Source organism: Carlito syrichta, unplaced genomic scaffold (genome assembly GCF_000164805.1).
Source record: "Carlito syrichta isolate Samal-C Ts95f unplaced genomic scaffold, Tarsius_syrichta-2.0.1 Scaffold142937, whole genome shotgun sequence".
Taxonomy (NCBI): Eukaryota; Metazoa; Chordata; class Mammalia; order Primates; family Tarsiidae; genus Carlito; species Carlito syrichta.
Window position 1 is genome coordinate 465,958 of NW_007087033.1, and position 72,089 is coordinate 538,046.

A 72,089-nucleotide genomic window follows, 5' to 3' on the forward strand; every position below is an offset into this window, starting at 1 on the left:
ACTAGTAGACATTTGATGGATGGGAAATGTAGACTAGCAGAGAAGGACAGAGCACATCTGGAAAATGAGGTAACAGAGCAGTAAGGTTGAAATGAGAACAAAGAAATGGCTGACAGAAGTGTATCTAGACAATGAAAAAGTGATGCTAAAGTTGCAAATTGTCGTATCCTACACAGAATATTTTAATTTGGAATTAGATCAGTTGGCTCCTGTACCAATTTTGCTTGAATAAGAGTGTATTATTAGCTAATTGTCTTCAGTTTCCTGATCCATAAATTGGCATACATGCTAATTCTTAATGTTATAGTGAGCATGAAGCATAATAATGCTCACCAAAGTGTTTTGTGAGCTATTAAATACTGCATGAATGTGAGATTAATAATTTCTCACACAGTCATGATATCAATTTACCTCCTCCATCATCTCTACAGTCAAATTCTAACTCAAAGATCTAATTTTCAGCATTCCTTGACCTTGTTACTTGTAGCTTAATTTGTAAACTTAGAATTACTCATTGAGAAAACACTCGGGATTCTCAGGGACCCTGAGCTGAGCCTGGGACTTTGGAGAAGAATAAGGTATGGACCAGGCTCTTGAAGAGCTCACAATGTAGAGGCAGCAGGTAGGTTAAACAGAAGATACCAAACAACATGAATTGGTTAATCAGAGGCCAGGGGAAGAAGCTGTTACCTCTTCCTACAGGAACGAGCATTTCAAATCAATTCTAGAAGGATACATTTCTACTGAATAGTATGTCACCAATATGAAGTCCGAAGTAATTTTCTCATTTGGTGTTTCTCGATTTTTTTTTTTTTTGAGTTGGAGTCTCACTCGGTTGCCCAGACTGGAGTGCAGTGGCCGCTCCCGGCCACCGCAGCCTCGACCTGCTGTGCTCCGGCGATCCTTCCGCCTCAGCTTTCCAAGGAGCTGGAACTACAGGCGTGCGCTACCACGCTCGGGTAATTTTTTAAAAAATTTATTATAGAGATGAGGTCTCGCCTGCCCAGGCGGGTCTCGAACCCGCGGGCCCAGGCAATCCACTCACCTCAGCCTCCCAAAGGCGCGGGATTACAGGCTGAGCCACCGAGCCTGGCGTTTCTCGATTTTTAAACCTGAAACTCCTCAGGGATGGAAGCTGCTTTTTCCTATCAGAATGAGTCCTTTATGAAGGTAGGAACACCCTATCTTCTTCTTCTGGGACCATCCATAGTACAAATTGTCTGTATGTTTATAAGCTTCCCTTAGAGTATATTAGCACATCTCTCACTTTACTGTAACAGAGAAAAACTGAGGTTGAAAAGCCAGTCAGATGAATGATGTAAGGATATATGGATATGACGGCATAAATTTTATAAAACTCCGAAAGTGTTGTTTTTTTTTTTGAGTTGGAGTCTCACTCTGTCATCCAGGCAGGCGTATAGTGGCACGTTCATTGCCACTGCAGCCTTGACCTGCTGGGCTCAGGTTGTCCTTCTGCCTCAGCTTCCAAGTAGCCAGAACTATAGGTGCGTGCTACTACGCTCAGCTAATTTTTGATTTATTGTAGAGACGAGATCTCACCAAATTGCCTGGGCTGGTCTCGAATCTGTGGGCTCAGGCAATCTACTTGCCTCAGCTTCCCAAAGTGCTGGGATTACACCTGAGCCACTGAGCCCGGCCTCTGAAAGTTTTAATGAGTTTGTAAGTACTTTAGAGAAGGAGATTTGGATTAGGCTGCACTAACACTAAATGTGACACCAGACATATAACTGAACATTTTTGTACCTCAGTTTTTTTAATCTATAAAATGGTCATAGAAACTACCTCATAGGGTTGTTGTAAGGTTTAAGTGAGCTTATTAATGTAACATGTTTAAAATACAGTCTGAAATATCGTGAAATAAAATAGTGGTAGTGATTATTGTTGCTGTTCTTATTAACTCTTAAAATGATAATGACATCAGACATTGTGCTAAAGAGACCAGGAAAGGAAGGCAGTAATTCCTAGGACACTCTGTATATTCTCCTTCTCTTACCTGTGTTTGGATCCATGAAGAAGATTTTCTTGTCAATAGGATTTGGGAGTTACTTACCTTCTGGTGTTTATTCTGTTCCACTCTGAAGGCCATCCAGGGAGGTTTGACTAAAAGGTAATGAGAAATAAGTAGTTTGGTGATAAATGTTTTCAAACTCTGGAGATTCTCATTAGAAGCAGAGGATTCTGAACCAGAGAATGATAATTTAAAGTATTATACAAGGGTGATTTGAAAATGTTTCCCGAAGTGTCATTAAGGCCCATGCCTTTATTGGGAGCATTGTTAATTTTCTTAAACTGCCTTTTAAAGATAGAGAAACCTTCACCTCTGCTTTATCTTAGGTTCATAAGGTACCTATCACATTTATTTATTTATTTTTGAGTCAGAGCTTCACTTTGTTGCCCAGGCTGGAGTGCAGTGGCACGCTCACGGCCACTGCAGCCTCGACCTGTTGGGTTCAAGTGATCCTTCTGCCTCAGTCTTCCAAGTAGCTGGAACCACAGGCGTGTGCCACCATGCCTGGCTAATTTTTTGATTTATTGTAGAGATGAGGTCTTGCCAAGTTGCCCAGGCTGGTCTCGAACCCATGTGGTCAGGCAATCCTCTCACCTCGGCCTCCGAAAGTGCTGGAATTATAGGCGTGAGCCACGACACCTGATCTTATCACATTCATTTAAAAAAATAAATGGACTGATCTTTCATGACAAGTACACTGAATAAACTAGGAACAGAAGGAAATTACCTTCACATAAAAAGATTGTATAGGAGAAGTCAATAAGTAAGTAAGTAAGTAAATACATAAATAAATACTTCCTTTAGACTATAGGAGGGTAAAAAAAAAAAGAAAACAAAGGAAAAGTTCATATTTAACATCATACTCAGTGATGAAAACTGAAAGCTTTTCCTCTAAGGTCAGAAACAAGGTAAGAATTTCCACTCTCCTTACTTCTATTCAGCATAGTCGTGGAAGTTCTAGCCAGAGCAATTAGGCAAGTAAAAGAAATAAAAGGTATCCAAATTGGAAAGGAAGAAATAAAATAATATCTGTTTGCAGATGACATGATCCTATATGTAGAAAAGCACAAAGAATCCACCAAAAAAACTGTTAGAATAGATGAATTCAGCAAAGTTGTAGGATTCAAAATCAGTACTCAAAAATCAGTTGTGTTTCTGTACACTAACAATGAACATGACAAAAAGAAAATTAAGAAAAGAATCCCACCTACAGTAGCACCAAAAACGATAAAATACTTAGGGATAAACTTAACTAAGGAGGCAAAAGACATGAACACCTAAAACTATAAAATATTTCTGAAAGAAAGTAAAGAAGACACAAACAAATGGAAAGACATCTTTGTTCATAAATTAGGCAATTTAACATTGTTAACATATTCATACTATCAAAATGATTTACAGATTCAGTGTCGTGTTTTTCAAAATGCCAATGCCATTTTTTTTTGAGTCAGAGTCTCACTCTGTCACCCAGGCTGGAGTGCAGTGGCACACTCAAGGCCACCAGAGCTTCGACCTACTGGGCTCAGGTGATCCTTCTGCCTCAGCCTTCCAAGTAGCTGGAACCACAGGCATGCGCCACCATGCCCAGCTAAATTTTTGATTTATTGTAGAGACGAGGTCTCATCATGCTGCTCAGGCTGGTCTCGAATCCCTGAGCTCAGGCAATCCTCTCAACTCTGCTTCCCCAAGTGTGGGGATTACAGGTTTGAGCCACCATATGTGGCTACTAATGACATTTTTACAGAAACAGAAAAAAATCCAAAAGTCCATATGGAATTTCAAGGGACCCAGAATAGCCAAAACAATCTTGGAAAAGAAGAATCTAAGTTGGAAGTCTCACACTTCTTGCCTCAAAACGTATTACAAAGTTACAGTAATCAAAACAGTGTGTTACTGGCATAATGACAGAAATATAGATCCATGGAAAATAATGGAGTAGTCAAAATAACTTAACTCAAAATGGATTAAAGACCAAAATGTAAAAATTCCAAGAAGGAAACATAGAGACAAAGCTTCATAACCCAGAAATTTGAGACAAGCCAGGGCAACATAGTAAGACCTCCATCTCAAACAAGCAGATAAGTAAATAAAGGGTTAATATCCAGAGTATATAAAGAATTCCTGCAATAAAACACAACAACAAAACAAATAACATAATTAAATAATAGGTGGCCGAGCCACCGAGCACTTGTGATGCCACATGAGCTGAAGCCGCACCTCCCGCATGACCCCTTTGGCCAGCAGGGCCCCTCAGATGAGAACTGCACCAGTAGCTCAGCACCAGCAGCTCAGCACCAGCAGCAGCCTCACCACCTGCAGTTGGCTTACCTGCTGGGGCTCCCTGGCAGCCAGGTCTGATGGCCCAGATGGCAACCACTGCAGCTGGCGTGGTTGTCGGCTTTGCTGTTGGGTACATGCTGACTGGGTCATGCCATCACTGGGGACTTCAGTGGAGGAAGTAATGCTGAACCCTTAAGGCCTGACCTCACTTACCAGGAACCTCAGGGAGCCCAGCCCATACAGCAGCAGCAACCTTGCTTGTATGAGATAAAAAAGTTTTTGGAGTGTGCCCAGAACCAGGGTGACATAAAGCTCTGTAAGGGTTTCAATGAGGTGCTGAAACAGGGCAGACTTGCAAATGGATTGGCCTAATCAAGAAGTTCAGATTGAGGAAATGGAAAATCAACTCTCATGACCAAGTTAATTTAGCATAAAAATATAATTGATAGTGAAGGTATGAATTGTAAAACCATCACTCATTCACAGCTTCCTAGCCCAATTGCAATGGAAGAGGTTGTTCTTATTGTGAAGAATTTCATTGAGATGGTGTAGTATTTGGTGCTGGGCAAATGTTTGTGTGGCCTTCTTAAGCCAGCTGTTGTGATTTCATTTTTTTGTGAGTTCATTAGAATACAGCGGGTTTATTAAAAAATAGAAATTTAAACACTAGGTGCTATGGTCTGAGTTTTGTTTCCTCAAACTGCACATGTAGAAGCACTAATCCTCAATGTGATGTTTTTTAAAGATTGGGCCCTTGTATGTAATTAGAGTCAGGTGAGGTCATGAGGGTGGACTCATTATGATAGGATGAGTGCTTTTATAAGAGGAGGAAGAGAGTGATTCCTTCCTCCTTCTAGTATGAACACAAAGAAGAGATCATGTAAGCACACAGTGAGATGGAGGCTGCATGCAAGTCAGGAAGAGAGCCTTCACCAAAACCCAACCATGCTGGCACCCTGATTTTCTACTTCTAGCCTTGAGAACTGTCAAAATATATATATATATATAAAATAACCAACCCAGTGTATGGTATTTTCTTACAGCAGTCTGAGCTGACTAATACAAATGGGCAAAAGATTTGAATAGACATTTATCCAAAAAAGATATATAAATAATCAACATATATGAAAAGATGCTCAACATCACTAATCATCATGAAAATTATAACCACTATGAGATATCGCCTGATGCCTGTTAGGAGGACCTCTATCCAAATACACAAAATAACAAGTGTTGACAAAGATTTGGAGAAATTTGAACTCTTACTCAATGTTGGTGGGTGAATTAGTTTGTTTTTTGTTGTTTTATGAGAGTATTGGCTGGGCTAGGTGGCTCAGCCTGTAATCCTAGCACTTTGGTAGACTGAGATGAGTGGATTGCCTGAGCCCATGGGTTCAAGACCAGTTGGGCAACTTGGTGACACCTCATCTTTACAATAAATGAAAAAAATTAGCAGGGTGTGGCAGTGTGCACGTGTTGTTCTTACTACTTAGAAGGCTGAGGCGGAAGGACCGCTGGAGGCCAGCAGGTCAGCGCTGAGATGGCCGTGAGCCTGCGTGCCACTGCACTCCAGCCCGGGCGACAGAGACTCCAACTCAAAAAAGTAATAATAATAAAATAAAACTAAATTTATTTGTTGGTTCATGGTTCTGGAGACTGAGAAGTCCAAGAGCATGGCACTGGCATCTTGTAAGGGCCTTCATGCTGTGTGCATCAGGACATGGTGGAAGGGTAAGCAAGCATATGAGACAGAGAGTAAGAGAGGGAAGGTCCAAACTCATCCTTTTCATCAGGAACCCCCTCCTGCAATAACTCACTCCAGGGATAATGGCATTAATCCATTCATGAGGGTAAAGCCCTCATGACCTAATCACCTCTTCCAGCACCTGAACTTTTTGGGGGACACATTCAAACCACAGTAGTGGGAACGTAAAATGGTGCAGCCACTATGAAAAAACAGTATGGCGGTTCCTCAAAAAATTAAAAACAGAACTACTTTATAATTCAGAAATCTCACTTCTGAATATACATATACCCAAAAGAACTGAAAACAGTATCTCAAAGAAAGATATGTGTATACTCATGGTCATTACAGCATTGTTCACAATAGCCAAGAGGTGAAGCAACCTAAATGTCCATTGACAGATGAATAAATAAACAAAATGTGGAATATACATACAATGGAATATTATTCCACCTTAAAAAAGAAAGAAATCCTGTTATATGGTACAACATGGGGGAGCCTTGAGAACATTATGCTAAGTGAAATAAGACAAATATGGGATGACTGATTCGACTTATATATGGTATCTAAAGTAATCAAATTCATAGAGACAAAAGATAGAACTGCAGTTGTCAGGAGCTAGGGGGAGCAGGAAATGGGATGTTATTGCTCATTGGGTATAGAGTTTAGTCAAGCAAGATAAAAAGGTTCTAGAAATAAATTGCATAATAATGTGGACGTAGTTAATAATATTGTATACTTACAGAAGTTGATAGAAAAGTAAATTTACATTGTGATTTCTTTTTTTTTTTTTTTTTTTTTGAGTTGGAGTCTCACTCTGTCACCCAGACTAGAGTGCAGTGGCCGCTCTCAGCCACCGCAGCCTTGACCTGCTGGGCTCCAGCGATCCTTCCGCCTCAGCCTTCCAAGTAGCCGGAATTACAGGCATGCGCTACCAAGCCCGGCTGATTTTTTGATTTATGAGGTCTCGCTGCCCAGGCGGGTCTCGAACCCGCAGGCTCAGGCAATCCACTCACCTCAGCCTCCCAAAGGTGCGGGATTACAGGCTGAGCTACCGAGCCCGGCTGATTAAAACAATTGACTAAGTTGAGGATTTGAACTGAGTCCAGATAAAGATATGTGGAAGTGTGATAAACTATGGGAGATAGGTTCCCTATGAAGATAGTCTTTTCATGTCAAAACCTTTGCAGAAAAAAAATATTGGGCCTTCAGACCTCTTACACTACTTTAAGAGCTTAAGAGATCTAAAATCTGTCCATGGGGAAGTAAGAGACCTAATTCAAATCACTTTCTCCAGTTTAGGCAGATCGACTCTCTCTTCTAAATTCCAACCAGTAGAAGAGGAAATGAGCTTCTCAGTTCTATTTTATAATGATTGCACATTATTTTATTTACCTGATGCTGTCTCTGGTCAGTGACATATGGGAAAGAGTAGGGAAACTAAACAGCTCTCTCAAACTCTTAGAATTAAACCAGAAAACAGATTCATTTTGGGGTAAGAGGATCATTATGAAATATGATATATGATTAATGTGATTAAATTATATATTTTTACTTAATATGTTAATTATTTCCTCTTCTAAGGCATTTAACTCAATAACTGAACTGTTATGAAATTTGTATTAGAAAGCTTTTAAGGTTTATTTATTTATTTATTATTTTTTTTTTTTAGTAGGAATCTCACTCTGTCTCCCAGCCTGGAGGGCAGTGGCACACTCCCGGCCACCACAGCCTTGACCTGCTGGGCTCCGGCGATTCTTCCGCCTCAGCCTCCCAAATAGCCGGAACTACAGGCGCGAGCTACCATGCCCAGCTAATTTAAAAAAATTTATTGTAGAGATGTGGCCTCGCCAAGTTGCCCACGTGGGTCTCGAACCCGCAGGCTCAGGCAATCCACTCACCTCGGCCTCCCAAAGTGCTGGGATTACAGGTTGAGCCCCCTGAGCCCAGCCTTAAGGTTTCTTTAATTGTCCTTTGCTTTAGTAACAATGTTTAGCAAAAACAACGTTTATTTTTTTAAAATGACAAATTTTAAACATATAGAAAAGAATGAGCTGAGTGAGGTGGTTCATACCTGCAATCTCAGCACTTTGGGAGGCTGAGGTGGAAGGATCACCTGAGTCTAGGAGTTAGAGACCAGCCTGGGCAACATAGCCAGACCTTGTCTCTACAAAAGACAAACAAACAAAAAATAGCCAGATGTGGTGGCACGTGCCAGTAGTCCCACCTGCTCAGGAAGCTGAGGTAGGAGTATTGCCTGAGCCCAGGTGGTTGAAGCTGCAGTGAGCTGTGATTGTGCCGCTGCACTCCAGCCTGGGAAAGAGTGAAAAGATTGGAGAATACTGGAAAAACCTATACCTCCAGCACCATTCAGTCCGATCTCAACATTCTGCCACAACTGCTTCCGATCTTTTTATTTTATTTCAAATTCCAAAAACAAACAAAAAGCTAAGTCACAGTGAAGCCACCTGTTAGTTCTTCCTTTAGTTGTGATAACTGTTCCGAATTTGGCATTCTTATTCACATTCAGATTTTATACATTTACCACTTAGTATTGTATCTATAAAAATGTATATATTTTACACATTTTGAAACTTTATATGAATAGCTTCTGACTAGATATACTGTTTAGCATCTTGCTTGTTTGTTGAACAGTTATGTTTTTGAGGGAACAGTCTGTTTCCTCTGTTAACTCCTGAGATGTAGCTGAGACCTAAACCCAGGCTGGTTTCAGAGGGCCACCTCTAAATCCTCCTGGCCTCTTACCTTGCTGCCTAGGTGTCCATTCTTCATCAGAATCCTCAGTGTCATCCACCAAAGGTTTGATGGCCCGCTTTCGGTGACACATGAAAGCTGGTCGAGGGGCTCTGAGACCTGAAACGAAGCAAAATCTTTGTCCTAAAAGGGAAGAACTGGGAGGAGGAATAAAGGGCAGTGGCAGTGGAAATCACCCCAAAGCCAGTGCAGCCCCGTTTGATGAGCTGGGAGAGTCTGGAACAAGGTCAAGATGTGACCTCTGCATGACCATTATCTGCACTCAGCCCCACACTGACACAAAGGAACAAAATTTCTCTCCACATTTGTCTCCATACAGAAGAGAGCTATGGGCAGATGCAGCCTCCCAAGAGAAAACCAAAATAATACTGGGACCAACGACCTGTTTTTTGTTCCCCAGGCTGGTCTGTACCTAGCACTTCCTGTTACCTATAGCAATCAGCGTATTATAGTTCCTTTTCACATTCCTATAGCGGATTTTCTCCCAGTCTCCCATCTCTGCCCATTCTTCCTTGGTGAAGTATATGGAAATGTCCTTGAAGGCATCTTTGACCTAAAGAGAGCAACAGATTTCCTCGGTGATTTACTGGTGCACGTGGAGCTGGGCCTTTTCCTCCACCTTGTGTGTATGGCATAGCTGGAGCCCTCTGGGTGGGTGCTGTGAAACACGAAGAATTTCCCTCTCTCCCATATTATGTCCCGTTTAGCCCCCTAGACACTGAACATTTCCCCAGCTCTCCAGACAGAGCAGTCACTGCTGCTGCAGTCCTACTTGAAGTAGGAGGCAAGTTGTAATCTCCCACTTCTTAGTCCCTAAAACACCACTTTTCGGGCTTCAGGAGAGGGTTCTAGGCTGGACCAGTGAAGGAGTTAACAAAGCTCAGGGCCACAGAGCACCTGCAGGATGAAGTAGTCCAGCAGGTCTTTGTCCTTTCTCCCCCTCGTCCGGACCAGGACCAACCACCCCATAGGGTCACCCAGGGGTGCAGGCCAGGAGTCCTCCAGAGACCAGCTCCGCGCCCCCGAGCCTGCCCGCCAACCCCGCTGGAGCCGGCGTTTCCTCCCCCGCCTCTCACCGCGGACTTGCACTCCGTCCGCCCCGTGTCTCCCTCTGGGCTGTCCTCGGGGGACCGATCAGGGCTCATGGCGCCGGGACTGCCCGCCTCCAGTCTGGGAAGGGCCCCAGTCTCCCTGCTCCTAGGCCTCGGCTCCTGCGGAGGAGAAGGTGCTCAGGGGGACAGCAGCCCTGACCTCTCCCCATCCCCGGGCTGGGGTGTTCCGAGAGGGAGATGTGGGGACCCCGGCGCGCTCTGCGGGTGCCTGGGTCCAGGGGTGTAGGCGGGGCGGGGGGCGCGACAGCCCCTGGGGCCCCGCGTCCGGCTCCTTTAGTTCCTCGAATAGAGGCGCGGAGGTGCCCGGGGCGTTGCGGCCGGGTCTGAGGGGCGGGAGGCCTGAGGGGAGGCCCCTGCCCGCCCGCCCGGACGTTTCTCTTCGAAGCCACGTGGGGCTCTCCCCCGGGATTCTGGAAAACTCTGCGAGCAAAGCCGACTGGGTGCCTAGGGGGCAGCCAGCTTTCCGGCTGAGGAGCTTTGGGGCGCTCCAGTCGAGGCGATCTGAGAATCTTCAGGCTGAGGGGCTGTGGCGGCTCTCACGGAGGGCTTTCGGCTCCTGAGGCTGAGGGGAACGGCGCCTTCGAGGGAACTCCGCGGTCCCGAGGCCGGGGAGTCTGGCCCCTCTGCGGGTGGGATGCTCAGGGCTTCTCAGGCGTAGGTCGGGGCGCCCCAGGCTGAGGGGGGTCGTGGCTCCTCAGCCTCAGAGTTTTCGGGGATCCCCGCAGTAGGGCACCCGGTGTTCCTCCGGGTGAGGGGATCCGCGGTCCCTGACGCCGCGGAGCTTTGGGGTCTCCTCATGCAGAGGAGGTTTAAAATCACTCAGGTAGAGGGTTGGCGGCCTCTTAAGGGGCAGGACTTGGGGTCTCTTGGGGCTGAGAGGACCCGGGGTCCCCCCAGGTTGAAATTTGAGGGTTTTGGACTGAGCGTGTATAAGGGTGGCTGACGGCACGGCAGAGCCTTCCCACCCCCGCTCCCGGTTCCCGTCGGTCTCCCCGGCTCTCCTGTCGCGCTGCGCACCTTGGCCGGGTGCCCTCCTGGAGTCCCTCAGAGGTGGCGGGCAAGGAACCAGCCTGCCGCGCTCTGTCGGCACAAGACGCCAATCAACACTGCCACCACGGGCTTCAGCCAATAGGCGGTCAGGAGGCGTCAGAGGGGAGGGGCTTAGGGCGGAGCCCTGCCTGTCCGTCACGGGCTTTTGGGCGCTCAGGCCGTGGGGCGGGGACTCTGGGAAAGATCTCGCCTCACTCCGAGGCGATTGGCTACCCTGGTCGTGCGCGTGTGTCGGTCAAGAATCCTCCAGCGCGCAGGCGCAGTCTGGCTGTTTCCGTTGCTTGTTTTCCCCCCGCAACCCCGGTGTTTGCGAATGGGCCCCGGGGGCCCCTGGATTCTCGCAGGTGCGGTTGTCTGAGATGTGGCGGGTCCAGCTGGCGGTCCTGCTGACCAAAGATCGTCATTGGTGTGGTGCAGTGTTTTAAGCATTCGGGATCGTTGTAGGGGATGTGGTTTTACTGGAGCACCCGTCCCAGCGCTTCGTTGCGCTACCGCGTGCGAGTCGTGGTTCGGGGGACAGGCGTCCGAGCGTGCCGGGCCAGGAATCCACGAACCGGGCGGGCCTTAAAGATGGGACGTGTTCACGTGTCCTGCTCCGCCCCACCCTCTCGGGACACCGGGGCCGCCTCCTGCCGGGAAGGGCTGCTGCTTTGGGGGTCTGCTGGGGCCTCCTGGGCGAGTCTGAGGCTGGGAGGAGTGGGGAGAGATCTGCGCTTAAGTCCCAGGGCCGTGCACTTCAAAAAGACAGGAAAGCGCGGACAGAGGAGGCTGGCGGCAGGGCAGCGGAGACCGGTCTTGGTTACAGAAGTTGCCCAGTGAGTGCTTGTTAGTGCCCAAGAAGCCATCTAAGGATGGGGACTCAGGATTCATTTGTCAACTGACCGGATGAATAAATAGTGTGAGAGTGTCCTTATTGAGTGCGCACTCCGTCCCCCATGGAATGTCCAGTGTTCCCTTTCCCAGAATGTTCCTGAAGTCCCAGGCTGGGCCCGATGCCTCCTTCCCTCCACAGTCTCCTGTGGTTGCCCCTCAATTCTGATCTCTTGAGGTTGACTTTTCTGTGACAGAGAATTCCCCGAGGACCCAGCGCTGACCTTACATGAAACTCATGACCTGCATCGTCCTTTGTAAATCCCACAACCACCCAATGAGGAGGCTCTACTATTCTCCACTTTTGCAGAGTTAGAATTGGGAACTGGGAGGTTGAACCACGTGGCCAAGCTCACGCAGCCAACAATAGTAGGCAAGTTGTGGTCTCCCACTACCTAGCCCCTAAAACACCACTTTTCAGGCTTCAGGAGAGGGTTCGAGGCTGAAACAGTGAAGGAGTTAACAAAGCTCAGGGCCACAAAGAACCTACAGGATGACGTAGTCAGCCAGTGGGTTGTGGGGCAACACACCTTGCTGAGCACCAAGCAGAAGGGCTGGCTTTGGCTGAGAGGGCCTGAGATTTTCTCCTCTAAAAGGGGACCTCGGCTGGGCTCGATGGCTCAGCCTGTAATCCAGTACTTTGGGAGGCTGAGGTGAGTGGATTGCCTAAACCCGTGGGTTAGAGACTAGTCCGGGCAACTTGGTGAGACCTCGTCTCTACAGTTAATCAAAATTAGATGGGCGTTGTAGCGTGCGCCTGTAGTTCTGGCTACTTGGAAGGCTGAGACGGAAGGATTGCTGAAGCCTAGCAGGTCGATGGTGGGTGGTTGTGAGTGAACTGCTGCACTCCAGCCTGGGTGAGGAAGTGAAACTCCAACTCGAAAATAAATACATAAATAAATAAAATGAAAAAAATAAAGAAAAGTGATCTCAACCAAGAGGAGTGAGCAAGTTGATTTGTTCAGGTGTTTGGGGGTTCCAGTTCTGGGGAAGAAAAATGTAGTGATGTGCTACTAGGGACTCATGGAATGGGAGGCAGTGCTTCTTTGAGGGGGTATGGGTTCTGCTGTAGGCTGACCTGCATGCACATCCCAGCACAGCCCTGCTGGCTGTAGGATCTTGGGTAAGGCCCTCACCTGCCCCGAGTCTCTGATAACTCCTTTGTGGTCATTGGTGGCAGTTCCTTCTAACACCATAGAGATTATGTTGTAAAACCCTTAGCAATGTGTGAGTGATCAATAAGCAACAGTGAAAGTTATTATTACAATACAGCCATGATTCTGTTTCTATACTGTGCCATATTTCCATGTGATCCAGATGGATATGGGGAACTTTCTCCCTTCTCAAAGTCATTTTCTGTGGTGCCTGTAGAAAAAAAAAGGGATTAGCAACTTCCCAGGCCACAGGCTAGAGGCATGGGAAGTCAGTAAGGAAGGGGGCTGTGAGTTCAGCTTTTCTCACAAAAGGAACAGCGAGTTCCTCTGTTCTGGAAACATTGACAGTTCTCGGTGAGAGGACAGACCTGAACCATGTGGTACCGTATGGGTCTAGGGTATGCAGGATCTTGTGGACCTTCTGATCCTAGAAAAGAAATAAAAGGCATCCACATTAGAAAGGAAGATGTGAAATTATCACTGTTTTCAGATGACTTGATCTTATAAGTAGAAAAACCATAAAGATTCCACCAAAAAAACAAAGCAAACAAACAAAACCCGGGTAGAACTAAATAAATGAATTCAGCAAAGCTGCAGGATATAAAATCAACTCAGAAATCAGTTGTGATTAGTCTGATGTAGTGGTGCACACCTGTAGTCCCAGCTATTCTTTGGGAGACTGACTCAGGAGGATCGCTTGAGCCCAGGAGTTGGAGGCTACAATGAGCCATGATCATCCACTCCAGCCTGGGCAACAGAGTGAGACCCAGGCTAAACAAAATCAGTTGTGTTTCTGTATACTAACAATGAACATCCCAAGGGAAATTAAGAATTCCATCTACACTAGCATTAAAAAAAAAACAACAAAAAACCCCACAACATCTAGAAACAACCAACCACGGAGATGAAAGACTTAAACATGGAAAACTATAAAACATTGCTGAAAGGAATTAAGGAAGAGACAGATAAATGGAAAGACATCCTGTGTTCATGTAGAAGATTTAATATTGTTAAAATGTTCACACTACTCAGAAAGATCGACAGATTCTGTGCAATATCTGTCAAAATGCCAGTGCCGTGTTTTGCAGAAACAAAACAAGAAAATCCAAAAATTTATATGGAATCTCAAGAGACCCAGAATAGCCAAAGCAATATTGAAAAAGAAGAAATGAAAAGAAAAAAGAAAAAGAAATGGTTGGGCGTGGTGTCTCAAGCCTGTAATCCCAACACTTTGGGAGACCGAGGCAAGAGGATTGCCTGAACTCAGGGGTTTGAGACCAGCCTGAGAAATTTGGTGAGACCTCATCTCTACAGCAAATCAAAAAAATAAGCCATGCGTGGTAGCACACACCTCTAGTTCCAGTTTCTTGGAAGGTTGAGGTGGAAGGATCGCCTAACCAGAGGGTCCAGGCTGCGTTAGCTGTGAGTGTGCCACTGCACTCCAGCCTGGGCAACAGAGTGAGAATCCAACTGAAAAGAAAATAAAAAAAGAAGAACAAATTTGGAGACCTTGCATTTCCTGATTTCAAAACAAATTACAAATCTACAGTAATCAAAAGAGTGTGGTACTGACATAAAGAAAGATCTATCCCTTGCATATATGGTAAGATTATGTTTGACAGGAATGCCAAGACCACACAATGAGGGAAAGGACAATCTCTAAGAAATGTTGGGAAAACTGGATATACATAAGTAAAAGAATACAGATATGCCTTACTATATGCCATACAAAAATCGTCTCAAAATGTATTAAAGATCAAAATGTAAGGCCTAGAAATATAAAACTCCAAGAAGAAAGCATAGGGGAAAAGCTTCATGACATTGAAAGGAGCAGTGATTTCTTGGATATCATAACAAAAGCATAAGCAACAAAAGCAAAAATAGACAAATAGGACTGCATCAAACTTACAAATGTCTGTGAAGCAAAGGGAATAATCGACAGAGTAGAAAGGCAATCTATGGAATGGTGGAAAATATTTGCAAGTCATAAAACTGATAAGGAGTTAATATCTAGGATTTATAAAGAATTCATAGGCAGGTGTGGTGCTCATGCCTATAATCCCATCACTTTGGGAGGTGGAGGAGAGAGGATTGCCTGAGTCCAGGGGTTGTAGACCAGCCTGGGCAACTTGTTGAGACCTCATCTCTACAATAAAAAAGAAATTAGTCGAGTTTGACATGGCCCAGGTGGCTGCTTAGAGGGTCCCAACAGAGAGCGGTGAGAGATTAAGAAAGACACAGACACAAAGACATAAAGAAAAGCTGGGGCCAGGTGGGACACTTTCTTCTGACGGAGAAGTGGACCCGAACTAGCTCAGCATGTTTATTTTATAATCAAGCACAAAGGAAGTTGGAGGGGATTCAAGGTCTGTGAGGGAGCTATAACAGAATTTTGTTGCTACCTAAAAGGCGAGCTGTTCATGGTTATCTTGTTGTAGCTAAGGCTTTATCTGTTCTGTGTGCACTCGGATGTATGGGCATCTGAGACGCTGTTTCGTGTAGCAGGCTGCATCCCCTGCCTTTGGCTAGGATGCAGAGCTGTCAAGCGAGACCTTGCCTTCACCTGGGGTGTTTACTCAAGGCCTGCTACAGTGACAGTGCTCGTCTGCTACCCATATCACATCTGCTCCCGACACGGGTGTGGTAGCTTGTGCCTGTAGTTCCAGCTATTTGGAAGACTGAGGTTGAAGGATCACCTGAGCACAGCAGGTCAAGGCTGCTGTGGCCGTGAACATGCCACTGCACTCCAGCCTGGGTGACAGAGTGAGACTTCAGCTCTAAAAAAAAAGGGGTGGAGGTTTCAGCATGGTATCTTTCACCTGTAATTCTAGTGCTTTGGGAGGCTGATGTTGGAAAATTGCTTGCAGCCAGGAATTTGAGACCAGCCTGGGTAACACAGTGAGACTCTTTCTCTACAAGAAAAATAATAATAATAATTTTTTTTTAAAGTTACTGTGCATCTTGGCACATGCCTGTAATCCTAACTACACAGAAGACTGAAGCAGGAAGATTGTTTGAGCCAAAGAGTTCGAGGTTTTCAGTAAGCTTAGATCATGCCACAGCACTCCAGACTGAATAACAGAGAGACCTTGTTTCCAAAAGAAAAAAAAAAAGTGGCGAGATATGGCCAAGGACTTGAATAGACATTTTCCTCAAGAAGACATAAATGCCAACAAGCATAGGAAACATGCTCAATATCACTATCATAGGGGAATGCAAATTAAAGCCATAAGGAGATATCACTTTATACCCATTAGGGTGACCACTGTTAAACAAACAAACAAAAAAAGCAAACAGAAAATGACAAATGTTAGTAAGGCTGTGGAGAAAATTGGAAACTGCTTCAGTGTTGGTGGAAATGTCAAATGTTGTAGAAAACAAGATGGAGGTTTCTCAAAAAATTAAAAATAGAACTACTATAAGATCTGCAATCCTGGCTGGGCCCTGTGGCTCATGCCTATAGTCCTAGCACTTTGGGAGGTCAAGGTGAGAGGACTGTCTTAGCCCATGGGTTTGAGACCAGCCAAGAGTACTTTGGTGAGATCTCATCTTTACCAAAAAAAAAAAAAATTTAGCTGGGTGTGGTGGCTTGTGCTTGTAGTTCCAGCTATTTGGAAGGCTGAGATGGAAGGATTTCCTGACCCCAGCAGGTTGAGGATTTGGTGGCCGAGAGTGTGCCACTGCACTCCAACCTGGGTGACAGAATGAGACTCCAATTCAAAAAAAAGAAAAAAATGAAAGCAAGATCTTGAAGAGATATTTGCATACCTATTACCATTGCAGCATTATCCACAACAGCCAAGAGATAGAAGCAATCCAAATGTCTATTGTTGGGGGAATGGATAGATAAATGTGGTACATACATGCAGTGGAATATCATTCAGCCTTAAAAAAGGCAGAAATTGTGTCACATGCTATCTCATGGATGAACCTGGAGGACATAAGCGAAATAATCCAGTCATAAAAAGGCAAATGCTGCACAATTCTACTTATGTGATGTATCTAAAGTAGTCAAATTCATAGAAACAGAAAGAATAACAGTTGCTAGGGCCTGGGCTAGAGGGAAATAAGTTGTTGTTAATGGATATAGAGTCTCAATTTTGCAGGATGAAAAAGTGGTAGAGATCTCTTGCACAACAATACTTGCAAACTACACATCTGATGAAGTAATGATATCCAGAATCTATAAAGAACTCAAGCAAATCAGCAAGAAAAAAACAAGTAACTCCATTAAAAGGTGGGCAAACAACATGAATAGACATCTCTCAAAAGAAGATATACTAATAGCCAACGAACATGAAAAAAAGCTCAACTTCACTCATAATCAGGGAAATGCAAATTAAAACCACAGTGAGATACCACCTTATACCAGTCAGAATGGCCATTATTAAAACATTAAAAAAATGCTGGTGAGGATGCGGTGAAAAGGGAGCACTTATATGCTGTTAGTGGGAGCGTAAATGAGTAAAACCTCTCTGGAAAGTGGTAAGGAGATTACTCAGTGAACTAGAAGTAGATCTACCATTTGATCCAGTAGTCCCGCTTCTAGGTATCTCCCTAAAGGGAGAGAGATTGTTATGTGACAAAGACACCTATACTTGCTTGTTCATCCCTGCACAATTCCCAATTGCCAAGATGTGGAATCAACCTAAAAACCCATCAATCAACCAGTGGATAATGAAAATGTGGTATATATACACCATGGAACACTATGCAACCACAAAAATGAATGAAATCATGTCCTTTACAGCAACATGGATGGAGGTAAAGATCGTCATCCTAAGAAAACTGACTCAGAAACAGAAACCCCACATGCTCTCACGCATATATGGGCGCTAAACAGTCCCAAAGATGGAAATAACAGACACTGGGGACACCGATAATAGCAGATGGAGAGAGGGGTTGGGGTTCATAAACTACCTATGGGGCACTGTGTTCACTATCTGGGGAATGGGCCACCTGAGACCCAATCACCACTACTATATGCAATATGTCCATGTAACAAATACGTATATGTATCCTCTGAATCTAAAAAAAAAGTGAATATATGCAACACTACTGAACTTTACATATCAAGATAACAACTTTTATGTACATTTTTTAGTTTTTACAATTGTCCAGCAAGTGACAACCATCATCATTTGGAGCTGGGGGTGGAGTCCAACTTCATGGAGTGGAGCAAAGAGCTTACCAGTTCGTACCCCCAGGATAGGCAGTCCCAGGATGTCAACCTCCTGCATGGTTTGCAGGTGTCAAGAAAGACGGGTTGCCAAAAGGACAGGGTTCCCACAGGCACTGGACAAAGTAGCACTTGACATACACGAAGAAAAGACAGAGCAAGTCAGCTTCTATAGTGAGTGTGTCCACTTAGAATGAACGGCCAATGGGAAAAGTCTAACTCCTACCCAGCATTAGCACTATCCTTTTTTTTTTTTTTTTTTTTTTGAGTTGGAGTTTCACTCTGTCGCCCAGACTGGAGTGCAGTGGCCGCTCCCGGCCACCGCAGCCTCGACCTGCTGGGCTCCGTTGATCCTTCCGCCTCAGCCTTCCGAGTAGCGAGAATTACAGGCACGCGCTACCACGCCCGGCTAATTTTTTGATTTAATGTAGAGATGACGTCTCGCTGCCCAGGCGGGTCTCGAACCCGCGGGCTCAGGCAATCCACTCACCTCAGCCTCCCAAAGGCGCGGGATTACAGGCTGAGCCACCGAGCCCGGCTTAGCACTATTCTTGTATGACTTCAAGAGACAGGAGACCTCGCACCTCAGAACAGTATCATTGAAACGACGTTATTTCACAGGAAACCCGACGTTCTGTCGGTGCTGGTGGGGCAGGGGCGTCAAGGATCTCTCTGAGTTTATATTGTGAGGGTTCACAAACAGGCACGAGGTGTCAGAGATGAAAATGTTCCTGCCCTGGAGGTCTGAGGTGAGTGAGGCGGAGACAAACACCTGCCTACCCTGGGGCTTCCTGGGAACGCTAGTCAGTGGCTTCATTAGGAGTGAGAGTGGCCCGGAGGGCCCCGAGTTGCGTACCAGAGCTGGTACAGGCCTACACACACCTAACTATAAAGATTTCCATGTGGAGTCATTTATATCCATATTAAACTAAACACGGGTTCACAGTGATGTCTTCACCTCTGATCTATTATCACATAGATCATTCTAGCCTCTTTCTCTTGTTAATCTGTACCTTCCCACTTCAACAACGAAAAACCTGACTCCAACCATCTGCCACTTATGTAAGTCACTGTTCCATTCCAGATACAGATATAGTGGTTTTAGGATTGTTAGCAATTATTAGAGGTGTTAACAACTACACAGAATCTTTGTTTCCTATGCTGATTGCTTAAAAGGTAAAAAAAAAAAAAACCAATAATAACCAAAAAACCTTTTACAAGGCTTTATTTGACACAGACTAATAATTAGGCCGAGTTCCTGGTGGCTCACACCTGTAAATCTCAGCACTTTAGGAGGCTGAGGTGAGAGAATTGCTTGAGGCTCAGGGAACTCAAGACCAGTCTGGGCAACACAGTGAGACTTTATCACTACAAAACATTTAAAAGAAGGAAAGAAAGGTGGGGGGAGGGAGGAAGGGAGGGAGGGAGGAAAAAGAGACAAAAATCTGAGAAAACGTATTTATTTATTTATTTATTTATTTTTTGAGTTGGAGTCTCACTCTGTCGCCCAGGCTGAAGTGCTGCAGTGGCATGCTCATGGCCCCCCCAGCATTGACCTGCTGGGCTCAGGCAATCGATCCTTCGGTTTCAGTCTTCCAAGTAACCGTAACTGCAGATGTGTGCTACCATGCTCGGCTAATTTTTTGATTTATTGTAGAGATGAGGTCTCACGAAGTTGCCCAGGTTCTTCTTGAACCTGTGAACCCAGGCAACTCCCTCACCTCGGCCTCCCAAAGTACTGGGATTACAGGCTTAAGCCACTGCACCTAGCCTAAAATTTTTTTATTTTTTGAGTTGGAGTCTCACTCTGTTGCCCAGGTTGGAGTGCAGTGGCATGCTCACAGTCACTGCAGCCTCGGCCTGCTGGGTTCAGGTGATCCTTCCACCTCAGCCTTCCAAGTAGCTGGAACTACAGGCATGTGCCTCCACATCTGGCTACTTTTTAAAATTTATTGTAGAGACGAAGTCTTGCCAAGTTGCCCAGGTTGGTCTCAAACCCGTGAGCTCAGGAAGTCCTCTCACCTCGGCTTCCCAGAGTGCTGGGATTATAGGTGTGAACCACTGTGGCCGGCTAAAAACTTTATTTTAACAGAGAAAAAAACCAAACTGCAGTTTTGATACGTTTGCATCAGTATATCATTAAGCTCATTTAGAAATAAACCTTATAAATAAATCCATTCAATGTTCGCCAGCTTGACCATAAAATTTTCCCCTGTAAACCTTCTACACTTTCTATGTCAATTTAGATTTTGTCCTATGCCGTTTTTTTGTTTTTGGTTTTTTTCTGGAATGATCAGTCATTTTACTTTCTTTCTTAGCTGGAACATACTGTTCATATTTTGTATACTTTCCTTACCAAAAAGACACCAACTTTATTTGCAAAACAAACTCTCTTTTTCTTTCATACTTGGCATAGAGTTGTTTCCCTTCACCTTTTATTTCTTGGAGTTTTATTTACACATATTGATTATAATTCTAACCCTTAGTAACCTATATTTCCCCGAGGAAACTAGGAAGTAGTTTGAAGCTACCCTACACCAGCATTCTATAATAGATTCAGAAATTTAGGAGAATGCTACCTCATGATTTCTAGACGCATATGCTTTCTTGTAGTACAGTTTTTCAGTGGTAGAGAAAGAATGTTTATTTTTATTTATTTTTGTTTGAGTGTGAGTCTCACTCTGTTGCCGATGCTGGAGTGCAGTGGCACATCACAATCGCAGCTCACCACAGCCTCGACCTCCTGGGCTTAGGGGATCTTTCCTCCTTAGCCTTCTGAGTAGCTGGGACTACAGGTGAGCCCCACTGTACCGACTAATTTTTTTATATTTTTGTAGAGACGAGATCTCACTATGTTGTCCAGAGTAGTCCTGAACTGCTAAGCTCATGCAGTATTCCCGCCTCGGCCTCCCAAAGATCCATCACGCCTTGCTGAGAGACTGTATTTATTAACAGACCAAGATATTTTTAGTCTGTCTGTAGAAATAAGAATTCTAAAGATTATAAACTTGAACTTATGTTCAGTAATCAATATTTTAGTGTTTTATTTTATTTATAGATGATCTAGATATTTAATAAACGTTTTACTTAACATAATCTTTTCTTTTTTGAGTTGAAGTCTCACTCCATCACCCAGGCTGGAGAGCAGTGGCACGCTCGCTCATGGCCACCCCAGTATCGGGCTGCTGGGTTCCAGCAATCCTTCGGCCTCAGCCTTCCAAGTAGCTGGTACTACAGTTGTGTGCCACCACACTTGGCTAATCTTTTTTATTTCATTGTAGAGATGAGGTCTCTCCATGTTGTGCAAGCTAGACTTAGGCAATCCTCTCATCTTGGTCTTCCAAAATGCTGGGATTACAGGCATGAGCCACCATACCTGGCCCACTTAACATAACCTTAGGTTGCAAATTAGCAAAAAATATTTTGGAAGTGATTATTAGGCAGATTTGCTATTAGACATACTTATTATTATTATTATATAATCCCGCGCCTTGAGAGGCTGAGGTGAGTGGATTGCCTGAGCCCGTGGGTTCGAGACCCGCCTGGGCAACTTGGTGAGACCTCATCTCTACAATAAATCAGAAAATTAGCCGGGTGTGGTAGCGCATGCCTGTAGTTCCAGCTACTTGGAAGGCTGAGGTGGAAGGATCACCGGAGTCCAGCAGGTCGAGGTTGCAGTGGCCGGGAGCGGCCACTGCGTTCCAGTCTGGGCGACAGAGTGAGACTCCAACTCAAAAAAAAAAAAAGTAAAAAATAAAATAAAATAATGTTTGTCAGAAGAATGACTTAATTTATTCAAAATCAACTCTACAAGCTTTAATATTTTAAATAGATACTAAGTGTAAAATTAACTTATTTGACTAATACCCAAGTGGAATAAAGATGTATTTTTTATATTTAATGGTGACAACTCTGAAGACATACTTGTTTTATTAAGCCAAAAATGTTAAATTAGTCTTATTTACTTAAGGTTTGTCTAAATGTGAACTTAAAAATGATTCAGATCAGTTCCTATATTTCTGGAAGTTTTTAGAATATTTAATTTATAGATATATAATTTTTTTCCGAAACCAACTTAGAATTGAGCTCTTTCGAAGGATTTTTATAATTAGTTTTGCAATGCCATCCAGAGATAAGAAAATATCACATATATATAAAACATACTTAAACATACAGATACCAATAGATACCAATATTTTCATTCTAAAATTTTAGTCACGAGTCAGACATAAACACTGTCATGGTTAATTTTAGGTATCAATTTAGTGGGATTAAGGCATACCCAGATAACTGGTAAAGCATTATTTCCGGGTATGTCTGTGAGGGTGTTTCTGGAAGGCATTGGCATTTGAATCAGTAGACAGAGATAAGGAAGATCGGCTTTTGCTCAGTGTGGGTGGGCACCATCCAACTGGCTGAGGCCCAGATAGAACAGAAAGGCAGAGGAAAGGAAAATTCTCTCTATTCTGGAGCTAAGACACCTTTTTTCCTCCTGCTTGTGAACATCACAACTCTGGATTCTCTGGTCTTTAGATTCTGAACATGCACTGGTGCCACCACCCGCCTCCACCCCCCTAGTTCTCAGGCCTTAGGCCTTGGGATAAGAGTTATACCATCAGCTTTCTCTACAAGGAGGCCTTGGACATGAACGGAACCACAGTACAGGGTTCTCTGGTTCTCCAACTTGCAGGTGGCCCACCATGGGATGTCTCAGCCTTCATAATCATGAGTCAACTCCTCTTATAAATCCCCTCTCATCTATCTATCTGTGTACATCCTACTGGTCCTGTCTCTCTGGAGGACCCTGACAAATGCAATAACAATAATGCAAAATTCACTAGTTTATATATAAGATTTGGTTATAGTCTTTGCCTCACTTTGTATTTTTATTGCAGTTATGTTTTGGAAGATGGAACAAGTTCAAGAGAAAAGCTACAGGTTTTTTTTCTCTCCAATGTTTGGAGATTTTTACGATTTTCTTTTGTCCTGACATATAATCTTCTGGCAGCTGAGAATTAAATTTTGTTTCCAATTAGCCATTTTTTTCTTTTTCAGCCTTAGGCATTTGCTTTTGGGGGTTCCTGAGCACCTTGAAAGCTCCCAAAGGGAGGAAGGGAGGCCTAAAGTTCCAATGATTATAGTGAGTTGAGAGACAAGAGCAGGAAAGAAAAGGTCTTAAGGAAGGCAACTCGGGAGAGTTACATGTTCTCAAAGGCACCATTGAGGTTCTAAGTTATCTTTAGTAAAGTCAGGCCAACAGGAAAAGAAGTGGACAGAATTAACTCCATGTTGGAGGAGCACACAATCAGCAAGGGTTTGAGAAGGGGAGGTTGCAGTCAACCGAGAAGTTTCACGAGAAGAGCAGGACCACGTAGGTAGAACAGAGATGTCTTAAACAAAAATCCAGGAAGAACTTCTAGCCCAAGAGGAGAACAGAGAGGCCTCCAAACCAAAGTTAGGATGAACTTCTTGTCCAAGAGATACTTTCCAAAGAAAAAAGCCTGGTTTTCAAAGGATTTTTAGAATTAGTTTTGCAATGCCATCCAGAGATAAGAAAATATCTCTGGTATGGTATCATCCAGAGATAAGTATATTTCTCTCACCCAGCGTCAGAGACTATACTCATTAAAAATGTGTCTCAAATCATGTCTTTTTGTGGCTTAGCCATGGATGCAAAAGGCATCCCTAGGAGGGCACTGAAGATGCAACAAAGACACTATGCTCCCATAGTGTGCCTCCCACTGTGGGAGATGACAAAGATGACAAAGACCTCTGTTGCCAGAGATAGTGAGCAAAGGAAACAGATAAAGAGACAGGGGTCCATTAGGATTTAGATGTAGGAAAACCCCTGAGAACTGACAGTATGATAGCCACAAATGGGGTGCCCAGGATACTCCCATTTCTGCTCATCTAATGACAAATTCTCAGGTTCCCCAACCTGATGGGTTATGTATATCAACTTAACAAAAAGGACGATTTTCAGAGTATGGAAGGTCCCATTGGGCTATTTGATAATAGTGGAATGGGCAGTCTGTTTTTATGGCAGCTGCATTTACAGGAATTTCCTCAGAGGTGGTTAATGGCAGCTGTATTCTCTGTGTTCTCTGCTTTAATCAGATAAAGAAAGTTCAGGTGAGGCAGGAAGTGTGAGGTTCCCGCAGTGCTCCCGATTGCTGTCAGGGGGAGAACCTGCCTTTGTGACCCATGAGGAACTGTATTTGTCCATGGTCTTGGGCAGGGTCCACAATGAGGACAGGATCTCCTTTCTCAGTGCAGACCTGAGTGCCTTGCCTCTCTTTGGGACAACTTAAGACTGCATCCATGGTGAGTAAACCCCCCTTTCTTGCAGTCCTGCCTGTTGAGGGACTGTGAAAGACCCAGTAAAGGAAGAGCCTCACTACACCTACACTACAGTAAAGGAAACTCCCTACACCTGAAGTCCTTACCCACACCTGAGATGTGGTGGCCACTGATGGGATGTCCACTAATGTAATGTCCACGAATGTGCTGATATGCTGTCTTTTGCTGTCATGTCTGCTGATGTCATGTCACTGATGTCATGTCTAGGCAGTGGTCTCGTAACACTCACATTGAGATAGAAAAACAGGAATTAAGCAGAAAAGTTGACCTCAAGGGTCTTATCTTAAGTAAGCAGCTGCATGCCATTTCCCTTAGCCACAATTTCTGCTTCCATAAACACGCTTTACTGCATCTCACATGGAAATGTCCATAAAGATGTTTACTTCAATGCTTGTTGTGGAAGTAACTGTTCCTGGTCTTAAATTTAAAATTGTGAACCCACCGATGGCAAACCCATGTATGTTGTAACCACAAAAAGCTCTATAAAACTGAGGGTCGGGACTCAGGTTTTGGGAGGCTACTCTGCTTGAGACATCCAGAATAAAAACCTTTGATTCTCCTCTCAGTCTCAGGTGCTTATTCTGAGTGCATTCATTCCTGTTCCCAGTGAGTTGCTGCAACACTTGGTGCATTGGCTGGGAAACCCCCACTGTGCCCTCAGATTAGGCTGGTCCTTTGTGTCACCACTGTTGCTAGACTTGGCTGTGGCCTGGGAGCAATTTGAGGATGAGGAAGGTGTACCTTCTGGCCAGTTGTCTGGGATCCAGACTCCATGAGCCGTGACTCAGACCAACAGACTACACTCCGCTTGGTGGATCAAACAGAGAGAGTGGACCCATCGACTGGGACTCCAGGAACTGGTAAGACACCCTGGGGTGCTCAGTCAGTCAGGGTCACCAAATGGTGGTAACAGGAATCTGATCACCTCCCAGTTCTCAGAACTACAGAGTCTGACTGGGCCCTAACCTGCGGAACTGTGATGACCTCATACAACTGAAGATAGCCCCAGCCCTGTAATAGGGCTGGTCAGGTTGGGGGTTTATACCAACCTTCCAATTCCTAAGAGGCATCTTAAATTCTCTTCTGGGAAATGGCCAGGTGGGCAAGATGAATGCTGTCCTGAGCAATGTCTGCTCAGGACATCGTTGTCTTTTGTTCTGTGACACCAACACAGTGGGAGGCACACTATGGGAGTATTCTTCTCAAAACCCACTGTCTTAGATTGTATGATCAAAAACTTCAAGAAAGGTTATTCAGGAGACTATGGTATTAAAATGTCTCCAAGAAAACTGGAAACTCTCTGCATAATAGAGTGACAAATGTTAACCAAGGACTGGCCTCCAGAGAGACTCTGGATGTAACCAAGATAAAGGCTGTGTACTGGGTGGTAACTGGGGAACTGGGCCACCCAGATCAGTTCCCATATATAGATTTCTGGTTACAGATTGAATTAGCTCAGCCCTCTTGGATAAGGTTTTGCACTGGTGGTCAAGGACAGAGTGAAATTCTAGCCAAGGTTCCACTTCAACCAAAGGATCAAAACTGAGACCAAGTCAAAATTCCGCCAGTTATCCAGGGAGACCCAGATGACGAGCTTCTGTTGCTACCTCCCTCCCATACCACACCACTGATACCAGAGACTCCCCTCTTCACCACCAGTAATACCAGAGGACCCCCTTCTGCCAGACACACCACCACCATCTGTGTCCCCACCACCACCTGCAGAGCTGGACCAAATGAAAAGGTGCCTGCGCTTACCCTCAAACCAGTGGTCTGCACTCCAAATGCCCCTGCATGAGATCAGAGGCCCCCAACAAGTAACACAAGAGGGCAATGTCCAGGGTGGACAATCAATCTTCTATTACCAGCTGTTTGCTAGCACAGACTTGCTAAATTGGAAACATCATACCCACTCTCTTACTTGGAAAAACCCCAGGCCATAATAGACTTAGTTGAGTCTGTCTGTCAAACTCATCTTCTCCCTTGGGGAGATTGCCGTCAGCTCCTCCTAACCCTTCTGAATACTAAAGAGCGGCGACGAGTAATGACAGAAGCCCAAAAATGGATGGCAGAATGTGCCCTGGGAGGCTTGTTAGATCCTGAGACCTGGGTAAGGAGCGCTTTCCCAGAGGAGGATCCACATTGGGACCCAAACTTGGAGGGTGAGAGGGTCAACCTAGAAAAATATCCATGGGTCCTCCTGGAAGGATTAAATGAAGGAGCTAAAGTCCATCAATATGTCCAAGACTACCAAGGTCCTCCAAAAGTCAGATGAACTTCCCTCAGACTTTTATGAGAGACTTTGTGAGGTATTCCGGTCATATACTCCCTTCAACCCTGAAACCCCCAAGACACCTGAGAATCTGCACATAGTGAATGCCGCCTTCATGGGCCAAGCACTGAGTGACATCCAAAGAAAGCTACAGAAGTACAGAGGGTTTGCTGGAATGAACAGCACCCAACTACTGGAGATAGTCTTTGTAAACTGAGAACAAACTGCAAAGAGGGAGGCTAACAAGAAGGCCGACCAGAGAATGAGGCAAAAGGTAGCTATCCTTGTTGCAGCCCTAGGCTGGCCAACTGAATTCAAGTCAAAGCAAGCAAAAGCAAAGCCCAGGACCCGTGTCCCCTTACAACGGAATCAGTGTGCATACTGCAAGAAAGTTGGACACTGGAAGAAGAAATGCCCTGATAGACCTCAGAGGGAAGAAAAGAAAAATCAGGGGATGGAGATGAACACTGCACCATACAAGCTAGCCGAAATGGACTCAGAGTGAGACACACAGGGCTCAATCAACTTAGGCCCAATGAGCCCATGGTCAAAATAAAGGTTGGGGGCCAATCAATGGACTTTATGGTGGACACTGGAGCAGAGCACTTGGTTGTAACCAAACCAGTGGGACCTATGTCAAAAAGAAAAACAAAAATCATGGGGCTACGGGAGCTCAAATCAAAGGCTCTTTTTGTGAAACTTGCAATTGCATCATGGAGAGATACCAGGTGAAACATGATTTCCTGTGTATCTCAGAATGTCCGGTACCCTTAATGGGAAGGGACTTGTTGTCTAAGCTGGGGGCCAGAATCACCTTCTTGGCTGTTGGCCCTGCCCACCTTGAACTGCTGGAACCTACGTGACTAGGACCCCCAAGGACACCTTCTTAATTTTGTCTATCACAATTCCCTGAGAGGAAGAATGGGGACTCCATTCCCAGCTTGCCATCAACATCACCCTGGCCCCGGAAACATGGAACTCCCACCTCCCCAGAATCTGGGCTGAGAAAAACCCACCCGGGCTAACCATCAACCATCCACCAGTAATAGTGGGCTTGTTGCCCAGTGCCCACCTGGTAAGTGTCTGCCAATATCCTTTCATCTCGGGAAGCCAAGAGCAGCATCCAAGTTCACCTTCAAAAACTATTAAAATTTAGGCTGCTCTGAAAGTGCCAATCTTCATGAACTATCCTCTGTTGTCTGTGAAAAAATCAGGCACCAATGACTACTGACCTGTCTAGGACCTGTGGGTCATCAACCAAGCCACAACAACCATCCATCCAGTGGTCTCTAACCCGTACACCCTCCTAGGCCTCATGCCTGCAGAGTCCCAGTGGTACAACTGTCTGAATCTGAAGGATGCTTTCTTTTGCATTCATCTGGCACCCGTAAGTCAGTCCATGTTTGTCTTTGAATGGGAAGACCCTGCCAGCCGCTGAAAGGAGCAATTAACTTGGACCCAGTTGCCCCAGGGTTCAAGAACTCCCCTACCATATTTGAAGAGGATCTGGTAAACTTCCCAAGTGCGGAAGTCAAGTGTACACTTCTGCAATATGTGGATGATCTCCTGGCAAGCACAACCTTGGAGGACTGCACTAAGGAAACGGAGTCATTGCTAGACTTGCTCCAGAAAGCTGGATACAGGATATCCCTTTAAAAGGCCCAGATTTGCCAGAAAACAGTCAAATACTTGGGGTTTCTAATCTCAAAAGGGCATCAGGCCTTGGGACCTGAATGAAAAAAGGGCTATTTGGGCCCTTCCAACCCTGAATACCCGAAGGTAAATCTGAGAGTTTCTGGGGACCACTGGATTCTGTCGCATTTGTATCCCTAATTACTCATTAATAGTTAAACCCCTCTATGAAGCCACAAAGAGGGGAGAAAAATCATTCTAATGGGGGCAACAGCAACAGGAAGCCTTTCTTACTTTTAAGAAGGCTTTACAGCTGGGCTTGGTGGCTCAGCCTGTAATCCCGCGCCTTTGGGAGGCTGAGATGAGTGGATTGCCTGAGCCTACGGGTTTGAGACTCATCAGGGCAACTTGGCGAGACCCCATCTCTCCAATAAATAAAAAATGAGCCGGGCGTGGAAGCGCGCACCTGTAGTTCCAGCTACTTGGAAGGCTGAGGCGGAAGGATCGCTGGAGCCCAGCAGGCTGAGGCTGCGGTGGCCGGGAGTGGCCAGTGCACTCCAGTCTGGGTGATAGAGTGAGACTCCAACTCAAAAAAAAAAAGAAGCCTTTACTAGAAGCCTCTGCCTTGGAACTCCCTGATGTAACTCAAGAATTTAATCTCCTCATTCATGAGATAAAGGGAATGGCCCTGGGAGTTCTAACCCAGAATATAGGATCCTGAGGATGGCCTGTGGCTTATCTATCCAAATAGATATACACAGTGGTAGCTGGATGGCCACCCTGCTTGTGGGCCCTGGCTGCCACCACATTCTTGGCCAAAAAGGCAGATGAACTTACCATGGGACAAATCCTGAACATCAAAGTTGCTCATGCAATCATGGCCCAAATGGGCCACCGAGGGCACCACTGGCTCACCAATTCGTGCATGAACCACTACCAAGGCCTTCTGTGCAAAAGCTCCCAGGTGCACCTAGAGACTGTACAAACTTTAAATCCAGCCACTTTCTTACCTGCCAAACCAAAATCCCCAGACCATGACTGTATTAAAACAACAGATGAGATCAACTTGAGCTGCCCAGACCTCACAGATCAGCCTTTGCCATCTGCGAACTCTGTCCTCTACACTAATGGAAACAGCTTCCTGTCAAATGGGAAGCGTTTGGTGGGATATGTGGTCATAACAGAAACAGAAGTAATAAAATCAAGGGCCCTCCCAATGGAATGATCAGCTCAATGGGCAGAGCTGATGGCTTTAATCAGGGTCCTAGAATTAAGCAAAGGACAGAAGGTAAATATCTACACAGACTCAAAATATGCCGTTGCCACCCTCCATATACATGGGGTCCTCTATAAAGAAAGAGGACTCCTTACCTCAGGAGGAAAAGCTATTAGAAATCAAGCTAAAATCCTATGCCTCCTAGAAGCAGTCTGGGATCCCATGGCTGCTGCAGTCATCCATTGCCAAGGACACCAAAAGGGAAAAAGTTCCATAATCAAAGGAAACCAAAGGGCAGACATGGAGACCAAATGGGCAGCCATGACTGTGACCCCTCAGGTCCCTCCCAGCAAAATGTTGATGATTTCAGCCCTGCCCAAATGCCCAAGCTCTGTCCAGGAAGAAGAAAACTGGATAAAAAGGGAAAAGATACCAAGGGCTCAAATGAATGGTGGCTTCCCCCAGACAGATGGCCCTTTGTCCCAAACCACCTGGCTTATCCCTTGGTTCACCAACTTCATGAAAACACCCATACGGGGGAAAATGGCATTAAAAACATTAATGAACCGGTATTAGTATACGGCCAAACTCCCCATGCTTTGTGGAATGTAACCTGGAAATGTCAGAAATGTGCTCACAACAATGCCAAACAAGGAACTTCCCAGCCATCGGGAATACAAAAAACTGGACAAAACCCATTTGCAGGCCTAGAAATAACTTTACTGAACTACCACCCAGCAAAATATGTAAATACCTATTAGTCATTGTATGCATATACTCAGGCTGGGTTGAGGCATACCCTACCAGAACTGAAAAGGCTAGAGAAGTAACAAAAGTCCTCCTAACTGAACTCTTACCTAGATATGGAATGCCTACCTCAGTTGGATCAGACAATGGGCCCGCCTTCATGGCTAAGATTACACAAGAGCTACCAAGGGCCCTACAAATCAAATGAAACTTGCACACAGCTTACAGACCTCAGAGTTCAGAGAAAGTTGAGGCATGAACCAAACCCTAAAGCAAATTTTAAGTAAATTTTGTCAGGAAACCTAACTACCCTGGACCTCTGTACTGCCTATGGCTCTCTTTCAGGTAAGATACTCTCACTGAGCAGAAATCAAACTCTCCCCCTATGAAATCCTGTTTGGCAGACCGCCTCCCCTTGTAAGGGTCCCCAGAGACAGGAAAGAAATAGGAAATCTAGATATCCATTCCCAGCTACAGGTTTTAGCTAACACCATATATATCCCAGTTACACCACTGGGTGCTGTAAAGACTTCTCCTGCTCATAAGCAACCCAATGCACCCCTACAAGCCAGGAGATTTTGTCTGGTTAAAAAACTAGCGCAAGGTACCTCTGAAGCCTACATGGAAGGGTCTCTACTCTGTACTTCTAACAACTCCCACAGCTTTAAAAGTTGCAGGTATAGATACCTGGGCCCATCACTCCCAAGTCAAAGCTGCCTTACCACCGGAGAGTTCAGTCAACTGAACAGCAACCAGAGACCCTAAGAACTCCCTCAAAATCACCCTCTGAGCCCACAGTCCTACCTCCAGAGAACTTACAGAGCATCAAACCTACTGAGGAGCCAGCCATCAAAACCATAAATAAACTCTTTCACTGGTTGTTAATTCACTAAATGTATTGCTGTCATCCTTTAACCCTCGCCCTTTACATCCCAATCATCTTGGCTCTGGGTGTGGTCCTAATTGCTGTAACCCCCACTAATTGGAAATGTGGCGAAAAGTCTTTATTGATACTTCTGTATTTCTCATGCATAGAATGTATTACTGCTTTATTATGTTTACAATAGGAATATATATATGTTAATCAGTCCTGAAAACTATGTTATACAAAATTTTAATCCTAAGATGCGATCCAGACTCATAAGTGAAGGTAGCTGGATCCTTCCCTCTCCATTACCAATAAGTCACTGTACCAAATTTGTCCCTTTTGGGTCACACTACACCAATGTGTCACCTCATGGTAAGTCATTTTCTGGACTCATAAAGTGTCATCTACCCTTGTAATCTACCTTACCACTCTGGAATGCTATATTTGTTATCCTTCCTTTCTTCCACAAAACCACATTTCTTCCCCAAAGCCTATCCCAACACAGGCCAGAACCCTACCTCCTGTTTCAACCAGTAAATACCAGGACCTCAAAATAAAATCAAGGTTTCCATCATGCTTTTGTAACATCATCTACCCCCGTATACCAAGTAGATGTTTTAAAACTGCACCCTCTGTACTAAAAATAAAAAGGCATACTGAACAGGAAAAAAATATGAAAACCCTTACTGGGGTCTGCCAGACCCAACCTGCCCTATTGTTCCAAGTCTGTTGGGTCACTTCTGATATAGTTCACCGCTATGAGCCAAATAAACCTCTTACCTTAGACGCTTGTCTAAATCAAAAGTTAAATGCAACTCATCGCCTCCTTAGTGATACTAACCCCAACCTGGCCAAAGACTGTTGGCTCTGTGTGTCCACAGTTCCCCCTGCTCCACCACAACTCAAATAACACAAAAAATTATAAATGTTACCCTAATGACCAACAGTCAGGAGTCTCAAAAAATGGGTACCATACTATCCCAGGTAAAATTGTCCCAAAAGGCTTCCAAATGCCTAACAAACAAAATGGAAATGAAGCCAGTTGGCAACCTAACCAGCAGCCAATGTCACCAAGCTATCAATATCCAGGAACTTGACTCTCACCCAATGTCACCAAGCTATCAATATCCAGGAACGTGGCCCTCACCCTGGTGCTGACCTCTTACAGCCCTTTTCTTCATATGTGGATCAAATGCCTACCAATGCCTACCAGCCAACTGGGCAGGAACCTGTACTCTAGCCCTGCACACTCCACAAATAAACATTGTTCCCAATAACCAATCTCTTACAGGGCCTCTAGCAGCATATACCCAAAGAAAAAGAGCCATCCCAATTATACCCCTGTTAATTGGACAAGGAATAACAGCTGGAATAGATACTGGAATAAGAGGCATTGCAGCCTCAACCACATACTATCATCAACTGTCTAAGGACTTAATGTATGACATAGAATGAGTAGCTATATCACTAGTGGCCCTTCAAGATCAATTGGATTCCTTAGCTGAAGTAGTTTTACAAAATAAAAGGGCACTAAACCTACTAACTGCTGAAAAGGGAGGACTTTGTCTCTTCCTAAATGAGGACTGTTGCTTTTATGTAAATAAGTCAAGGGTAGTTAGGGTCATGGCCCAACAATTAAGAAAATGAGTCAAAAAAGAAGACAAGAATTGGCTGAATTGAAACAATATTTGGAGTTGGGCATCCTGGCTTCTCCCATTAGCTGGACCCCTCCTCATAGTCCTATTGGCACTCCTGTTTGAGCCCTACATTCTCAACCTAATAGTTCAATTTGTTTCCTCCCGCCTAGAATCCATAAAATTTCAAATGTTTCTCCACAGCTATAAACAACTTTCTCTACAAGATATGGAAAGCAGGTGATGCCCCTTAGAAAAACTTTAAAGGGCATCAAAGGGGAAATGAGATAGAAAAACAGGAATTAAGCAGGAAAGCTGACCTCAAGGGTTTTATCTTAAGTAAGCAGCCGCATGCCATTTCCCTTAACCACAATTTCTGCTTCTGTAAACATGCTTTACTGCACCTCATATGGAAATGTCCATAAAGGTGTTTTCTTCAATGCTTGTTGCAGAAGCAACCGTTCCTGGTCCTAAATTTAAAATTGTAAATTCACCAATGGTAAACCCATGCAGGGTTGTAACCACAAAAAGCTCTATACAAACAGCTTAAAACTGAGGGTTGGGCTCAGGTTTTGGGAGGCTACTCCACCTGAGACTTCCAGAATAAATGCCTTCAGTTCTCCTCTTGGTCTCTGGTGCCTGTTCTGAGTGCATTCATTCCTGTTCCTGGTGAGTTGTTGCAGTTGCTGCAACAACATGACATTCAGACTTACCTGGCACTTGGCATCACAGCCTCAGCTGACCTGGATCTGGGTCTGGCTCAGCTTCAAGAATGAAGATTGATGTGGTCTCTTCTTTACTATCATGGTGTTGATGGTGTTGAGGTGGTTGTGTATAAAAGTAACTACGTTCCAGTAATTTCATTCTTACAGAAGACTTGTAATAGCAGTACAAAGTACAACTCATCCTTTCTCTTAGATTTCCCAGCCATGCTGGGCTCGGTGGCTCAGCCTGTAATCCTGCACCTTTGGGAGGCTGAGGTGAGTGGATTGCCTGAACCCACGGGTTCGAGACGCGCCCGGCAGCGAGACTTCATCTCTATAATAAATCGAAAAATTAGCCAGGCGTAGTAGCGCGCACCTGTAGTTCTAGCTACTTGGAAGGCTGAGGCAGAAGGATCGCCGGAGCCCAGGAGGTTGAGGCTGCGGTGGCCGGGAGCGGCCACTGCACTCCAGTCTGGGCGACAGAGTGAGACTCCAACTCAAAAAAAAAAAAATATATTGATTTCAAAAACTAATAATTTAAAACTGCCACACAAAAAAACCCCCAAATGGTCCACAAAACATTTTCTTTTCCTTCTGAAAGTCTTACGATGCATTGTTATCATTAACCAGTCTTTTACTATCAAACTTAAATGGCCAATTGAAACAAACAGTTCTGCAACCATTCTTCCACCACTGATTAAGACTGGGGTGGCAGGTATTAGGGATAATATTAATTTGGCCTTCTGAGCTTTCTGGGCAGACTTGGTGACCTTGCCAGCTCCGGCAACCTTCTTGTCCACTGCTTTGATGACACCCACAGCAACTGTCTGCCTCATATCATGGATGGCAAAATGTCCAGAAGAGGATAGTTAGAAAAGTTCTGCACACACATGGGCTTGCCAGGAACCATATCAATGATGGCAGCATCACCAGAATTTAGGGCCATCTTCCAGCTTCTTACCAGAATGGTGATCAATCTTTTTCTTCAGCTCAGCAAACTTGCATGCACTGTGAGCCGTGTGACAATCCAGTACAGGGGCATAGCCAGCATTGATTTGACCTGGATGGTTCAGGTTCATCATCTGAACAATGAAGCCAGTTGCTTCCATTGGTGGATCATTTTTACTGTCACCAGCCGCGTTGCCACAGTGAACATCTTTGACAGACACATTCTTGACATTGAAGCCCATGTTGTCCCTAAGAAGGGCTTCACTCAAAGCTTCATGGTGGATTTCAACAGACTTTACTTCAGTTGTAATGGTGACTGGAGCAAAGGTGACCACCATGCCAGGTTTGAGAACACCAGTCTCCATTCGGCCCACAGGGACAGTACCAATACCACCAATCTTGTAGACATCCTGCAGAGGCAGACACAAGAGCTTGTCAGTTGGACGACTTGGTGGCAGCATGTAGTCCAGTGCTTCAAGCAACGTGGTTCCACTGGCATTGCCATCTTTATGGGTGACTTTCCATCCCTTGAAGCAAGGCATGTTAGCACTTGGTTCCAGCATGTTGTCACCATTCCAACCAGAAATTGGCACAAATGCTACTGTGTCAGGATTATAGCCAATCTTCTTAATGTAAGTGCCGACTTCCTTAACAATTTCTTCATATCTCTTCTGGCTGTGGGGTGGCTCAGTGGAATTTATTTTGTTAACGCCAACGATTAGTTGTTTCATACTCAGTGTGTAAGCCAGGAGGGCATGCTCACGGGTCTGCCTGTTCTTAGAGATACCAGCTTCAAATTCACCAACACCAGCAGCAACAATGTGGACAGCACAGTCAACCTGAGATGTGTAATCATGTTTTTGATGAAGTCTCTGTGTCCTGGGGCATCAATGATAGTGATGTAGTACTTGCTGGTCTCAAATTTCCACAGGGAAATATCAATGGTGCTACCATGTTCACGCTCAGCTTTCAGTTTATCCAAGATTCAGGCATACTTGAAGGAGCCCTTTCCCATCTCAGCCGCCTCCTTCTTGAATTTCTCGATGGTTCTTTTGTCGATGCCACCACATTTGTAGATCTGGTGGCCAGTAGTGGTGGACTTGCCTGAATCGACGTGTCCAATGATGATGATGTTGATGTGTGTCTTTTCCTTTCCCATTTTGGCCTTTAGGGGTGGTTTTCATGACCTGTGCTCTGGCAGCAAACTTGTTGAGAAGAAAAGCATGTTTTCAATCCTTTCTAAGTACAGTAAGTGCTACCTTGCCTGACTAATTTTTCTATTTATTGTAGAGATGAGGTCTTGCCATGTTGCCCAGGCTGGTCTCAAACCCCTGGGCTCAGGCAATTCTCTTGCTTCTGCCTCCCAAAATACTGGGATTACAGTCTTGAACCACCACTCCTGGACTGTGTTTATTTTTCTATGTGGTATGAGATAAAAGTACAATTTCATTCCTTTGCATGTGGGTAGTCAGTCGTCTAACGCTATTTGTTTAACTTAATGGTCTTGGCCCTTGTTAAAAAATTATTTATTTATTTTGAGTTGGAGTCTCACTCTGTTGCCCAGACTGGAGTGCAATGGCACGCTCCCGGCCACCGCAGCCTCACCCTGCTGGGCTCCGGTGATCCTTCTGTCTCAGCCTTCCAATTAGCCGGAACTACAGGCAGGCACTACCACGCCCAGCTAATTTTTGGTTGTAGAGATGCGGTCTCACCAAGTTGTCCAGGCGGGTCTTGAACCAGCGGGTTCAGGAAATCCACTCACCTTGGCCTCCCAAAGCACTGGGATTACAGGCTGAGCCACCGAGCCTGGCCAAAAATTAATTGACCATTAGAGATTTGGGTTTATTTCTGGACTAGAAATTCAGTTCCATTGATATCCTTATGCCAGTAGCATGATGGAGTTTTTTTGTTTGTTTTTGGGTTTTTTTGAGTTGGAGTCTCACTCTGATACCCAGGCTGGAGTGCTGTGGCACACTCATGGACACCCCAGCATCGACCTGCTGTGCTCCGGCGATCCTTCTGCTTCAGCCTTCCAAGTAGCCGGAACTACAGGCCTGTGCTACCATGCCTAGCTAATTTCTGATTTATTGTAGAGATGAAGTCTCACCAAGTTGCCTGGGCTGGTCTCCAACCTGTGGGCTCAGGCAATCCACTTGCCTCGGCCTCCCAAAGTGCTGGAATTACAGGCTGAGTCACTGATGTGTTGTTTTTTTTTTTTTTAAACTGTTGCTTTTCAGTAAGATTTGAAGTTGGAAAATGTGAACAATCAAGTTGGCTTTCCTTTTTTACAATTGTTTTGGCCACTTGGGATTCCTTAAAATTTCACCTGAGCATCAGGATCAGCTTGTCCATTTCTGTCAAAGGATTTTGGGATTTTCTCAGGAATCTCAATGATTTTGTAGATTACTTTCTGTAGTATTGCCATCTTGACAACTATTAAGTCTTCTAATCATTGAATATAAGATGTCTATACATTTATGTAGGCTTTTTCGAAATTTTTAAGCAATGTTTAGTAACTTTTCATGCACAAGTCTTTTTTTTTGAGTTGGAATCTCACTCTGTCACCCAGGCTGGAATGCAGTGGCATGCTCACAGCCACAGCCTCAACCTGTTGGGCTCAGGCGATCCTTTCACCTCAGCCTTCCAAGCAGCTGGAACTACAGGCACGTAGTTCCACGCCCAGCTAATTTTTTGATTTACTGTTTAGGCGAGCTCTCACCAAGTTGCTCAGGCTGGTCTTGAACCAGTGGGCTCAGGCAATCCTCTCACCTCAGCCTCCCAAAGCACTGGGATTATAGGCGTGAGCCACTGTGCCTGGCCCATATACGAGTCTTAGACCTTGGTTAAATTTATTCCTAAATAATATGATTACCGTTGATTATTTTTACATAGAATTTTTTTCTTTTCTTCATTTCTTCTTCTTTTTAAATTTTTTTAAAAAAAGATGTGGGGTACAATTCTGGGTTAGGTATACAAATGTTCATTATGCAGGTACCCTTGTTGATGACATGTACCCCCATCCCATAGCAGTTTCCCATTACTGCCAATCCCTTTTTTATAGTATTATGATAGTTGTTCAAGGTTCACTTATGAGTGAGAATATGTGATAATTGGCTCTTTGTTTCTGTGATAGATTACTCAGTGTTATAAACCATAAGTCCATCCAAGTTGCTGCGAAGTTCATAATTTTGTCCTTCTTTATATGTACCACATTTATTTTATTCCATCCTCTTTTGATGGCCTGCACAGTTGGTTCCATGTTTTTGCTATTGCGAATAATGCTGCAATAAACATGCATGTGCAGGTATCTTTTTCTTAGAGTAATTTGAGGTCATTTGGGTATATTCCCGGTAAGGAGGATTGCAGGGTGGTATGGAAGGTCTATTTTTAGATCTTTTAGGAATCGCCAAACTGTTTTCCACAGAGGTTGTACTAGTTTACATTCCCACCAATAGTGTAGAAGTGTTGCCCTTTCCCCGCATTCTCTCCAGCGACTGTTGTTTTTTGAGTTATTGGTGATGGCCATCATGACTGGTTTCTCAGTGTGATTTTAATTTGCATTTCTTTGATGACTAATGAGGCTGCGCATTTTTTCTTCATTTATTCTTAATTTCATTTTCATATTGCTTATTGCTAGTAAGTCTTCTCTACCAGAACCTAGGTCTCTCCAGAGCACTGATCTCCTCAGCCCAGGACACCACCTTTTTTCTTTTTTTTTGAGTCAGAGACTCACTCTGTCACCCAGGCTGGAGTGCAGTGGCATGCTCACAGCCACCATAGCCTCAACCTACTGGGTCAGGCCATTCTTCCACCTCAGTCTTTCAAAAAGCTGGAACTACCACATCCAGCTTATATTTTGATTTATTATAGAGATGAGGTCTCACCAAGTTGCCCAGGCTGGTCTAGAGCCCTTGAGCTCAGACAGTCCTCTTGCCTTGGCTTCCCAAAGTGCTGGGAGTACAGGTTTGAGCCACTGCGCCTGGTACCACCTGCTTCTTAAGCCACTGTGGAAGTGGGCTGATGTCCCAGGCACTGCTCATTGTGACGTTGCCTTCTGCTCTCTCCAGTCAGAGCCCAGTCCAGCCACTTTGGCACAGCTTCAGAGCTTTGCCAGGGGTCACGGGCTATGGCTTCCTGGAAATCCTGTGGAAGTTGAGGCATAAGGGAGCGTGAGGCATGGATCAATGAGGATCTGGTAAGAGCAAGAATTAAATCCCACTGCCCAGCACATGTCTAGTGGGCCATTTTTACCAACCCAGTTCAGTGGACCTGAACTCAACCTGAAGCTGATGGTGGTTCAGGCATTTTACATTTGAAATCATCGGTCTCATCTCAACTGAGGCCTGACTGGACAGTATCTCAGAAACACAGATGGTGACTTGATTCTTCAGGGACAGATGGTGTTCCACCTTTGAGGCAGTGACTTTCAAGATGAGGAGCACTTGGCAGATGTTTGAAACCCATCAGTTTAGCATCTCTGCCTTGGCTGGAAGGCCTCTCACCCACAGCAGCCGCGGTCCATCTGTTGAGTTTTTCTCTCTGACAGTGGAAACCTCTGTGAACACTTCTGCTTCCATGTAGACTTCTAATTATTGATGTCCCAAACAAAAAAGTCTTTTGTTTCCCGAAGGAACCAGATTTCATGTTGTTATATCTAATGTATAGACCTGGTGCTAATTTACATGAAAAGCCGGACTCGTTGGCTCAGCCTGTAATCCTGCGCTTTGGGAGGCTAAGGTGAGTGGATTGCCTGAGCCCGCGGGTTCGAGACACGTCTGGGCAACTTCACGAGACCTCATCTCTACAATAAATCAAAAAATTAGCCTGGCGTGGTAGCGCATGCCTGTAGTTCCAGCTACTTGGAAGGCTGAGGCGGAAGGATTGCCAGAGCCCAGCAGATCGTGGTTTCAGTGGCTGGGAGCGGCCACTGCACTCCAGTCTGGGTGACAGAGTGAGACTCCAACTCAAAAAGAAAAATTTATATGAAAATAAGACATTGTTCATATCACATGTTCCATTTGGTTTCATTTGTGATTCCCAAATATGGGATACTATCAAAGAATTGAAAAACATGGTAGCAGAAATGGGACCCTATTACTCTACTTGGTGAAGAATTTACCCCTCTAGGATTAATTGTAAAGAAAGAAAAAAAAAACGTGTGGCACCTGTGACCATAGCAAGATGAGGAGGTATAGGGAGACACACAGCACAATGCTAGGACTCTTCCTGTTTTAAATAGTGCCTGAAGGGATAGTCTGTGTCCCTCCTCTATTCCTCAGTATTCTCATTCTACTCCTTCCTGTCCCTTCTTTTTTTTTTGAGTTGGAGTCTCACTGTCGCCCACACTGGAGTGCAGTGGCCGCTCCCGGTCACCGCAACCTCGACCTGCTGGGCTCCGGCGATCCTTCTGCCTCAGCCTTCCGAGTAGCTTCCAAGTAGCTGGAACTACAGGCGTACACTACCACGCCCGGCTCATTTTTTGATTTACTGTAGAGATGAGGTCTCGTCAAGTTGCCCAGGCGGGTCTTGAACCCATGGGCTCAGGCAATCCACTCACCTCAGCCTCCCAAAGTGCGGGATTACAGGCAGAGCCACCGAACCCAGCCAACACATAACGTTTTTTTAACATACATTATACTATACTACATTTTATTTATTTATTTTTTGAGTTGGAGTCTCACTCTGTCACCCAGACTGGAGTGCAGTGGCCACTCCCGGCCACCGCAGCCTCGACCTGCTGGGCTCTAGCAATCCTTCCACCTCAGCCTTCCAAGTAGCTGGAACTACAGGTGCTTGCTACCATGCCCGGCTATACATTTTATTCTGCTATTTCTTTTTGTTTTTTTTTTTTTGTTTTTTGTTTTGTTTTTTTGAGTTGGAGTCTCACTCTGTTGCCCAGACTGGAGTGCAGTGGCCACTCCCGGCCACCGCAGCCTCGACCTGCTGGGCTCCGGCGATCCTTCCGCCTCAGCCTTCCAAGTAGCCGGAATTACAGGCACGTGCTACCACGCCCGGCTAATTTTTCTGATTTATTGTAGAGATGAGGTCTCACCAAGTTGCCCAGGCGGTTCTTGAACCCGCGGGTTCAGGCAATCCACTCACCTCAGCCTCCCAAGGCATGGGATTACAGGCTGAGCCACTGAGCCCGGCTTATTCTGCTATTTCTAAAGCTATATATTATTGATGCATTCTCATATCAGTGCACGATTCCAACTGCTATTTTTTTTTTTTTGAGTTGGAGTCTCACTCTGACGCCCAGGTTGGAGTGCAGTGGCATGCTCATGGCCATCCCAGCATCGACCTGCTGGGCCCCGGCGATCCTTCTGCCTGAGACGTCTAAGAAGCTGGAACTACAGGCGAGCGCTGCCACACCCAGCTAATTTTTGATTTATTGTAGAGACTCAATAGGTCTCACCAAGTTGCCTGGGCTGGTCTTGAACCCGCGGGCTCAGGCAGTCTGTTCACCTGGGCCTCCCAAAGTGCTGGGATTACAGGCTGAGCCACCGAGCCTGGCCTCTAACTTATTATTTTTAATTTCTTAAGTGCACTTTAAAGAATGCATGTACATTATTTAACTGTTTATTCTTTGATAGAAAGTTAGATTATTTTTCGTTTCATCATTATAAAAAATGCTACAGTAAGATCCTTGTACAGGCCAGGCATGGTAGCTCACAGCTACAATCCTAGCACTTTGGGAGGCCGAGGTGAAACGATTGACAGAGCCCACAGGTTCGAGACTAGCCCAGGCAACTTAGTGATACCTCATCTCTACGATAAATAAAAAAATTAGCAGGGTGTGGGAGAGCATGCCTGTAGTCCCAGTTACATGGAAGGCTGAGATAGAAAGATCGTCTGAGCCTAGCAGGTCAAGGCTGTGGTGGCCGTGAATGTGCCACTGCACTCCAGCCTGGGCAACAGAGTGAGACTCCAACTCAAAAAAAAAAATTGTTGTATATAATCTGCTACACTGATTTCTAACTGCTTAATTTGCCTTATATTTTTCTTTTAGTCAGAAAATATGTCGTGTTTTTGACATCTTATGGGAATTATTAATTGATTTATAGGAAATTAATTTTCTTACTGGATGAAGAAACTGGACTTCAAATATTTATCTCAATATTCTGGCAGAAGAGCATGACATTTAGTAAGTATTCTCGCTCCATTAGTTTCTAACATATCAGTATTCTCAAAGAAAAAAAAATTTTTTTAAGTCACCCAGGCTGGAGTTCAGTGGCATGCTCACAGCTTACCACAGTCTTGACCTCTTGGGCATAGGTAACCCACCTCAGCCTTCCAAGAAGCTGAAACTACAGGTGCATGCCACCACAACTGTCTAGTTTAAAAAATTTTTTTTGTATATACAGGATCTTGCTATGTTTTCTAAGCTTGTCTTGAACTCCTGGGCTCAGGCAGTCCTCTTGCCTCAGCTTCCCAAAGTGCTGGAATTACTGGCATGAGACACTGCACCTGGCCAAAATTTAAATTTAAATATTTGAATCGCTTCTACCTTCTTTGTTAAAAAAAAAAGCATGACTTTATTCTGTCTTTAAAAATCCAGACTTAAAGGAATATCAATTAGGCTTCATAGAGAATAAGATAATGCTGTTGTATCTTTTTCTTTTCAGTTGTAGGCTGCATCTGATATAGATCATAGAATTGAATATGGTTAGATAGATAGATAGATAGATAGATAGATAGATAGATAGATAGATGTGGCCAAAAATTCAGAGAAATAAACTTAAGATAGGCATCTGCAACTTTGATTCTTATTAATTTCCTTTGATTCCCCCAAGTCTTTATGACTCCTAGTAGAAATTCACCCATGGGTAAAAAGATGTGGTTCTGTTTAATAATATTTTGTTAGTGATTTCCAAATCAATATGAAAGAAACATACTGGTTTTGCAGGTTTATGTTGTACTGCTTTTCTCTGCGTTTAAAGGTAATACTAGCTTCCTAAAATGTATTGGGATGTGTTCCATCCTCTTCTACTGTCTGGATGATATTGAGTAGAAATGGTAGCTGGGCTCGGTGGCTCAGCCTATAATCCCACGCCTTTGGGAGGCTGAGGTGAGTGGATTGCCTGAGCCCGCGAGTTCGAGACCCACCTGGGCAGCAAGATCTCATCTCTACAATAAATCAAAAAATCAGCCGCGTGTGGTAGCGCATGCCTGTAATTCCAGCTACTCGGAAGGCTGAGGAGGAAGGATCGCCGGAGCCCAGCAGGTTGAGGCTGCGGTGGCCGGAAGCGGCTACTGCACTCCAGTCTGGGTGACAGAGTGAGACTCCAACTCAAAAAAAAAAAAAAGAAATGGTGTTAATTTTTTTTAAAACACTGGATAGAAAATCAGTAAAACTACCTGGGTCTGGATTTTTTTTTTAGTTTTAAAGTCATGATTTCTGTTTATTCCGTAGTATGGCGATATTAAAAAATGTCAGTGTCTCATTGGGTGATTATGGTAATTTGTGGTTTTTTCTGAGGAATTGGGCCATTTCATCTAAGCTATTAAATTTTATATGTATAGAGTTGTTTATAGCATGACCTTATATTGTGGACTTAGTGTGCTTCTGCAAAATTCATATATTGAAGCTGTAACCCTCATAGTGACTGTATGTGGAGATGGGGCCTTTTGAAAGGTAATTAAGGTTAAATCAGGTCATAAGGGTGAGGCTATAATCCAATATGGCTATTGTCATGATAAGAAGAGACAGAGAGTAAAGACCATATGAGGACACAACAAGAAGGCAGCCATATGCAAACCAAGGACAGAGACCTCAGAATTAACTAACTAACTGTCCTGGTACCTTGATGTTGGACTTCCAGCCTCCAGAACTGTTGTTAAACCCAAAATTCAAAATCGAGAGACCACCAAAGAGCCAGCTCCGATGCAAACACACGAGGGTCTTTATTCAGGCGTGAGTCTGGGCTCACATTTGAAGCTGACGCAGCAGCTTCAGGGATGAGAGCCCCGACCCAGGCTAACACGTACCTTTTGTACATAATTCTGAAGGGGTGGGGTGACTTTACAAACTTGTGCACACAGGATTGGATAAAAACCATATGACACAGTTACAAAGACTTTGATTGGTTGATTTAAGTTTGATTTGCACGGGCTCAGGCTTAGTTACTTGTGATGGACAAGTAACTGCCAAATGGGCAGAATGGAATGCCAGATAAGCTAGGTTTAGCAAGCAGGCAGGAGGTTTGAAACAAGGCAGAACCCATGGGGGTGGGGGAGGTAGGGGGTGGCTGGCGCCACCAGTCTACCGTTATCTAAGCAAAGGAATGTCCGGGAGAGGCTTATTGCTTAACATTCACACACTGCTAGCAGCAGTTGCAGAAGCAATCGGTTATTTTATGGGACAAACAAAAGTTAAACTTAACAAAGTTCTAGTACAAACACTGCAACAAATACAGTGAATGTGGGGTAGGAATTCATATAGTAATAGTTCTTTTTTTTTTTTAATCTCTTGGGTTTCTCACTGTGAGGAAAAAAATTTTTTTGTTAAGTCACTCACACTCTAGCATTTTCTTATGGCAGCTGTAGCAGACTTATACACCTTATTATTTATTTTTTATGTCTGCAGAGTCTATAGTGATATCCCTTGTTTTGCTCCCAGTAATTTGTTTCTTGTCCTTTTTTTCTTAGATGCTCTTGCTTGAGGTTTGTCCATTTTATTGACTTTTTAAAGAATCAAGTATTGTTTTATTGATTTATTTCTTGTATTTTTAAATTTCTCTTCTTGCTTTTTATTATTTCCTTTCTTATGCTTCCTTTGGGTTTAGTTTGCTGTTATTTTTCCAGGTTTTTCATTTGGGAGACTAGATTATTTGGAGACTTGTTTTTTTCTAATATATTAGTTTAGTCCTATAAATTCCTGATGTGCACTGCTTTTACTATGTCTCACAAATGTTGATATGTTGTCTTTTCATTGTCTTTCGTTTCAATGTATTTTTGGTTTTCCTAGAGACATCCCCTTTAAGTTTCTAAGAGTTGGAGATGTTTATGCTGTGTTATTTGTTTCTAGTCTGATTCCATTATAATCAGAGAACACACTCTGTTTAATCTGGTTTTTAAAATTTATTGTTTGTCATGGCCCAGGAGATGGTTAGTCTAGCTTTATGTCTCATGGGTACTTGAAGAGAATGAATATTCTGATGTTGATTAAATTGTTCTACAGATGTCAACTAGATCTGTTAGTTGGTGATGATGTTTAATTGTTCTACTTTTTTGCATATTTGCTGTGGAAAAGTTCTTGGTTATATATATGTGTGTGTGTGTATATATATATATATATATACACATATATATATATATTTTTTTTTTTGAGTTGGAGTCTCACTCTGTTGCTCAGACTGGAGTGCAGTGTAGCCTAGCAGCCAGTGCAGGGTAGAAGAGAGAAAAGAGCAGAAATATGGAGAAACATAGTGATGTAGATAGAAAAAGATGGAGGGATAAATGTGAGAAAGGTTTTGCAGGAAAAGCACGATTTGGAGGCCGAACGTGGTGGCTCAAACCTGTATTCCCAGCACTTTGGGAGCACTTTGGCATGCTCACGGCCACTGCAGCTTCTACCTGCTGGGCTCAGGCAATCCTTCTGTTGTCTTTCGAGTAGCTGGAACTACAGGCTCAAGCCACCATGCTTGGCTTATTTTTAAATTTATTTTAGAAATGAGGTCTCACCAAGTTGCCCAGGCTGATCTCAAACCCATGGACTCAGGTAATCCTCTCACTTTGGCCTCCCAAAGTGCTGGGATTATTGGCGTGAGCCACTGTGCCCAGCCCTTGGTTCTATTTTATAGAGAGAAATGTCAAAGTCTCCAACTATCATTCTGTATTTATCTAATTGCCTATTTCTCCTTTCAATTTATTTCAGTTTCTGTTTCAAATTTTTCAGCTCTGTTGGCTGGTGCATATACATTTTGAATTGCTATGTCTTCTGGATGGATTGAGCTTTTTATATTTTTAAAAAATTTCTTTTATTCTTGTTCCTGTTGTTGTTGTTGTTGTTGGTTGTTGTTGAGACAGGCTCTCACTCTATTGCCCAGACTGGAGTGCAATGTCATGATCCTGGCTCATTGCAGCCTTAACCTCCTGGACTCAGGTGATCCTCCCATTTTAGCCTCCCCAATAACTGGGACTACATGCACATACCACCACACTGGATAATTTTCTTTATTTTCATTTTTGTAGAGATGAGGTCTCACGTTGTTGTCTAGGCTGGTCTCGAACTCCTGGGATCAAGTGATTCTCCCACTTCAGTCTCCCAAACTGCTGGGATTACGAGCAAGGGCTGTTGTAACTAGCTCTTTTATCATTATTTAATTTTTTCTATGTCTCAAATAATTTTCTTTTCTCTGAAATCTACTTTATCTGATATTAACTACTTGTGCCTTCCTTGATTAATACTTGCATTTTCCCCAGCTAGGCCTTGCGGGACTGTGGTAGTCCTCTTTTCTACCTAAAAGGTACCACTGCTTCCAGACAGTCTCAAGATGACAACCTCACTTGATTTTAATACCTAAAACAGGAAAAACTGAGAAGATGTAGACATCCCCATTTTGTGCCAGACATGTCTTAGAGAAAACCCATATATCTGAATTACCAAAGAAAAGTATGAAGTGAAAAATGCAAAATCTGTGCCAGGTCATTCAGTGTTTTTCTGGGTCCCCAGGGTCCATATGAATTTCAAGGAGACTGAAGGGTGCCAAACCTGCAGAAAATAGAAAAATGACTGTCAGACCTGCCTCTTAGGCCTAAGTATCACCTTCCTATTTAAATTCATGAGGCAAAATTGTCTTTCAAAGATGACATGCCAAAGTCAGATATCAACAAAGAGTACTATATGCAGAATATGGAGAGAGGGATTTTTTTATTCTGATGGACATGGCCAGTTGGTCGGCTGGGGAAAACCATATCAGTGGCTTGTTTGACAAACTGGCCTGTACCATCCAAAGTACCAAAGGAATAAGCCCCCCTATGTGTTCTGGTTAAAAGGGTAGGGTAACAGAGGAGAGGAGAGGAGTGTACACATACATGAGAAGTCTACAGATCCAGATGATTCCCTTGCTGATCAGAATATTAAAGACCTACATTATGCAATTCAATCAGTGACCCTGGAGCAGACAAACTTCTAAAACAGGTTTCACCCACACCTTGTCTGGACCCTCCAGAGGACAAGATTATTGCTACACTAGATATTGGTGGTCTGAGTGGTACCATTACTGCGAGAGACCTAGGAACTCATCTCTATTAGTCTGGAGAGATCTGGACACTCACTGTCCTGCAGAGACAGCAGTGCACTTTTTTGCAGGTTTCCACAGAGCAGGCTGCAGAAGGGGATGCTAAGTCCTTTGACAAGCTGATCGTCAATGGCTGCAGACTCAACATAAAATGGAGAATTCCAAGCAGCCAAAGAAAAAGAAAAAGAGGAGAGACCACAGACTCTGGGATCCAGCTAGGGCCTATTCCTGCACTGCCAGGAGTTCCTCCCCATGCAGTTCTGGTTCCCATCTTGAAGTGTCCTTGCACAGAGCAGGGCCACATTTCCTTTTTTTGAAGTCAGTCTCACTCTGTCACCCAGTCTTGAGTGCAGTGGCATACTCATGGCCACCCCAGCGTCAACCTGCTGGGCTCAGCCAATTCTTCCGCCCCAGCTTTCCAAGTAGCTGGAACTATGGGTGCAGGCTACCACGTCCGGCTAATTTTTTTATTTTATTGAGAGATGAAGTCTCGCCAAGTTGCCCAGGCTGTTCTTGAACTCATGGGCTCAGGTAATCCTCTTTCCTCGGCCTCCCAAAGTGCTGGGATTAGAGACTTGAGTCAATGTGCCCAGACCTTATTTCTGATCATGAAATGCACCTGCCAAGGATGACAGACCTAGGGACCTGGGCTCCTGGGCCCTCACTTGCCCTGTTTTCTTCATTTCTATGATCTGGAACAGATCTTGTACCCTGGAAGCCGGGTCCCAGTGCTGTGTGCTTGGCCTCAGACCTCTGTCCCATTGGTGGTCAGGTGGCAGCCATTCAGGGTGTGGGAGCCTGGCCATCCCTGCCTCCTTGAGTAGATGAGCTTGGTGGGTGGTCTGCTTGTTCCTGCCCCACCCTCATCTAGGTGATTGATTGCTCTTGGAGCCTGATAACATCATTGATTTGGCCCTGCTGGGCATGAGCCGGCCCCAGGTACTCACACACTTTCCCAAGGGTTCTCATTCTATCTTGGGCTAGATTCTAGTTCTGGTCAGGGCCACAGGAAGCTTGGTCCCCTGTATGGTTATCCTGAGCATACCTAGCGCCCATCCCCCCCCAGAGGTTGGGCCCCTTTGGGTGTTGGACTTGTGCCCTGTAAGAGGAGCTCTGTCACACAGGTTGACCAGCATGAGGACCAAGGCATGCTGCTGGCTAGCTGGGGCTTTGAGGATGCCATACTCACCCTCCCCTCCAGTGGCTTCCAAGTGTCCAGCTTCCCTGTTGGCACTGATTTCACATGGCTGAGGAGTTCTCTGAGATTTCAGGGTAGCTTGCTGGGTGTTCTGGCTCCTTCTGGGCCATGTGGGTCACTTCCTTTCAAGGAAGGCCAGATGCAGGCACCACCATATGGGAAAGGGATGTCTCTGGATCTGCTTTTGTGTTTTCAGGGTGCTGGGGAGGTCCTGATGTTGGTTCCCCAGTGGTGTTGCAGGGTGGGGCCTGTCCTATGTCTCCCAGGGAAAATATGGAAGAGACAGGGGCCCAGAGTCCTTGCTTGAAGTTTTACCATGGAAACCATTAGTTCCTGATGTCCAGGTGCATGGGAGTTACAAAAATCACCAAATAGCCCATGATCTTTTCTGAGGCAGGGACAGGCTGGCCACATTCTGAGACCCCAGTGCCCCAGAAAGCAGCCTGCTTCCCTGCACTCTTCAGAAGCCTCCGATGCAGCTTTGGGGACATCCCAGCCAGGCAAGAATGAGGGAGGACCAGGCTCGTGTTTGGGGAGTGCTGCCCCATGGGCTGCTGGAGTTGGTTAGGTGGGCTGGGGGAGCCAGCCTGTCTCCCTTGGGGAGGGTCTTCAAGCTGGGGGCCTTCAACCCACAGAGGCCTTAATATTGGGACATTCACTGCAGGCCCAGGATCTTCCTGGAGAACTCTGCAGGTTTGGCTGAAAGGAAAGCAGACTTGGTCAGCTTCTCCACTGAGCACATCTGGTCTTCACAGGGAGGGTCCCCATGGTCCAGGATCCCTGGAGTCCTTGGGCTCTCTATGTAGCTCCTCTGGTCTAACACTGAGGACACCCCTGCAGGCTGCTGATCCCATAGCTAGGGGTGTGTGCAGCCTGGGACATGCGCACTGTTGGGGCACCTTAGGCTGCTCCTGTGATGGCCCCTCCTAGGGTGCAGGCTGGCCCAGGGCTCCCTGCCTCATGTCTTTACCCCAGGGCTACTCTGCATGGTCTTCAACCCTGGTTCAGAACTCGGGAGAGACCATCACTCTCACCTAAGCCCCCTTGCCACCCTAACAAGAGGCCCATCTACACTGTGGGTGAGATGCCCCCAGGTACTGGGCCCCTCTGCTCCCTGAGGGTGTCACTCCATGCTAGGATTACACATTGTCACCCTCAACTTAACTCTGGGTTCTGGCTCTGTGCTAGGGTCCCCCCAGCCCTCTCCTGGATCCTCTCTGGATCTGGGACACTGATTCTCCTTGGTTCAGGGCACATTGTCCTGCCACCCTTGGAGAGGTGCTCAGGAGTGAGGGGCCCCTGCTGCTTTCTGGGCCTGTTGATATTGGTTCCCACAGATGAATCTGACCTCTCTGATGCACTTAGGGGCCTTCAAAGGCAGGAGTAAGTAGGTGTGGGGATGGGCTTGAGGGGGGTCTTGCCCACATACCTTCCCCTGTCTTTCAGGCATGTCCAGCAAACCCAAGGTCAACACCTGAAGCCCAGCTGGCCTGTTTTCAGAAGTTTCTTAGAGGAGGAGAAGGAGGAGAAAGACACACCCTTGTTCATTACTCAGTCTGATGTTATGCAGCTCCTCACAGGGGTGGACTAATTTCAGTGGACATGTGGCTCCCAGGAGAACGGGTTTCCCAAGGGCCTGGGGCGTCCCTGAGCTCTCTCATGACAGGCTGCCCACAATGCCAGGGCTGTTCCATGGGATGCCCCCTTGGGTGGGGCCTGGTTTGTGTGCCCTGCAGGGGCTTTCCTGTACCTCCTGTGAGGTAAGAGGAAGCTGGGTCCTTTTGGGGGAGCTGGGCCAGCCCCTGGCTGGGGGAGTCTCTACTCTGGGGCAGTAGAGACTCTGACTTGGGATTTCCCACTTTAAGATGCGAATTTGGATGCACAATTCTTCATTGTCTTGAAGAAAGAAGCAGAGGTACTCAGGGTTCCCCAGTCTGCCCTGAAAACCTCCCTATTCTTGGCCCTTCTGTAGACTCCAAGGGGCAGTTCACTGAGTGGTGGTCAGGGCTTCTTCCCCACATGCCCCAGGCACAAATACCCTGAAGACACTTCCCTTAGTCCTATTCAGCTGGAGGTTGACCCAGTCCCAGTGCCTCTGTCACCTCTGTCATCAAACTCTGAACCCATAGAGAACCCCACCTCTCAGGTCAGGCTCTGACTGGGACTTGGCTTCCCAGCAGGGGCTCAGGCCTCCCCTCTTCCCCGACCCCATGGGGCCCTGGGCCTCTGGGAAGGAGGTGAGGTCCTCTCACCATGTGCTGCATCAGCTCTGGGAGCACTTTCCTTAGAACTTGCTCCTGTGCTCACTTCAGCAGTACATATAATAAAAGGGTTAGCATGGCCCCTGTGCAAGGATGACATGCAAATTTGTGAAGTATTCCATATTTTTATGAAAACTACCTACAAAAGAAGCCTTGGACCGGATGACTTCCCAGCAGAATTCTACAAAATGTGCAAGGAGGAGCTGATACCAATCCTATTGAAAGTTTTCCAGGCAATTGAGAAAGATAGAATTCTCCCCAAATCATTTTACAAAGTTAACATTACACTGATACCCAAACTGGGTAAAGATCCAACAAAAAAAGAGAACTACAGGCCAATATTCCTTATGAACATAGATGGAAAATCCTCAACAAGATTCTAACAAATCGGATCCAAAAACACAACTCAAAAATCACCCACCATGACCAAATAGGCTTCATCCCTAGGATGCAGGGCTGGTTCAACATTCACAAGACCATAAATGTAATTAAATACATCAAAGGATGTAAAAATAAGAACCATATGACTATCTCATTAGATGCAGAAAAAGCTTTTGATAAAATCCAGCATCCCTTCTTGATAAAAACCCTCAATCATCTAGGTATAGAAAGAACATACCTCAAAATAGTAAGTGACATCTACGATAAACCCACAGCTAACATATTGCTAAATAGACAGAAACTGGAATCATTTCCCCTGAAAACTGGAACAAGACAAGGCTGTCCACTGTCACCCCTCTTGTTCAACATTGTATTGGAAGTCTTAGTTAGGGCAATTAGACAAGAGAAGGAAATCAGGGGTATCCAAATAGAAAAAGAGGAAGTCAAGTTATCCCTCTTTGCTGATGATATGATCCTATACCTTGAAAATCCAAGAGTATCTGTCAAAAACCTGCTCGCATTGACAAACGACTTTGACAAAGTCTCAGGGTACAAAATAAATGTGTAAAAGACAGTTGCATTTCTATACACCAACATCAAGCAGGCAGAGACCCAAATTAAAGGCACAATCCCATTCACAATAGCCACAAAAAATATGAAATACCTCAGCATCTTCCTAACCAGAAACATGAAAGACCTTTACAATGAGAACTACAAAACACTGCTCAAAGAAGTTCTAGAAGACACAAAAAAATGGAAAAACATTCCATGCTCATGGATAGGATGAATCAACATTGTTAAAATGTCCATCCTGCCAAAGGCAATCTACAGATTCAATGCAATACCCATTAAGTTACCAACATCATTCTTCTCACACCTGGATATAACAATACAGAAATTCATATGGAAACATAAATGACTATGAATAGCCAAAACAATCCTTAGCAAAAGAAACAAAGCAGGAGGTATCACACTTCCAGATGTCATACTTTACTATAAGGCTACAGTAATCAAAACAACCTGGTATTGGTACAAGAACAGACACATAGACCAATGAAACAGGATAGAGATTCTTGAAACAAAGCCTCAATTTCTCAATCAACTCATCTTTGACAAAGGCTCCAACAACAACCTTTGTTGTTGGGGAGAGGAGAACCTATTCAGTACATGGTGCTAGGAAAACTGGTTGATCACATGCAGAAGATTGAAACAGGACCCCTACCTATCACCATACACAAAAATTAACTCTTAATGGATCAAAAACTTAAACATAAAACCTTAAATTATAAGAATATTAAAAAACGCAGGAGACACCCCTATGGAAATTGAAACTGGCAACTGATTCCTATTCAGAACCCTAAATGCCCATACCTTAACAAATAAGATAGAGAAGTGGGACCTCATCAAACTAACGAGCTTCTGCAAAGCAAAAGAAATTATTAAGAGAGCAGGGAGACAGCCCACAGAGTGGGAAAAAATATTTGCCAACTGTATATCTGACAAAAGTCTAACATCTAGGATCTACAAGAAACTCAAACACGCCAAAAGGAAAAAAACAAACAGCCCCATTAAAAAGTGGGCAAAAGACATGAATAGACACTTCTCAAAAGAAGATATACAGGCAGCCAACAGACATATGAAAAAGTGCTCAGTCTCACTCATCATCAGAGAAATACAAATCAAAACCACATTGAGATACCACCTAACCCCAGTAAGAATGGCCATCATTAATAAAACAACAACAGATGCTGGCGAGGATGCGGAGAAAAAGGAACCCTTCTACACTGCTGGTGGGAATGCAAACTAGTGCAACCTCTTTGGAAGACAGTGTGGTGATTTATAAAAGAACTAGAAACTGACCTTCCATATGACCCAGCAATTCCCCATATTTGGAATATACTCAGAGAAACTCAAATCATTCTACAAAAAAGATGCCTGCATAGGCATGTTTACTGCAGCTCTATTCACGATAACAAAAGCATGAAACCAACCATGTAGCCCATCGAAGCTGGACTAGATAAAAAAAAAATGTGGTACATATACACAATGGAATATTATGCAGTCATAAAGAGGGACAAACATATGGACTTCGCAGCAACTTGGATGGATTTAGAGTCGATCATACTCAGTGATCTATCACAGAAACAAAGAACAGAGTACCATATGTTCTCTCTCATAAGTAGACCTAGAGCAATTATAATACTGTAAGAAAGGGATTGGCAGTAGTGGGAAGCTGTCAGGGGAGCAGGGGTGTGATTGGCAGTTGAGGGAAACTTCCAGGGGACGGAGGGGCATACCTCATTAACAAGGGTACCTGCATAATTGACGTTTGTATACCTAACCCTGAATTGTACCACACATCTTTATAATAATAATTTAAAAAGCTTGCTCCTGATGGGCAAGTGTCTTGTGTCTGTAGATTCCTGAGAAGCCCCCATCCCAAGAAATCAGATCCTGTTCCCAAGATGGGAGCCATTGAGCTGGAAGAGCTGGGCAGTGGCAGGGGACCCCAGAACTTGAGGCCTCCCAACCTCCCATCCAGTAACCATCAAGTAGCCTCAGGGAGTGGGGGTGGGAACGTCCCTTGAAGCCTGACTGGTGACATTGCCAGTGGCATCCTGGCCTGAGGTTCTACAACTGCAGGTCTGCCTTTGAATTATAAGGAGGGACATGGCTGGTAAGGGCTGTGTAGAGCCCACCTGGGGTCATATGCAGATGGCAGGGTGACTGGGTGGGTGATGGGGAGTGTGTGGCCATCTCCTGGATGTAGGATTAGTTGTGGGGTGGAACACAGGATGGGAAACATTGTCTTCTGAACTTCGTATGGCTGCAAGTGGGGAGAGCTGCCAATTGGGAGAAGCAGCTAACTGCAGAAGGAACAGCAGGAAGGCAAGAGTTGTTTGGACAAGGTCGGGGCCAGAGGGCCATTACTTCAGGACACAGAGCGCAGCCTCAGGCAGACTGCAATGCCCTTTGCTGCTGGGTTCAAGGAGGCATCTTGACTCAAGGTGAGGGGGTTCTTGTCCAGTCCTGGGTTCCTGTGTGATCCTGAGCAAGGAACTGTCCTAGAGGCTTAAAAAGAGTTGGGGACAGAAGGCACCTTGCCTGTAAGTTGCGATCACCTGGCCAGTGTGACCTGACTGGGAGAGGCCCCGTGGGTATCTCTCCACATACCATGTATCACATGCCTCTTGTTGGCCAGCAGCTGGGCTACCGTCCAGAAGGTGTCTTCCTCATTCAGGAATGTGAGCAGGATGATGGTGATATGACTCACGCCCCTGTAGTAGCCCACCTCCTGCAAAAGTCAAGGTCACTGTGGAAAGACATCACCTGGGAGGGTTGAGGTAACTAAGTAAACCTGCCACAGGCCCCAGAGGACTTGAGGTGCAGCCTTTCGGCCCCTCCCCTGACACTGTGCATCAGGACTGAGTGGGTAATATGTGTCTCAGTTTTTTTTTTTTCCACCAGAGTTTTAATGTTTAAATACGATTGTCACATTGGGAAAATGAAATAAACACAGTAAAATAAACTGTACAAGGCAAAGTAGAATAACAAAAAATATTTTACTAAAACATAAGATTTACAGACGTCTCCAGACAAGCCATACAAAATGGTCACAAGCTCTTTTTGAAGGGGGGAATCTACACTTGACAGCAAAATCACAATGTCATTAGTGAGGGCTGTGATGTTTGTTTAATGTTCCATTTTGGTTCAAACAATCAAGCTTGTCCATCTACAGCATCTAAATAAAGTTAGACTTGGCTAGAGAGCATATTCTAAAGAACTGGTTAGCTGCTTTCAACCAATGCAATTAGATCACCATAAAAAGGGGGAAAGGAACCCATAAAATTAAAAGAAAACTATTTCTCCCCTCAAAGAAATACAATAAAGAAAAACACCCCCCACCCCACCCCCTGCAGCTAACCCTGACAACTACCTTCATTCACAGTGCTTCATACTTGAACCATGATGGGGCAATGAACAAACGCAGAGGTGCTGCTTTTACACACTTCGTGACAATCCAGATGATACTACTAGCCTCTGCTCATGCTTACCACAGTAAATCTGGACAAGACAGAGATTTGCTCATGTGCATTTAATCACCAAAGGACTGAAGATGTCTGGGCTTTTATTCTGAACGTTTCTAAGACTGTCATTAAATGCAAACAAAAAAGGAAGAAGTCTTGGCAGAACAGGAGAAGTGATGCGCACTTGATGATCAGATGGATTTAAATATTATTCATGGCAAATAGCCTAGTCCATGTTCTAGCTGTTTCTACGGCTTGGTCCTCATTGGTCTTCCATTGCTCTGCGATGTCATTTGCTAGCGGGTCATCTGGGTTGGGAGCACTTAACAAAGCCTGGATCGAGAGCAGTACTGTGCGGATCTGCAGTGCCGGGTACTACTTGTCTTTCAAAATATCTAAACATATTCTTCCCAACTGATCTACATTAGGATGATAGATTTTGGTCAGGAAACGTACTTTAGGGGCTGACATTGTGTATTCTTCTGGAAGGAATAGTTCAAGTTTAAAAGCCCCTCCCTCGAAGGGAGAATCCTGGGGGCCAGCAATGACCACATGAAAATAACAGGCGTTGCTCTCATCTGGTTCTGCTTTAATGCCAGGAACCGGTTCCGCCAGCAAACGCTGGGTCTCCTTGATGACCCCGCGGGGCAGCCCAGCCATCTTGTCAGGTCCCGACTTCGGCCTCTTGTGTCTCAGTTTATAAGGAGCTTGGGGAGACTCCTATAGTGTCCGAGCTCCTGTGACCAGAAAGGGCATAGGTGAGGACAACTGAGGGACCCCCTCAAGATACCAGGCCAGGGAGGCTGCTGTGCCAGGATCAGGGCAGCACCCATGAACCCTATTAAGGACAGCTGGGGGGTGTTGACTGCTTCACACAGGATCCTGGGATGGCCTATGAGCTGCCAGGCACAGGACCGCTGGTTCTAGACCCTGTTGGGCAGCCCATGGTGTGAGCTCAGCAGCTCTCCCTGGCAGAAATGGTCCCTGGCCGAGTGGGAACAGCCATCTCAGTGACCCCTCCCTGTCTGCTGTGCTCTTATAGGGTTCCGGTGAAGGAGAACTGTTATCTCTGCCAAGTTTCTGATTAATATGATGGCTTTAGGATCCAAACTTATGACAAAAGCAATGTTCATTAGACACTCAACCTTTGAAATATTTCTTCTGGGCCGGGCATGGTGGCTCATGCCTATAATCCCAGGCTGAGGTGAAAGGTTTCCCTGAGCCCATGGGTTCGAGACTAGCCTGGGCAACTTGGTAAGACCTCATATCTACAGTAAATCAAAAAATTAGCTGGGCATGGTGGTGTATGGTGGGCATAGTTCCAGCTACTTGGAAGGTTGAGGCAGAAAGTTCACCGGAGCCCAGCAGGTCGATGATGGGGTGGCCGTGAGTGTGCACTCCAGCCTGGGTGACAGAGTAAGAGTCCAACTAAAAAAATATATGTATATTTATTTTGATAAAAGCCTCTTGCAACACTGGCAAATTTGTAGTGTTTGGAGCAATCCCAGGAGGGAGGAATTATTTCTTGTTCTGCATAGGGGGCAGGTCCAGGTGAGACCAGAAGTCAGCCCTAACCCCTTTCGATCTTGGTTTTAAGATTCCTCTCTCCTTGCATGTATGTTCATGACAGTAGTGAACTTGATCCTACCTGTTCTGTCTTGGTTTGTCATGAATACTAAATTTTAAAGAAGCAGCAATGCCCATGAGACACCATGCCCATGATTATGGGAATATCATTTCTGGGGATACTCTGTTGAACACAGAATGTCAAAGGTATATAAAATAAACCCTGCTGCCTAGGAAAGAGAGGTTTTAGTTTATTCTGATACTGTTTAATTTTTTCTAATAAACCCTGACAATGAACCCTTGGCCAGTTTATGCCCACCAAATAAGCAGTGAGCTCTTCAGGACATCTCACTTTTAGAAAATTTTGTTGGCAAAATATACATACAGTGAAACGCAAATATCCCATCAACTCCTTCATTCTCAAAATCTCCAGCATGTCTCCTTTGTGGCCAGTTCTCCTTTCTACATTAGCTCCTGGCAATACTAAGCTGGCCCCAGTCCCTGAGGTTAGACCTTTTCCAGAATGACCTACTATTTGGAATCCTACAGTAGGTAGGCTTTCGGGTTAGGCTTCTTTCACTTAGGAAAATGCATCTAAGATCCATGTTCCTGTGACGTGTTTCCTTTCATTACCAAATTGCCTTCTGTTCTATGGGTGTACCACTGTTTATTTTTTCCCTTGTTGATCATCTTGGTAGTCTCCACATCTTGATGATTCTGAATAAAATAGTGAATGTGGCATGCAGATTTTATGAGGATGTGTTTTCAAATCAGTTGGGTAAATATCTGTGAGCACTTTGGGGTCATGTGGTTCAAGTGCATTTAGCTTTGTGAGCCCCACTGTCTTCCACTATGGCTGTACCATTTTGCCTTTCCACCAGCAATGGATGAGAGTTCCTGTAGTACCACATCTGCCCCAGCATTTGGTGCCGTCAGTGTTGTCTCTGAATGCTCCCAAGCCCTTCATCTTGTTGCCCTCTTATAGGTCCCTGACCCAGGCCCTCGTGGGCTATGGGAAGCACTTTTTCTATGCAGCACGGTTTTATTTGCTTCTGTCAATGTTTTTGGGAGCCCCCATGGTTCTTGTTCCACAGGCCCCAGCACAGCCCAGGGCTTGGAGCCTAGTAGGTGCTCAGTACATGGTGCCCGCAGCTCCCTAGTCCAGGGGATACTGTCACCCCTCCTCTGAAACCCCACCTCTGCCCTGGGACCTCCCCATTCCCCCTGGAATGCCCCTATCCCTCTGGATCTCTCCTTCTCTCCTGGGACCCACCAGACCCCATAGGCCATACCTCCTTATCTGATGCCATAGTGCTCCTAGAACATAACATGGTCTCTAAAGGTATGACTCACATCTAGGTCAATCTGGGTTGGTTTTTTTGTTTTTGTTTTTGTTTTTGGTGCTGAGGACATGTTGCCCTGCTCCTTCACTTTGTGTAGGGCAGGGCTAAGAGAAGAACTCACCTCAAAACAGGACTTACTGAAAGGGTGGGTTTTTCCTGAAGAAAGGAGGGTTTTTTCCCCCTGCAGAAAGGGTTTTTTTTTTCTTTTCCTGCAGAAAGCTCCTTCTCATGCTTGTGTTTGAAGACAGAGAAGGTCACCAGAGCCTAGCTCACCTGTGTGTCCATATCTGTGAGTGCTCAGGATGTGTGACTGACCACTGCCCTCCCAGATTTGACTTCCCCTCCAGCTAGAGACCTGGGTTCCTGACAGAGCCTGGCTTGTGTGTCCTACTCTGGCCAAGTGTGAAAAGGCTTTGTCTGATGTCCAACAGGAGTGACCACATCTGACCCAACACCCGTGGGAGGATTTCCTTGTAAACCCACTGAGACATCTATGGACAGAAAAACACTCTGGTGAGACAGGGCTTGGAGAACCTGGGGAAGACTGGAGCCTGAGGATTCTGGAAGACTCCAGTCTTTGGCTTTGTGATTTTCCTTAGGAGAGGTTGGGTCTAACTAGAACTTGGCCATCTCTCCCACGATGAGAGTGGTCACATGCTCAGGGTTGTGAACTCTGATCTGGACGTGTTCCTTCCTTTAGGGTTACCAGAAAGTGTCTCTGTGACTTAGTGGTGACCCAAGCCCTGACACCAGGAGGCCCTTGCAGGGATGGGCAGGAAAGCTGGGAACCAGGCCTGTTGCCCTATGGATGAGGAAGGCTGGGTAGGCATGTCCTGCCTCAGAGGGGCCTTTGAAAAAACAAAAACAAAAACCAAACAACCCATGAGATGAGACTGCTCAGGGGACAGAGGGCTCACAGCAGAATCTTGAGCTGATCCGTGATTTTGTAGATTGGAAAACCTTCATGCCTTGTGCCCATGGCACTCTAGTTCTGTGTTCCTACAACCCAGAGGGACCAGGGAGGGGGGCGGGGTCAAAGTGAGTGTGGAGGCCTGGGGGTGTAGGCATTCCCTCCCTGCTTTGTGTCCCAAGGAGGCCTAGGACCCTCTGACCACAGGCACAGTGGGAGAAGTGAGTCCCTGCCTGTCTCAAGGAAGCAGCCAGGCCTGTGTCTGACTATACTTGGCAATGATGTCCTCTCACAAACAGGGTATCCATGTCCTCTTCCATGTCCAACCTGCAAGAAAAAATAATTCGAAGATTGCACTGCAGTTGAGTGCTTCAGAGAACATCTTGAACTGCTTCTGCCACAGTCCCAGGCTCTGGCCAGGTGAGCCTCATTCCATCACCACCCCCAGGACAAAGGGACCAGTCCCAATGGCCCCTTCCCTGCCCAGATGTCTGAAGTCCATGCTTCCAACAAGTGTTGGGCTCCTACTTGAGTTCATGAAAACTGGGAGACCTGAAAGCAAAGCCTGCTGTTCCCTAACATCCCAAGATGGACACATACCAGCCCCAGAATGATAACCTGCTGAGGATAAAGGGCCTGTGACGGGCTATTCTGGGTACCTGAGGGCAGAGTGGGGTCAGGGAACAGAGGGTCTCTAATCAGCCTCCTGGGATCATTCATAGACCACACAGATGCCCAGTTTTCTATAGGAAACCAGAAATCTTATGATTGATCTGTTCTACTCAAAACTTACTGTAGTCAGTGAATCGGCCTAAAGAATAACACCAGCTAAGAAAGAGGGTGTTTAGTTTGAGGAAAATGATAATCTATTGACTCCAAAGCAGCCTCTGTGCTTGTGGAGACCATGTCTTGGGTGGAAGGACAGCATATTACTCAATTTTGAGTGGTCAATACAAGAAGGGACAAGTGAGTTCTGGGAGCTTGGTCCTGAAGTACCCCCAGAGGGACACTGCCTTCCAGGAACACTTGGGGCAGAGGGAGAGTGATATGTCCAGAGGAAAGGAGGGACAGAGAACTGTGCAGGGAGAGCCCCTATTCCTAACCCATAGGAGAGACTCTTGTCACCTGCTGGCCATCCATCTGGGGTACCTTCATTGTCCATAACTGACCAAGGGGAGAGGGCTCTCAACCCCACTCCCAGACTGGAGACCTACGTGTCTGGTGGGTCCCATAGTGACCATCAGTGATCACACCTGAAGTGAGTTGATGAGACCCCTTCCTATTTTAGGAACCATCTTAGGGCACAGACTAGGACCAAGGAAAATCCTCCTCTCTCATCTACAGAGGCCCCATCCCACTGGCTCTCCAAGGGCCAGTCTCTGCTCCATCAGGCTTCAGAATTCTAGGTAGATTTTGTATCTAGGGCAGGGAGGCTGCAGCTGAACCCACGCCCCAGAGAGTTAAAGAAATCAATGACTAAATTATTTGGCTTACAGCAGAGGTCCCCAACCCCCTGGAACCGGGCCGATACCACACAGCAGGAGGTGAGCAAGCCAGCAAGTGAAGCTTCGTCTGTATGTGCAGCCACTCGGCATCGGTGGCATTATCACCTGAGCTCCGCCTCCTGTCAGATCAGCACTGAAAAGCCTGCTTCCATTTCCAACTTCCTATCTTTGTGAAGCAGGGCTTTCTGCAATGACAGCAACAGTAGACTGGATATAAGCAACACACTTTGGGTGTCACTGTCTCTCATCTGTCTAGTTGCAGCAAAACAAGTTCAGAGCTCCCACTGATTCTGCATTATGGTCAGTTGTATAATTACTTCATTATATATTACAATGTAATAATAATAGAAATAAAGTGCACAATAAATGCAATGCACTTGAATCATCCTGAAACCATCCATTCTCCTACCCCCACCCCCACAATCTGTGGAAAAACTGTCTTTCACGAAACTGGTCCCTGATGCCAAAAAAGTTGGGAACCCTGGTTTACAGAACAACAGATAAGAAAACAGTTTGATCCGGGCTCGGTGGCTCAGCCTGTAATCCTGCGCCTTTGGGAGGCTGAGGTGAGTGGATTGCCTGAGCCCACAGGTTTGAGACCTGCCTGGGCAGCGAGACCTCATCTCTACAATAAATCAAAAAAATCAGCCGGGCGTGGTAGCGCATGCCTGTAATTCTGGCTACTTGGAAGGCTGAGGCGGAAGAATCGCCGGAACCCAGCAGGTCGAGGCTGCAGTGGCCGGGAGCGGCCACTGTACTCCAATCTGGGCGACAGAGTGAGACTCCAACTCAAAAAAAAAAAAACAAAAGAAAACAGTTTGATGAAAAGCTAAACTGCCCCCAAAGAGTAAGAAACGGATGACTGACAGATATTCTTGAGTTTGTTAGGGGTTAGGATTTAGGGATAGGGTTAGGGCTTAGGGTTAAGGATTAGGGTTAGGGGTTAGGGTGAGGATGAGGATAAGGGTTAGGGCAGGGTTAGGGTTAGGGAAGTAGGGTTACTGTTTATGGTCAGGTCAAAGTTAGAATTAGGGGTGTAATGTTCAGGTTTGGGTTCAAATGCGGACAGGGTTGGGTTCTAGGTTGGTTTTGGATTTAGCTTTAGGGTTTAGTGTTTGGGTTCTGATTGGGTAAGAGTTGGTTAGGCATCAGAGTTTTAGGTTCGTGGAGTGGGCATCTCATTGGGAGTTTCCCACCTCGTTGTCTACCATGTCTCACTTCTCTTTCATGTCCAGTTGTCAGGGGTCTTTTCATTGTTCTCGCCATCCACTTCCCTTTATCTGCATGCTCTCAGCTCTAGTTTGCCTTCTTATCTTACCTGTCCAATGAGCATGGCTTTCCACTATTATTGTTTCTCCCTCTTTTCTCTAACATCCAATAGCAGCCTTTTCCATATGCCTCGGTCCTACCATTTCTGTGTCTTGTCCATTCAGCTCTCCCATGCCTGTCCTGCCTATTTCTCTCTTTTGTCTAATCATCAGGGCTCTCCTCAGTGCTCGCCTCACCTCTCCTTATACCTGTCCGATTCCAGGCTCTTGGTACTTTCCTTGTCTAATTCTCTCTGCTGTTCAATAATGGGATCTCCCAGTGCTTGCTCCTACTTTTCTCCCTTATTCAATCAGCTATCACAGTGCGTTGAGTTCTGGTTCTTGCTCTAGGGTGGTTCTAAGAAGGGAAAGTGCGTAGGCTTGGATGTGCAGATCCATTTGGAGGCAACCGCGGACAACACGCTGTCCCACTTCACAGTGGGTTTGTGCCGGGTGCAGGGGGCATGGTTCTGCAGGATCTGACCCTCCAGGAACTCAGAGTGGCCCTGGGTTCACCTCTGGTTGGGCTGAGCAAGAGCCCCGCACAGGGGGTTGTGCATGTGTGACTGCACAGACTGCCTGGCCTGCCCGTCCAGGCCTCTGCTGGCCTGGGAGTGGGGGTCAGCCCTGGGGACAGAGCCTGCTTGTCCAGTCCACACTGACTGTTCCCTGCCTCCCTGAACATGTGCTTAGGAGACGTTCCTGTATCCAGTGCACCAAGGTACCGGCGCCATCTTTGCAGTCCTTGTAAAGGTTAGTCTGGGTTTCTCCTTTTTTCAATAGAAGCGAGCTGTCAGAGCTATCTCTGTGTACCCATGTGGTTTAGAGAATGGAAGCAGGGCTAGTTTTGTTGTCTGGACACAGGGTGATTTGGACTTGTTGATGAACTTGACCACTGAGCAGGTAGGTATACTGTTGGGTTGCCAGTCACTGGTGGCCAAATGACCCTTCTCCAGTGCAGGGAGCCAGCTCAATAGGTCAGGGCAGAAGAGCCTAGTGCAAGAGAGAGGGATCCTGAATCTCTGCAGCCCCCAGGTGAGCCCGTGTTGACCCCCTAGGCCTCAGTGGTCCAGAGAGTGGCCTGAGGACCTCAGCCTCTTTGCGAGGACTAATTTCTGACAAGGGCCAGATCTAGGTAGTTACTTGCTCCCCATAGGGAGCAAGATCACGGAAGCTGAGGGAGGGCTGTGGATGCCCTTCTGCATTTCAAGGTTATTGAGTAGCCAGGGCCAGGAGTTGGGCTGGAGACAGGGACATCATGTGGCCAGAGGAGGGAGTCAGTGAGTAGATTTGAGAAGTGAACCCAGTACCAGGATTTGGGGTGTCCTGGATTGGTAATTATGAACTGTTTGTTCTGACTAAGGACAGGCCAAGAAACAAACAAGGAATATTGGGATGACTCCCTGGGGACACCTTTTTCTGGCCAGCAGGGCAGCTCTTACCTGAGAAGGAGGCTTGAACTCAGAGCCTCACTAAGCCTCCCCTCCTATCTGATCTGCTTTCAGAGGGATGTAAAGAAATGGGCCTTCACAGTCCCCGGAGACCACTCAAGCATAGGAGCCAAAGGCCTTGGCCCTGGACTTTCCTTGAGGTGAGACAATCTCAAAGCACTGGCTGCCAGGTACTGTCATCTCTATGGGCTGTAGGACCATTGCAATTGTTCAGTTCTCTCTTGACCTCAGGCAGAGATCAGGACAGGGAGTGGACTTGGGGATGCCAGAACCTCAATACTGGAACTAAGTCATACTTCAGGTTGCAGAGCCATAAGCAAGGAGTCCATATGGGGACCGAGGTGGGAGGTAATTTCCTCTGACTCCACATTTGCCCCCTGCAGCCTGGCTCACTGAGTTCATGTATATTTTGGAGAATGGGGGGAATAGACTTACAAGGAAACACATGCAGATCTACTACCTAAATACAAATTCAGCTGTCATTGTGGCTTGTTTATTTCTAGTATTTGTCTGTTTTGCTTTTCATTGAGTGAGTAATAGCCAGCATCTCTAGAGTTCCTACTACATACTGGTGCTGTGTGAACTCTCTGCCTGTACTTAGAGAAAATGGTGGAAGCACGGTTGAGTGAACATCATGGTGAGGCATGGATGTGATGTGAGAACAACAAAGGTGCAGGCTGGTCAGCCTCAGAGCTGGACCCGTGCGGGGCTGGCCCAAGTCATGTCTGACCATCAAACCATGCTCAACTCTACGTCTCCTTTTCTGTGTACCATGATGACATCAGCATCTCTATTGACACCACTTGTGCCTGCTCATATGCTGGCCAGCACTGCCCAGGTGTGTGACCCCAGGCAGGTTCATGTACCCTCTCACTCACAAAATGGGATTGGTGATAAGGCCTGTCATAGCGATTGTTGAAAAGGTTAAGGGGGGTGTTTAGCAAAACCCTGGGAGCACCACTGAGACCCAGTGAGCATTTGTGGAATATTCTTTAAGTTATTATCCACGGTTGCCGAATATTCTCTGAAGATCAACTGTCATTTGTTCACTCAACTACTAGGCTCTTGCTTATCTTTTTCAGTTTTGAACATTCATCGAATGTCATTGTGAATAATGACTAATGTATTTCAGGTTCCAGTAATAGTCTTTATTAAGACTCTCTAAGAGCCAGGCCTATCAGAGCCCAGTCCTAGTCCTTACAGCCATAGGGAGAATGGTGAAAAAGTATTAATGATGTTCTGGGCCCCAGAGCATCAGTGACTGAGTTGAGACAGGAAGCCACATGCCAGAGCAAGAGTTGGTATTCACTGTGTCCTCCAGGTCTCTGCAGGGTGGCGAGATATACACGGGGAGCCCAAAAAATGTATACACATTTTAAGTATGATGTTCTCTCAAAATATGGTGTCAGTGAAATGAATGTTAGTGTCACCAGGCAACAGGCAGATAGTCAAAGAAAATGCGGAAGCATGGTTGAGTGATCATTATTTTACACGTTGCTACTGTAATTCAATGCAACCTCAAAGAGTAATAGGTAGATAATATATCTTAAATTGTGTGTACCTTTTTTGATACTCTGTACCAGGAAAGTCACACCTGTGATTCTGCTTCCATACTCCCTCTACGGTGGCTCTGGTCTGTGCCTCTGGCTACTGGAAGCAACATGCTGAACCCCTCTCTGATTGCCACTGAATCATGCTTCATTTCAGGCTGAAGCTTCATTTCAGGCTGGGCAGCTGGTTCATGATCATGGGCTGAACTTTACGATGTGGCCTGCAGACACAGCCATGTACATTGCTGCCTTTGGCGTTCTCAGCCCTATAGGTGCTTCCACTGTGGACAGCCCAAGAGTTTCTGTACAAGATGCTGTGACTACTTGGGTCTTGTTTGAGGGAGCAAAAGTGTGGGTAGGGCCAGGGTCTCCTGCTTGCATCCATGGTGTTTAATTAGATCTGGAACCAGTGCAGCCAGATCAGAGATGTCCCAAAGACATTCCTGATTATTTCTTTATATATATATGTACATGTATATATATATTAAAAAGAGAGAGAGAGAAAGTTCTCTACATACAAGCTTTCAAGTCGCAAACTTTCCATGTGCATTTGTTTGTCCAATCACGTAAGTTAGTTCATGTATCTGGCATACATTGTCACATGTTGCATCTTCTACAAATGGTTGTGCTTTGTGTACTTTATTGTATAGATACAGTAGTACAGTATCTTTATTTCAAGCCCAAGATGCCCAGAAGCAAGTGCAAAACAGTCTATTGTGTTAGTTGGGTTACTAGGCTAACTGTATTGGACTTATAAATGCGCTCTTGGAACAGAACTTGTTTGCATGTAGGGGATTTATTACACACACACACACACACACACACACACACACACGTATATATATGACTGAAAAATAGAGTGGTATTAGTTATTTGGAAGGAAAAAGCTGCCACTCTGCACTCCACTCCAGTCCACCTGACTTACCTGTGGTGCAACAAGAGGACTAAACTTTTAGACTCTCCACCTGTCCTCCACACTCAGCCCATGGTAGAAATATTATTTTAGTTTCCTTCTGAGTTATCATTGAAGCTATAAGTACCTTTAAATAACATGTATATATGTGTGTGTGCATGTGTGTGTGTGTGTGTGTGTGTGTGTGTGTGTGTGTGTGTGTGTGTGTGTATTTCATCTAGTACAACAGAATCTTATAACTTCCATCTTTTTTTTTTCTGAGTTGGAGTCTCACTCTGTCACCCAGACTGGAGTGCAGTGGCTGCTCCCGGCCACCGCAGCCTCGACCTGCTGGGCTCCGGCGATCCTTCCGCCTCAGCCTTCCGAGTAGCTGGAACTACAGGTGCGCGCTACCACGCCCGGCTCATTTTTGATTTATTGTAGAGATAAGGTCTCGCCAAGTTGCCCAGGTGGGTCTCGAACCCACGGGCTCAGGCAATCCACTCACCTCAGCCTTCCAAAGGCGCAGGATTACAGGCTGAGCCACTGAGCCCAGCTATAACTTCCATTTTATAAGGAGGATATTGGTACTAGGAATTTGCCTTCATTTGTTAGTATTCTATGGGTATAAAACATCCTTTTTTAATTTTGGAGTTTCCATTTTCCTCTCTTTTTTTCTTTTCTTTTTTTACATTCTTCATTTTTATCACATCCTTAACATCTTCCAGACTTTCAGTCATCTCATCTGAGTACCCACTGATGGAGGTTGTCCTTTTCCTGTTCCCATCCTAGTCCCATCTTCCTAGGCCTGGGGTGGAGCCACCACCTCCAGAGCTTCCTTCTTCCTTAGGTCTGCTCCAGTGTATCCTGATCACTGGACACAATGTTCTGGTGTTCTTTCTTTCTCAACTCTTTTTCTCTCTTTGCTTTTGTTAGAGAACATCTTCAATTAACTTTGCAACAAAGAGTGCCTGTGAAATAAATGTTCTGATTTCTTACATGTTCTAAAAATGTCTTTAATCTGCCCTTACATTTGACTAGCCTAGTTAAGAATTTCAGGCAATCCTCCTACCTAAGCCTCCTGAGTAGCTAGGACTATAGGCATGTACCAACATGCCTGGCTAATTTTTTGATTTGTGTGTGTGTGTGTGTGTGTGTGTGTGTGTGTGTGTTAGATACTAGGTCTTTCTATGTTGTCTAGGTTAGTGTCAACTTCTGTGCTCAAGCAGTCCTCCCATCTCTGTCTCCCAAAGTGCTGCAATTATAATTCACTGCAGCCTCCAACTCTCGGGCTCAAACAATCCTTTGGTCTTGGTCTCCAAAAGCACTGAGATTAAAGTTGTGAGCCACCATGCCTGTGTCTTTTTATTTCTTGGTGTTCTGAAATTTCACAATGATGGTCCTAGTTATGGGTTTTAAAAATTCATCTTGCTAGTAAGCCTTCCAACTGAAAGAACAGAATCTCCTTTAAGCTCTCAGCATTTTATAATATTCTTTGATAAGTTTATTCCTCCATGTTTTAAGTTCTCTTTTTAGAACACAAATATTATCTGAATATTGGAACTCTGGGATCAATCTTCCAAAAGAACTTACTTTTTATTCTATCTTTCTATTTTTTATTTTTGAGTCAGAGTCTCACTCTGTCGCTGGAGAGCAGTGACACGCTCATGGCCACCCCAGTGTTGACCTGCTGGGCTCAGGCGATCCTTCCGCCCAGTCTTCCAAGTAGCTGGAACCACAGGCACGTGCTACCACACCTGGTTAATTTTTTGATATATTGTAGAGACAAGGTCTCACTAAGTTGTCCAGGCTGGTCTTGGACCCCTGGGCTCAGGCAATCCTCTTGCCGTGGCCTCCCAAAGTGCTGGGATTGCAGACTTGAACCACCATGCCCGGCCATCCTATATTTTTAAAACTTTTGTGCTTGAGAGGCTATTTCCTAAAGTCTCTCTTCCAATTTTATCATTTTGACAGTTATATATTTTAAGAGCATTTCCAGCTGTCTTTCCTTATTTCCCTGATTTTCCCTGACTTAATAGATTATATCACTTTCTGTGGATGCAATATTTTATACTTCTCTGAAGATCCTGACTAGAATTAAAAAAAAATAATGCCTCAATATCTGAAAATAGTACTACAGGACTGTGGATTCTGATCTTTCCTTGAATAGAGAAAGATGAGAGTCTAGGGAGAGAAAGAAACTTGAAATATTTCAAGTCCCTGCCCCCATGAATTCCCTGTAACGACTGACCTGTTTACTATCTGTGTGTTTTTGCCTTTTCCAGAACGTCCTGTAAGTGGAGTCATACCACCTCTTCACACTGTGCTCTCACTCAACAGTGTGCATGTGTGCTCCATCCATGTACATGGGCCGATAGTTCATTTCTTTCTATTGATGAATTGTGTCAGTTGTACACTACAGCTCAGTTTTGTTATGCATCCGGGTATTGAAGGACATCCTGATTGCCTTAAATTTTGGCAATTATGAACAGTGCTTCCATACATAACAGTGTCCTGGTTTTCATTTGGAAATAATTTTTAAGGCATTTATGTAAATACCTTAAAAGTATGATTGTTGGATCAAATGCTGAGACTTATTTAGTTTTGGAAAAAACTGTCAAATTTTCTTCCAAAGTGTCTGCACCCTTATGCCTTCTACCAGAAATGAATGGGAGTTCCTGTTGCTTTTTTTTATTTTTTATTTTTTATTGGAGTCTCACTCTGTTGTCCAGGCTGGAGTGTAGTGGCATGCTCACAGCCACCGCAGCCTTGACCTGCTGGTCTCAGGTGATCCTTCCACCTCAACCTTCCAAGTAGCTGGAACTACAGGCATGCACCACCACACCCTGCTCATTTTTTGATTTATTGTAGAGATGAGGTTGCCAAGTTGCCCAGACCGGTCTTGAACCCGTGGGCTCAGGCAATCCTCTCACCTCAGCCTCCCAAAGTACTGGGATGATAGGTGTGAGCCACTACACCCAGCCTGAGTTCCTGTTTCAATTACCTTTTTTTGTTTTTAGTGTTTTTCTCTTTTAAAAGGTGGGCAGTGCTATCTCATTGTTGTTTTAATTGACTTTTCTCTCATGACAAGTGTTATTGAGTATCATTTTACAAGCTTGTTTGGCATGTGTATATCTTCTTTGGTGAGGTGTTTATTGAGATCTTTACACATTTTCAATTAGGTTGTTAGTCTAATTCCTGTGGCATTTTAAAAACACTTTGCATACAAGTCCTTTTTCAAATGTTTTGTCCTAAATATCTTCTCTGAATCTGTGGCTTGTTTTTTGTTCTTTTGACAGGATCTTTCACAGAGTGGACATGTTAAATTTTAGTAAAGTCCACGTTGTCATTTTATTTTCTTTCATGGACTGGCTTTTGGTACTGTATCTAAAAACTTATCACCAAACCAGAGGCCCTGTAGATATTCTTTTGTGTTTTCTCCTATAGCTCTTAATAGATTATGTCACTTTCTGTGGATGCAATATTTTATACTTATTTTGTGTTTTCTTCTATAGCTCTTAATAGATTATATCACTTTGTACTTGAAAATTTCAGTCTGTGGACTATTCTGAGTGAATTTTTGGATAATCTAGGAAGTTTGTGTCTATGTTCATTGTTTCCAGTATTGTTCCTGATTGTTCCATCACCACTTGTGGAGCAGACCATTCTTTTTACATTGAATTGCCTTCATCTCTTTGTCAAAATCAGTGGACTACATTTACATGGGTCTATTTTTGGGCTCTATTATTTTGGACTCTTCATTACTGTAGCTTCATAACAAGAGTTTATATCTGGATGTGTAAGTGCATTAACTTTGTTCTTCTTAGTCTTATGCCATCTATTCTAGTTTTAGAAACTGTTTATTGATATCTTTTCTTGGAATTATTGGTATTCTGCTGAATCTAGAGATCAAGTTAGAAAGAATTATCATCTTTACAATAATGAGTACTGCATACCATTACTGAACAAGAACTCTCACTGTCTTTGTATATCTTTTGCTATCTGTTGACTGTGTTTCACAGTTTTCTGAATGCATATTTTATGTATTTTATTAGATTTATACTTAAAAACTTAAATTTTGGAATGCTATTGTAAATTTTTTTCTTCTCATGTTAAATTCCAATTCTTCCTGTACATTTTGGCTGATTCAAAGGAAATCAATGGATGTTTGTCTGTTGGCTATCCACTTAGTTTCTGGCTATCTCCAACCATTCTGATCAAGGCCACAAAATAAATTTTAAATAAATTCTGGTTTTGCTATGCATAATATATTTAAATTTAAATAATCCGCAAGTGTTAATACACCTATTTCTCCATTTTCTTTTTTTTTTTTTTAACGTAAAACAAAATTTGGAGTTTAATTAAAAATCAGAACAGGGATACATAAACAAACAAACAAAAATACTTTTCTGCTTATCAATTTTTGAGACTCAAAGCATCCCCAAAACATTGGAGATCCAGCTTATTCCTGAGAGACATCAACCATCACAAAAGGTTTCACTCTTTGAACTATTCACATTTTGTTGCAGAAAACAGAACAAAGTTCCACAGACATCCTTCCTCTCTTCTTCCTAAAATGTATCCACAAACAGGGTCTTTTCATAGTTCAGAAGAAAAACAAATAGCTTTCTTTCTTGGCCAAATGGCCTGTGACTCTCACCCTGGGATCTGATCTCTTAATAAGAGGTTTCAGGGCACCATATTCTACCAGTAATTCCCGGGACACCAGTGGTTACATTACTTGTCTTTTTATGAGGAGATGGATGCTTTAGTCTTTCTAAGAGGGGAGTCACTCTCCAGGGATTGCCATGTCAGTCATATTTTTCCATTTTCAATATTGGGATAGTGGGCTCTGTTTCAGTTTTAGTTTCCAAAATTATGGTGTGGAATACTCAGAACACTGACGGCTAGAGGAGCTGGGTCACTGCTAAACAGGAAGTGCCCAGTGGCCGGTGCTGCTACCACAGCCATCAGGGAGTGTGCAAACCTGCCTTCTCTGAGCCTCGGTGTCCTTAGTGGACCAGAGCTTCTCCCACGACTGACCCGGACACTTGAGAGCCATGCATGGGGAAGATCGGAAATTATTTTCAGGACTAACCTACACATGAGGGCTGTGTATGGGGGGGGGCTGGAAATTCTCTTCAGGACCCACCCAGACACCTGAGAATGGTGCACATAGGGAGGAAATTTTCCTCAGAACTGACTGAGACAGGTGAGAGTGGTGCCCCCAGGGAGGACCAGAAATTCTCCTTAAGACTGACCCTGCCATGGGAGGATGCTGCCCACAGGGAGGACTAGAAATTCTTAGGACCCACCGGGTCATGTGAGGGCAATACCCACAGGAGGGTCTGGAATTCTGAGGACTGACCAGGAAGACTCCGCTGCAGTTCATGACACTCAGCACGTGAGGAAAAGGGGAGAAAGAAGCCTCGCATGCTGAGGACGGAGAGCTGCCATGCCCTTCACTTTCTTATGTATGTTCTTGGCAGGACTTATTTTACAAACATTCCCTCATTAAGGCCTTTATCACTCATTCCTCATAGCATTCCTCAGTGTACTTTTGCACATTTGGATTTGTTTCTGGGGGAAAACAGAGAGACCTCGAGACAGCCCCCATGGAAGGTGGAGACGGGCAATGCAGAGCTGCCCAGGGTCACTCCTGGGCTCAAAGGAGGAGGCCAGTGTGCACCCAGTACTTGCTTTTATTAATGTTTAAAGGTTGATTTTTCTGACTGTGTTAAAGTAGTTTGAACGATATTGAAAATGGAAAAATTGGCATATTTACATTTGTGGATTATTTAAATTTAAATATATTATTTATAGCATAGCCAGAATTTACTTAAAATTTATTTTGTGACTTTAAAGGAAGTAAACTCATCAACAGCACTTTTTGCTTTGCCAAGGAAGTCACAGTTTAATTGGCAGTATATTTGCAATGGCACATAAAATATCTACTTGATAAACATCGACATCCTACATTAGATGGGATATATTAACTATATCAAGATTTGATATTATAGCATAATATGAATTGAAAAAAGTCAGCCCTCTTTGTATGTATGTGGCCTGGACCATTTTAGATAAAATCAGAATCTGTTAAAGGTTAGTTAACACACAGCTGAGACCATTTCCAACACAACACTGATAAGCATCTTCCTAAGCTTTTTTCTATGCTAATTGATCTATTTATATTTCCCTCATTTTAGAGTTTGTTTTGTTAATGTAAATTTTTTATTTTATTTTATTTTTTGAGTTGGAATCTCACTCTGTCGCCCAGGCTGGAGTGCAGTGGCATGCTCACAGCCACTGCAGCCTCAACCTGCTGGGCTCAGGCGATCCTTCTACCTCAGCCTTCCAAGTAGCTGGAATTACAGATGCAGGCCACCACGCCCGGCTAATTTTTTGATTTACTGTAGAGATGAGGTCTCGCCAAGTTGCCCAGGCTGGTCTTGAACCCGTGGGCTCAGGCAATTCACTCACCTCTGCTCCCCAAAGCGCTGGGATTACAGGCTGAGCCACCGAGCCCGGCCCTAATGTGAATTTTTAAAAGTAAATTACACATTTCCTCTAGGTCTCCAGATTGCTACAGTAGATTTTTCTCATTCGACTTTTAATTTCTCCTTTTTTTCTAGTTTTCTACAAAATTCTTCTGCCTATGTATTTCTGCTATTTTTTCACCGACAATATTTTTTAAAATGCTTCTTAGCTTATTTTTGAGAGAATTGTCATGCTTTTCAATTTCTCATGACCCAATGACAATCTTAAATTATTTAAAAATGGTTTCTGCCTAATAAGATGTCTTTGGCAAGATCCAATTGTCAGTGGTATTGTTAAAAAATATCATATAAGCCGGGCTTGGTGGCTCAGCCTGTAATCCCGCG

General features: G+C 44.8%; 1 protein-coding gene and 3 pseudogenes across 3 annotated transcripts in view; 1 reads left to right on the top strand and 3 right to left on the bottom strand.

Moving 5' to 3' along the window:
* Positions 1 to 9,973, bottom strand: part of PRDM7 (PR/SET domain 7) — a 17,565-nt gene extending 7,592 nt beyond the window's left edge. Inside the window, 4 exon segments of the mRNA XM_021708567.1 lie at positions 2,072 to 2,121; positions 8,820 to 8,927; positions 9,258 to 9,381; positions 9,905 to 9,973. Of these exon segments, the coding sequence (XP_021564242.1) occupies positions 2,072 to 2,121; positions 8,820 to 8,927; positions 9,258 to 9,381; positions 9,905 to 9,973 (351 nt within the window).
* On the top strand, positions 3,960 to 4,778 carry LOC103251471 (annotated as a pseudogene). The gene is made up of 2 exons (XR_002481473.1): positions 3,960 to 3,964; positions 4,241 to 4,778. The product of XR_002481473.1 is annotated as a coiled-coil-helix-coiled-coil-helix domain-containing protein 2 pseudogene (transcript).
* A 3,294-nt stretch (positions 9,974 to 13,267) lies between the features above and the next one.
* Positions 13,268 to 35,787, bottom strand: LOC103251478 (annotated as a pseudogene). Its single transcript, XR_002481474.1, has 2 exons — positions 34,307 to 35,787; positions 13,268 to 13,441 (listed from the first exon to the last, which is right to left on the bottom strand). The product of XR_002481474.1 is annotated as an elongation factor 1-alpha 1 pseudogene (transcript).
* Positions 35,788 to 54,885: 19,098 nt separating this feature from the next.
* On the bottom strand, positions 54,886 to 55,370 carry LOC103251468 (annotated as a pseudogene).
* Between the last annotated feature and the right edge of the window lie 16,719 nt (positions 55,371 to 72,089).